The sequence below is a fragment of the Amblyomma mixtum genome, chromosome 3 (genome assembly GCF_055824585.1).
Source record: "Amblyomma mixtum isolate Tamu chromosome 3, ASM5582458v1, whole genome shotgun sequence".
In the NCBI taxonomy this organism is placed as follows: Eukaryota; Metazoa; Arthropoda; class Arachnida; order Ixodida; family Ixodidae; genus Amblyomma; species Amblyomma mixtum.
Genome location: NC_143014.1, coordinates 69,677,611 through 69,749,699, shown reverse-complemented (window position 1 = coordinate 69,749,699; position 72,089 = coordinate 69,677,611). Strand labels below are relative to the sequence as shown.

Below are 72,089 nucleotides of genomic sequence, written 5' to 3'. Positions count from 1 at the left end.
CCGCACGTCAGGATCGCACGCGCCTTACGTCTGCTCGGCCCTTGCTCCGCTAGCCCCTCTCCCCGCTTTCAAGCCGTGGTCGCTCGTCTATGCGCCGCCTCGCTCGATCGAGCTTGGCAACATGGCAGCATGGGGGCCGGCTGCGAAGCACCAGCGATCCCCGGCAATGAAGTTTCCAAAGCCAAGCAACTAAAGGAAGCAACTCTTAGGAGACCCCAGAGCGATTTTGCGACGCCACCAATCACACCATAGGTCGAGATATGACGGTCCTTCCTCCGCGGACGCTGCGTCCAAAGCAGCAAGGAATGCTAATGCCACATGGTGCGCGTCTGCATCTAGTAATTATAACTAAAGAAAACACCCAGTAGCAGTTTCCTACTACGTAGACAAATGGACTGTGCCGTGAAATAAAGAGTGAAACAAGGAGCCCATGGTGCAGAACAACGCTATGAATCAGGCGTGCGTCTTTCGTCGTGCACAACGCTTTCGCTTTGCGTCCTGCACTCCGACCGTACGCAACGCCAGGTCACTCCCTGCTGCGGCGGCCGTTTCAATCGAGACGAAGCTCAAAAAGAGGCCCGTGTGCTGTGTGACGCCAGTGCACGGTAAAGAACACCAGGAGGTCGAAATTAATCCGGAGTCCTCCACTACAGCGCCTCTTTCTCTCTTCCTTCAATCATTCCCTCCTTCCGCGCTTCCCTCAAGGCGCGGTTGAAGCGAGCGAGCGAGCGAGAGTGAGTGAGTGAGTGAGAGTGAGTGAGTGAGTGTGTGAGAGTGAGTGAGTGAGTGAGTGAGTGAGTGAGTGAGTGAGTGAGTGAGTGAGTGAGTGAGTGAGTGAGTGAGTGAGTGAGTGAGTGAGTGAGTGTGAGTGAGTGAGTGAGTGTGAGAGTGAGTGAGTGAGTGTGAGAGTGAGTGTGAGAGTGAGTGAGTGAGTGAGTGAGTGTGAGTGAGTGAGTGTGAGTGAGTGAGTGTGAGTGAGTGAGTGAGTGTGAGTTAGTGAGTGAGTGAGTGTGAGTTAGTGAGTGAGTGAGTGAGTGAGTGAGTGTGAGTGAGTGAGTGAGTGAGTGAGTGAGTGAGTGAGTGAGTGAGTGAGTGAGTGAGTGAGTGAGTGAGTGAGTGAGTGAGTGAGTGAGTGAGTGAGTGAGTGAGTGAGTGAGTGAGTGAGTGAGTGAGTGAGTGAGTGAGTGAGTGAGTGAGTGAGTGAGTGAGTGAGTGAGTGAGTGAGTGAGTGAGTGAGTGAGTGAGTGAGTGAGTGAGTGAGTGAGTGAGCGAGCGAGCGAGCGAGCGAGTGAGTGAAGGTCTCCCACGTCGAGATCTTGTATCGTCGCCGCTTCGAGGGCCTGCTGAACGGCCCAGATTTGGTCACTTAAGCTGGAGCTGCGCAGAACGGCGCACCACCCCGACTGGAGGGTTTCGGGATTAACACAGGTTAGTTTTGCGTCACACTCCCAGAGTATGTGCAAGTGTGGCTGAGTCTGTCTTGCATGTTGGTGTTGGTGTTATATATTTTGTTGTAGATCCTGTTGTATTGCAGCGGGTTCGGGTATGCGTTTGTTCATAATTGCCTCCAGGCGACTGCCTGAGCTCTGCATAGTTTGTTGTTAGGCGGAGGGAGGTCATTGTTTAAGTCATTGAAGTTCATCAGCCTGTCTCCCCCCCCCCCCCCCCCCCCCCCGTCTTTACCATGGCTCTCTCCGGCACGGTTTTCGAGACCTCGTGCGGCGGAGCGAGCGACATTGCTGAGGTTGGTGAGGTGTGGAGAGACGTCCTCAATGTTAGTGGGGAAACAAACTACCTCGACCTTGTTGTCCTGTGAGCGTTTCAGATTTTTGATTATTCGGCAGGCTTCACCGGATATTCTCCTCTTGGCGTAATTCTTAATGCGCCGAGAACGACCCCGCAATCGTGGTCAGATATGGCGAGTGCAACCCCGCAATCGTGGTCAGGTATGGCAAGTGCGATGGCTAATTCCTCGGCCACTTCGGCGGGTCAGGACTTTACGCTGGAGGAGTGGACAAGCGTTCCGGCAGTGTCGACGACCACAACGGCGTATCGTCGATCATCTTAATATTCGGCAGCGTCCACGAAGCGCTCTTCCCTCGCCTTTCGTGGACTCGCAGTAGGGCCGCGGCTCTGGCCTGTCTTCTGCCTTGATTATACGTCGGGTGTACGTTTCGCGAGACTGGGGCGACTGATGCCGTCCCTGACGTTCCGCGGGATTATTGTCCACCGAACATTTGGTGTTGATCGGCAGCCACAAACACACACTGGCTGCGAACCTTTGCTTTAAGAGCTCGTGCTCTAAAACATCAAGATATTTGCTACTGGAGGGCAGATATGGGAGGTGCCTATGAACCCTTCCACACAGCTGTCTTCGGGTCATCGAAGTAAAAATTAACTGCTCGGAACTGAAACACCATTTTGCTGCTCGCGTTTCATTCGACGCTGACAGTACCTGCCCGTTTACGCTTCTCCTACACCCTTTCTCTCGGGTGTAGGCGGGATTCCTGATGGGAATCGCAGGGGTGCCTGCCGCGTGCGAGCATGCTGGCTTGAGCGTAAAATCACCGAAGCAGTTTTCAGAGAAGCACAGCTTTTTCCTGCGCGACTTCGGCCTTAAAACTTTTATGGCTTCTAAGCTCAGAGATATAATGTTACCAGTAAAATGTGTACGAATTACCGGTGGTTAGTAGTGAGACAGTAATCATTCCTAGGCTTCTGTCACAACTTCATCCTTCTGTGAAATGCGAAGCCAAGTATTGCGGACATAAGTGAAACAGCGTGAAAGAAGAGGCCCGCAGGCGAAACGAAGAAGGGACAAGAAAGAGCGCTCTTTGCTGTCCCTTCTTCGTTTCGCCCTCGGGCCTCTTTCGCGCTGTTTCACTTATGTCAGAATGGACCAACTAGCCCAGCAAACAGTTCTGCTTTATTGCAGACATCTCTGCGTTTGTGTACCCAGCGCTAAATGTCGTTTTTTTTATTGCATATAATATACGAATCAAGTTAAAAGGTTTGTGCACTTAACCTTTTTCAGATGCAATTTTCGTTCCCATCGATACTACACATTTTCCACCTAAAAAGATATATTCAGGTTTCAAAGAAGATAATTAATGACTACTAATTCATAATTGGCGCTTACTTTTTACTCAGATGTGTAAAACTTCATAAAAAGTGTAATCGTTGTTAAATATAACAACATAAAAATGTCAGGACTTGTAATGCAAACAGCCGAAGTGCCGTGGAATCAATATCTGTTTTGAGAAGCACATTACGCTTGAACTTGCGGGGGAAAAAATCTGTCATTACCGTGACAAAATCTGTTCACATAAAAATGGAGCAACACATGCTACCCCGCTCGCTCACCATTTCAAAGAAAATTATTTTCTGGGGTCGCTATATGGCATAAAAATCATTTCATTTGCGACGTGAGGGCTCCTAAATTCGCCTCAATTAAGGAAATTTCTGCCAGATCCAGCACACTCGCGAAAAAAGTTGTGAGTTTGCTTAGTATACACACTTGTGTACTAAGCACCTTAAAGGGTTCAGAGAATGTTATTTTCACAGCTTGTGTTTGGCAGCATGTTTTCATTCAGACGGCAGGAAAATGTAGATGACCCTGCATATCAATCAATCAATCAATAAATCAATCAATCAATCAATCAATCAATCAATCAATCAATCAGCGTTTTATTTTCTTTGAAACAGAGAAGGAGACAACACTAAAAGCTCGCAAGCTTTACAGGGGTCCTTTCCCCTTTTTCAACTTGGCAGTACAGCAGATAAACGGCGAGATACCATTTCTTCACACAAACAGAAAGTAGAGACAAAAAAAAACGCTAAGTAAAAATCAGTGCCACTACACTTGCTGGTGTCCCATTTGGCAACATTCCGGTAACAGGTAAAGTTCAAGATGGCTTCAATAAGCCCTCTAACTCCAGTATCATGTCGAGGCAAGATACTGCCCGGGAGAAGTCTAAAATCGCATCAGTAAATGTATAAAAATTAGAGTATGTGGAATATTCCGTCGCCGAGGTTATCGGCAAGGTCATAAAATGCTTCACAGAAGCATAGCAGCGAGCCGTTTAGGCTTCGGGCCATACTCTAACAATAGAGATACACTTAACTCTATTCCTTTCTAGGAAGGGCCGTAGACGTTGCTAGCCTCATGCTTTGTATCCGCCTCGTTCAGATTGCATACGTACTATGGCGGCGCTCACCCGGCGGGCTATATGCGACGGTCTTTTCTACGAAGTTCCCGTGGCAGAAGAGGCAGGCGCCGCCGTGTGTCCCTAGACGCCAAAGCAAGTGCCGTCAACAAATGGCAGACGCCGTTAACTTACGCGATCCCTGAAAGCAGCGACGTTGACTCTTCTCTTAAAATTCTGAAAGCGTTCATTTCGACGCCGTTACACTAACTGCATCATTCGTGCATAGTCCGAGCTCTAAAGCCTGAAATCACATACCATGGAACGCCAGCTCGGCCGCGGTTATCGTCGGCGCGTTTTTCTTCGGTACATTTTGCTTCAGGGTGCAAACGAGGCCATTTTGCAACGGGATGAGGTCGTGTTTTCTAAAAAAAGAAAAAAAACTAAATTTCGTGCTTGATGAAGTGTTTATATTCATGATAACCACAATTATTTACCCTACTCACTGCTTAGGTCGTCGGCCATGCGCGTGCTGCTGGTGGTGGCCGGTGCAAGCAGCCAAACCGGAAGAGGCGCGGGCGCAACAGCTGTAATGAAAACTATCCGTTTTACTGTTTGTTGGATGTAGATGATGAAATTTTTATGGCGCAAAAAGGGCGTCTGTGTCCAAGAACGCCATTGCAGAGGATGTTTTCGTCTACTCAAGGCGGGGTCAACGACCCATTTCTCAAGCATTTCACCCCAAAGAAGCCGGGCATCTGACCAGGAGAAAGCTGGTACCCATTGTATCACCGGTGGGTACCCGGCGGCACTGGGGATCGAACCCCGCACCACCCGCCTGAGAGGCGGATGCTCAAACCGCTAGGCCACCGCTGCGTACTTTTGTTGAAAGCTGACAGCATTTAATTGCATTTAATTTCATTGAGAACTGATGTATCAGTTTGATTACAGCGTCAACGATGGTTCATGGGATGCCTTCTGTTTACGTGATGATGTTAGGTTAACTGGGAGTCTAACTGCGCCCTCACTAGCTACTTGGTCCGCCGAATGATATAGCATTCGGTAACTTGATGCACTCATGGTGTTTCAACAGACAGCGGTGCACGACGAACTGAAGCGGAGGAGAAGCTACGCAGCGAGTGACGACGTCGTCTAACCATCTGCATGCGCACGTACAGTAAAGCAGCTAACGCCGACTTTCGCGCGTTGCAGAGTATAAACGTTAACGTCTTCGACGGCAGGCTTGAGGCGAGCGCCGCCGGCGTTGTTCGCCGACTTTCAGCCGTAAAACCGCACCATGTAGCCCGGCATTAGCCACGCGTTAGGCTGCCTTCTTGCGTCTCACGTGCTGCCGCATTATGGCTTCGTTGCGGATCAGTCGAGCTTTCCTCTGACTTAATGTCAAACCCGCATTCAGTTCGTATACTGCTGCCAGCGAGCACGTGGACGCGCAGAATGTTTGTGCCAGGCATGCAGGGTGACCGGTGATGATGGTATTGATCGACGCCCTTCAACGAAGTGCCGTAGTGGAGGTCTCCGGAATAATTTCGACCACCTGGGGATCTTTAACGTGCACTGACATCGCACAGCACACGGGCGCCTCTTGCGTTTCGCCTCCACCAAAAGGCCACTCAGGAAATGCCAAGCATTATCAATGAGCTAGACAGACAGAGCAGAACGATGGGTTTAAAAATTAATATGCAGAAAACTAAAGTAGTGTTCAATAGTCTCGGAAGAGAACAACAGTTTACAATTGGTAGCGAGGTGTTGGAAATGGCAAGGGAATACGACTACTTAAGGCAGGTAATTAGTGACCGCAGATCCGAATCACGAGAGCGAAATAACTAGAAGAATAAGAATCGCGTTCAGCGCATTTGGCGCTCATAAGAAAATCTCAGAAGTTCTCTCAGGTTATGAATGGAAGTTTAAAAAAATCCTTCAAGAGAGAAACATATAACAATTGCATCTTACCGGTTCTCACATATGGGGCAGAAAAGTGGAGGATAACGAAAAGGGTTCAACTTAAACTGAGGACCACGCAACGAGCTATAGAAAGGAAAATCATAGGTGTAACGTTAAGAGACAGGAAGAGGGCAGAGTGGGTCAGGGAACAAGCGCGTGTTAATGAGATCCTAGTCGAAATCAAAAGGAAGAAATGGGCTTGGGAAGGGCATGCAATGCGAAGGCAAGATAACCGCTGCTCCTTAAGGGTAACGGAGCGGATTCCAAGAGAAGGCAAGCGTAGCAGGGGGCAGCAGAAGTCAGATAAGCGGATGAGATTAAGAAGTCCGCGGGGATAGGGTAGCCGCAGCTGGCAGAGGATGGTTAATTGGAGAGATCTGAGAGAATTCTTCGCGTTGCAGTGGGCGTATTCAGGCTGATGATGATGACGGTGACGGCAGCCCGGCAGTCAGGAAGAGAGCGAAAAGGACTTCCGAAAGAAACTTTATCTGGCTGACCTGCGCCCACAAAGAACTGAATGACTCGGCGGCGGCGTAGCAGTAAACGTGATCGCTGGTCGTCGAGCAGAATGTCTGCCACTCTTGGCAGCGCTATATTTAATGCTGGCAAGGAATCATCGAGATATGACGTCAAAGCAACGAACTACAACAATCTGTAACACAGTGGAAGCAGCTGCGCAAGAGCTGCGATTATTCGATACAAGTATGGTCACATCTCGAGTCACAACTAAAGTGATAAAGCCAAGTACCGGCGGCTTTGAGAGCGAACAACCAAACTGTACAAAGATTCGTGGCAGTAACATCTTTCGGCCCATCAGCATCAGGGATATCCGTAACCGAAACCCCGGTGACGGGTTCACAGCCACCAACAACCGAGGTTGACACGGCATTGTGAGCAGGGCTGATAATTCGCGACCAAAGGGTTGATGCAGAATACAAGCGGAACTCTCTCCGATTCATAATGGCAGATCATGTTGTTCTGTTCTTCGCCACGTTTCGACGACGGTTCTCTTTTTTTCCCCCGGTTCATTCCTGTGGAACTCATCCTTAGAGCAAGCCGGCGATTGGATTTAGCCATGGCAGGAGATAGAATAAGTTACTTAACTCTCGGTCATATACCTACACGACCTATGGACAATGCCAACAGGTGAAAACACAAACGGGATGCTCAAACCAGTGAGTGCAACCATTTATGCCTCGAAGCCTTGAAAGCGGGAAAAAGCAGCGAAATTCGCAACATTATATAAAAGGGCGCTGGCAGAACTGAGCCACCCCTCGGCGTGACGTGGTCTAGTCACACGTGAAGGCAACGTTCGCGCGTATTGAACATGTAACAGGTGAAGGCGGGCTAGTTGGTGGTTGACAATGGAGTGCATACTGCAACCGCGCTGAACGACGAGGGACGAAGAGAGGAAAGCACAGGTGCTTTCCTCTCTTCGTCCCTCGTCGTTTTGCACGGTTGCAGTATGCACTCCATTGTATTGAACATGTTGGTCAAATGCTTAGCGGAATCCCCCAAGGTGGAGTAGACTTCTAATGAGGAGGGAGTAATTACTCAATGGCATCCACCCAAGCGCAGCCATACGGCTACAAAGGAAAGCTATACAGCTTTCTCAGAAACTTCATAGTACAAGAAAAATTCGTCATGGTCCATGATTCGAACCCCGGACCACCGCTTCACTGGAGCGGTTGCTCTACCAACTGAGCTAGCCGGGACGGCTAGCATATGGCAGGACGAGAGCGAATTGATCAATAATCGGAGCATTCGCTCTACCATGTGCTACGGCCGTCCCGGCTAGCTCAGTTGGCAGAGCGACTGCTCCGGTGAAGCGGTGGCCCAGGGTTCGAACTCCGAACAAGAATGAATTTTTCTTGAACTACGAAGTATCTGAGAAAGCCGTATAGCTTTCCTTTGTAGCCGTACGGCTGCGCTTGGGTTGATGCCAATGAGTAATTACTCTCTTATTGAACATGTTGAGCTGTTGACGCGTACAGGTTGCCACAAGGTTTGTATCAGCTCTGAAGCGATTCCACTCTGATCGATGGCTCCCCATAGGTCCTCTCCTGCCTGGACTCAAAATGTAAATGTAAAGGGAAGGGTTAAAATGACAGCTGTTCTGAGGGTCTGTTCTGAGGGCGGGTACCTCACTTCTGCGTCAAAGCAGAAACACATATTGGACTTAATTGTCCACGCGCCACTCAGTCACCGCCCTACCTCCAACGCCAATTCCTGTTCCCCTTCCCCCACGTACCTTATTCCTGGAAGAGCTCAGCTGCTCCTCCTGCTGCACTATGCCCGCCACTGTGGCCACTGGCTGTTGCCCCTGTAATCCACGCGTTGCGTAACAGCCATACCGCGCCAAGTTCCAGCCTCAGCTCCAGCGCTGTACATTAGCTTTCGGGAAGCCTGCACGCAAAGGAACCCCTCTACTGCACGTAACTCGTAGAAATTGCCAAAATATGTTGGGCCACAGCACCGAGGGTAACTGCGTTTGCGAAATTTTAAAAACTGATATGAATATTACTTATGGTGGGCTACAATTCAATATTCAACTATTCAATATTACTTAACCAGCCTACGTTTGGTAGCATGTCTTAGCAGTATCCTGTTGCGCAACACTGCTGACAATGCTATGTCGAAAAAAGCGCTCTTCTAACTCAAAATACCTATTTTTAAATATTGCAGAACGTCTTTGGTGAAACACCGGGTGTAAGTTATACTGTATGCTAGCACATGCCGCTGGTGAGCTCGTGTATTAACTCAAGAAACCATAATATCTTCTCCGTGGAATGCATGAGATAATTTCAAACACCGGATTGTGCTTCGTATTAATTTGACCGCACCTGAGCCAGCACTTGCCCCTCTATGCACCCTTTCACCCCCCCCCCCCCCCCCCCCTCATGGTCCCTTCATCACCGAGCAGTTTTTGTTGTCCGTCCTGAATGAGACAGTTACTACGTCTCCCTTCGCAACATGCTCGCTGAGCTGAGGTTGTCCTTAACTGCCTAGAAAGGTGAGTACTAAAATGTACAGTCGCACTAAAAGTAAAACGGAGCACGCGAGTGGTGTACGAATTGCTTCCCAGCGTCCTCTAGCAACGGAAACGCATGCAGAAAGCTAGGGGCCGGCAGGCCCACCCTGCAGTTTGCTGCACGCTTTATCTCCGGCGTGGGCGAAGCCGCTCTTCTTCCATCAGTGTTCGTCAGAGGCACTTGCAATGCTTCATGTAAGGATGTTTCACTACACACACCGTGCCGAAAGGGTTAGTCTTTGGCGGCCCGCTTCGCTTTCTGTTTCTTCTAGGCGACTACTTTCGCAATGCATGGTCGCGTGCGCTGTGTGGTTCAGGCTTCACATCACAATCATTCTTCAGCCACCGAATCGAGGCGTCATGCCGTTATCGCAGCTTTATTAAACCATGGTAAAAATCTGGACGCGTGCAGTGAGAAAATATAGCGCACGCCCACACGCGTATCTATATCGGCGGAAATTGTCGGAATTTCCAGCCGAAGAAAGATGCCCTCCATAGTCAAGCGAAGCGCGAACCACGGTGTGCACGCGAGCACGCACGCTGAAAGTGGTCGCATACCTGACGAAGTAGAAAGCGGCGCGGACAGCCAAAGACAAACTCTTCTGGCACGATGCGTGCAGTGATAAATCCTTGCATCAAGCATTAAAAGCGCCCCTGACGGACACTGATGGAAGCGGCATAGTTTCGCCCATGCCAGCGATAAGGCGAACTTCAAAGCTGCAGGATAGATTCGCAGAACCTCGCCGTCTTTATGAACTTCCGCGGCTAGAGCACACTGGTAAGCATTTAGTACACAGCTCGCGTGCTCCGTTTTACTTTCGGGGCACCTACACGTTCATTTCTTTGATAGTTTAAACATTAAAATGCATGGGTTGTGCGTTTTAACCTCTTCTTTTACGATCAACATTTTTATAGCAAAAACATCGTAGTTGAAGAAAAATTCGTCCTGGTCTGGGGTTTGAACCCGAAACCACCGGCTCCCCGAAGCAGCCGCACTACCAACTGAGCTAACCGAAACGGCTAGCATATCGTAGGGCAACAGCACAGCGAATTGATCAACAACTCGAAGTGGGAACCCCACAGTAAGCACTCCTTTATTACAGATCTACTCTACCTTGGGATATTCTACTAAACATCGGACCAACATTCGCATAGCGTTCTGCAAACCCACACTGCAATGGTGCGTACCTTACTGGTCAGTGAGTACTATATTCAACAAATGAAGCGCGAAAAAGACAACGAAAACAAGAACAACACAATGAGATCTTAGCGGGGAAAGCTAGCTCAGGTTAACTGCACTACGAAGGCGCAACGATTTGCTTTTAGAAGTGCTAATGAACCTCGCTTTTTAACTATTTGAAACAAGTGTCCGAATACAAATAATCAGCCCTTCCTTTTTCGTCTAACTTGTCTTGGTCAAAGCACATTAACACAATATGTAATAATGCAACGCGGAAGCTCGGATACCTGAAGCGTGCACTTTGTGTTGCCCCCGAAGAAACTAAATTGGTAACCTACAAAACTATAATTTGTCCACTTTTGGAGCATGGGTCAATAATCTGGAATCCTCCATAAACAGTCCGATATCAGTAAGCTGGAATCCGTCCAAAGGAAAGCAGTACGGTTTATTTGCCGACGGTATGACAGAAAGTTTTCGCCTTCATCCACTCTTCCTGCCATAGGCTTTTCCCTCCTTTGTACTCGCCGCGACAATGTGTGTTTAAAATATTTTCATGGTATTGTTCATTCATCCAACTTTGCTTCATTTCCTGAGTATTTGCAATTTTCAAAAACCTTTATTTACAAGAAGCTACCACCCATTGAATGTATCATCCCATCACGCGAGCACAGACGGGTTCAAATGTAGTTTTTTTTTTCTGTGTTATTGAACGATGGAATTCTTTACTCGGTGATGTACGCTCCCTTGAATCAAACTTATTTTAAAATATTTTTACTGATCTGTAATTGTCTGTTGAATTATTGTTTTGTATTTTAATGCTGTTGACTTTTTGACTATGTTGTCCCTCTCTGTTTTTTTTTTCTTTCTTGTTCCTCCCACTCCTGCAAGAGCCCCATCGGGGCTGCAGTATAAATAAATAAATAAATAAATAAATAAATAAATAAATAAATAAATAAATAAATAAATAAATAAATAAATAAATAAATAAATAAATAAATAAATAAATAAATAAATAAATAAATAAATAAATAAATAAATAAATAAATAAATAAATAAATAAATAAATAAATAAATAAATAAATAAATAAATAAATAATGACCTCGTACAGCTACAGGCCGATCAAGAGGGTGGTCTAGCGGTTATGCCGGCTGGTATATTCCGTGGCAAGGCTCCCGCTCCTAAAAGGACAAGCCCTTCAAATTCTGAAGATTTGCATCTAGGAGGCATAAAAAAGCTGGCAAAGAAAGAAAAGAAACAGTTTTTTACTAAGCATCACCAGTACGGAAAGCGGAACGTGGCAGTGCCTTTTCAGCCGATACCTTCAGACACATATTGGCACCCTGGAGAGCGATGCGCCTTACCTTGTGCCTAGTTCATCAGACGTCCTGTCGTTTGTGTGTATTTTCTGTCCCCGTTGGTTGCGCCGTCTTCATAGTACTTTCACCGTGAATCAACTAGCTCAAACCAAGAGTTTTACTTGAACATATTAGAAATCTAAACTGATATTTAAAGTAGCAAGTGGTTAACAAAAGTAATTCGCAGAAAAAATTCAAAAGGGCGGAGCCTCATCAGTCAAACATCAAACGACAGTGTTGCAAAATTTTCTGGCTTCTTTTCTGCGCAAGCAGCATCACAATTGCTGTGTCTTGATTACCTGTCATGCTAAATGAAAAAAAACTTGCGCTTCCAGTCTCGCCATTTTCCTGTTCTGCAAGTTTATATATCGCCGATTTGATTGATTTCAAATTTTCTCCAAAGGGACCTTCGAGCGTCTACTGCTCCGCTTTCACGAGAGCCGTCTTTAAACACCAGACAATGTTGCTTATTTCGCTTCACCCCTCCAGAAACGGTACTATTTGCATCACACGAGCCAGCCACCATCTATGAACAAGCGCGTGTTCATTGTGAAATTTCACAATAAGCGGGATTCTTCCTAGGCCAAGCGCAGAAGAATCCTCCACAGCGCTGCGTTGTTGGATCGCTTGAGACACCTCCTCTGCGTCGTTAAAATTGCCCATGCCGTCGACGTTACCGTATCAATTTACAAAATTTCCGAAGTAATAAGTTATACAAACCAGCAAGCGAAACTAAAAACATTACTGGCAATAAAAAAAGATCATGAACAACATTTTCATTCCTCGCAGCCCCCAGCACATTAAAAAGGAGGTCACTACATTCCATCCAATACCATTTCCACGAGCTTATGAAGGAAATACATAAAAAAAGAAGCCTCCTTGGAAAGACTAAATCCCTAACGGAATCTCAAGACGAAATGCGATACCTTAAGCTTCACGTGCGACTTCGAAGTCAATGCCGTTCCCCCAGAAAAGGCCACCGTGCATAATCCGTAAAGATTAAAGAAGCCACAAAAACAACCATGCACCAGAGCGCATTTCCATGAAATACATTCAGGAAATGTACAAAGACGTTTCTGTTTAGTATGCAGTGGCAGTGATTCGACATTCAGTAAAACAAATAAAGAAATAAACCATCAGTGGATATGAAAGCCCCATCCTTCTCTTTCTGAAGCAATAACCAGTTTCGAGCAGCCGCTAAATAAATAAATTCAGAATAGAAAAATTTTAAAGTAAAAAGACAAGACAAAAATAAAAGTGCCAGCTTTGAGGCAATATGGGCGCGATCACAGGCCCAGCTGCGGAACAACTGAGATTAAAAATGATCGCGAAACTAAAAAGCGAAATATGACAAAGCATGAAGGATTGTCTAACACTGTAGCTTGCTGTTATTTTAACATTTCGCTTCGCACATGCGCTTTATTTTCGCCGGGAAAAACAAAGGGATTAGCAAAGAAGAAAAAAGCTACCAGCTGCAGAAGTGAAAAACATTTCATTTCTTTCGCGCGCTCTGGCGTCCGAACAACGCGCAAATATCCCATTTCAGTACTTCTGAATTCAAGCAGGATAAATTAGGAACCTATTAGGCGCTTGGTTTTCGCGAACAACGCGAGACGTTCCGGTGCGAAGGTATTGGAATTACTCGCCTTGCGTGCGCGTGTCTTGGCATGTTTGTGTGCGCACGTGCATGAAAAGCAGACACACGTGAAGACGAACCTCGTTTCAAGACTAAAAGGTTCTCTTTCCCAAGCATCCCGATCGGAGGTATTTTAAAAAAAAAAGCATTAAAGAAATAAAAGCGAATTCATAGCGGTTTATTTTTACTACTGCAAGCAGAAACAGAAAACGACAAGAAAGGAAACAGAACCGGCATGTCTAGTAAATTTTACTACAATGAAACCATTTATAAATGACCACCTGGGAAAAGCGATAAAAGTGATAAGCTCATCGTCACGCATTCGGGAGCTAAGCGCATGGGCTAAGGAGTTCAGTATACGCTTGAAAAAAAAAAAAAATCTCCAAAAAGATGTTTGCAACTTGGACAAGATTGCATCTCTAAATATAGTGTTCGGGTTGAATGCTAGAATCAGAAAATTTTGCAATTTTACTAGCAGAACTAAGCATTGGGTGGCTGTAAATGAAGGCAACGATCAGCACTGATTCTTCCTGTAGACTCGCCTAGTAGGGCTGAAAAGAGTAAGGGTTGAAAATAATAAAGTAATCGAAGACCTGCTCGCTTAATCTTGGTGCCGCGGGCTGCCAAATTAAAAAAAAATGATCACGAACCATATGAAATCTCTTCATATGAAAATACCGATACGAAAAAATATAAGAATCCCCCATCAAGGCAATAAATGTAGAGTTCCTCAGCGCGATGTGTTTCCGAACGGCCCGTTTTATTATTTATCCCAGATCTTTTCACAGCGTTGAGCTCTGAGTTGCGTTCCTGTTTATTGGGTTCCTGTGAATCTTAATAAACAGTCTAAAAATCCGTTAATATATCTTTAATCTTGATTTTTTGGTTGGTGAGGTTCCGTTATACTTATTTGGCCTGATAATATTTTTTACCACCTAGCTGCGCCAAAGTCAACTCTCGAGAAAGAAGACCCACAAAGAGCGCGAACTTGCAGTGACAGTTTCCAGGTCGAGAGCTCGGCGACTCGATTGCCAAGCGGGCCACCGGAACGAGCTTTCTTTCTTTTTTTTTTCTTGAGTCGCTCACCCACTTTGATAGCAACTGCGACTTTGGGAACTTGGGCACACCACATAAATAGCCAAGAGGGGAACGCTGCCAGGCGCGTTTCTGTCGAGGACAATTCGAATTTCGTGCGCTTGACAGACAGCGCGAAAAACCCTTTCACAATAAAGGTATACCGTCACGAAAACAGAAAACGCATCCACTGTCTGTTTCTTTTATTTTTTTAAGCTCTACAGTTCCTAAAACTAAAGCTATTCCGATTATCCTCGGTGGTTTAGAAACTGAACTGACTAAAGATAGTAAAATCAATACCCTGGCATGCTATTTAAGTGAACGTTAACAATACCGCTGCGATCACCCCAGTAACAGGTGCTACGATTTTTATTATTATTTCTTAGGTCAACGTTACGAGGTATACTTTTATGTAGGAGATTTAGATTTACAAGTAGAAGTAACTGATTCTTATCGTTGCAGTACGCGGAAAGTGAACTTAGTTCCTCCCAAATTTCCTACAGTCTCATCTTCACGCAAATCCTAATGATGCGAGGGCTCGGAAAAACATTTTTTTTTTTTGATGGGGGGGGGGGGGGGGGACTTTATTTTTCTGTTTTCGCGTTTTTCTCCGAGGTACGGAAAGTGGGAAGAAAACCGACAGGGTTTAGCAGCCTTCAACAACTGTGATGAACAATTATTGCAGTCCACATCGAAGGTGCAATGCCTGGCAGTGTCAAAAAAAAAAACACACGAACAAGCACGCTTCTACATATACATCGTAGCTCAAGAAAACGAGGATACGATACGAGAAGACAAGTCAAACGTTAACTTTCAACTAAAGATTTACACAACCATAAAGTGAATAAGTATACGTTGAAACGGAGATGCGTCTAAGTGTAATTATTCCCTTTCTGTTTTAATAAACCTTCGTAGAAAGTTAGCGCTTGTCTCGTCTCTTATCCTCGCTTTCGTGCGCTACGATGTATGTGCAAAATCAACTCGCCCAACTTTCCGTTATTCTAAGTACGCTTCATTTAATATTATGATTAAGTTGCGAAATAATTCGGGGTTAAAGAATAACGTCATGATTACTTGTAGATTCATTAAAGGGGCTCAGTGACTGCGGCATGAAGTACTGACCGGCTGTATTATCTTACTGTGCCTTTTACTTTCCATTCAAACCAAGCTGGAGTCAAAACAATATCAATAAGTGTTGCGTGGTTCTGTTCTGCATGAGAACGCGCCTGCGTGTGGCGGAAGTTTTAAACTGGGTCCTCAATCAGCTATGTGAAAAGGGGAAAAAAAATTCGCTGTGGCTTAGCTTGGTTAAGCCCGGTAATTGCGAAAGCAATATCCGTACCTACGCCATGGCACAGCTGGTAGTGTAGCTGGTGGTGGAGCTTGTGGTTATGCATCGGTTATACAATCCAATCCAATCCAATCCCATCCCATCAAATCCAATTCAATTCATTCCACTCCAATCCAATGTAATCTAATCTAATCTAATGTAATCTAATCCAATCCAGTCCAGTCCAATCAATCTAATCCAATCTAATGCAATCAAGGTCAAATGATGGTCAATGGTGGTCACGGCCGCGGCACGGCAAAGGCGTGAAAGTGCAAGTAGTATTGCTTTCGCAATAAAAATAGGTGGGGTTCAACTACTCTTGATTCTGGTTAGAGAGCGAAAGCTATGTCGTATCGGGCAAATATACGCTTATTGGCGTCTGTAACGTTGAGCGCGTTGCGGACACTGGATAGGCAGCGCACCCACCCTGCCACCCCGACAGGTGGAAGTTAACGGTTGATCGCGAGATGCTCACCGAAGAACGCTGCAGCCTACTGCTGCAGTGCCGCGTGTCTGCCACAACTCTCACCACAGCACATACCTCAAAGCGCTATTCAGATGTCCACTGACCCAGGTAGGCAGGTATTCGCCTAAAACGTTGTTATGGATTCAATGCCGCGTTTCTGCCACACCGTTGTCAATGCCAACGCATGCAGCGCACATCTGCTACGACCGCCACGTAGCTTAAAGCGAGACTAAGGTGTTCACTGACCCAAGGGGCGAGTTATACGCCTTTTCTTGCGAAGCTGCCGCTCTTCATCGTTTTCGTAGCTTGAAGCGCGATTAAGGTGTCCACTGTCCCAGGGGCGAGCGGCGCTGCGAGCTGCGGCGGTTGTTAGGCAACGGCTCAGCTCGCGGTGTAGCCACCGGCCACAGCGAAACGGCGAGAATATGGCCAATGTAGCTCTCGCTACAAAACCTAGTCCTTTCTGGCTTTGGAAGCGCAACGGCACTTCTGTTTTTCATTTTTGGAAATATTCGTAACCGCTGTCTGCCAAGCGCTTTGTTGATAGAGAGAAAAAGATCAATTCCGTCAGAATCCTGCATTGCAAAGTGAGCAGACCTAATACGTGAGAGTTACTTTTCGACCTCTTAACTTCTTGCCTCGTAATTAGCTTAATTACTTTCAGATAAAACCAAGTTCGGTGCGTGGTCGCAGCAACACAGCGTTTTGACCCGGGTTAATGCTGGCTTATGCGGATTGCCTGTAACTATATAGCAAACTCTTTCTCATTGCCAAGCTGAAATAAGCGTTTATATCTAAAGATGTATACTATCCACTTTGCCCGCGATCATCAGTTTCCGCAGCAGTATAGACGATTAGCCCCGACGCAGCCAGAGGTAGGAAACTTCCATATACGTACGCCATTGTCCAGGAAATACAGCCGTCAGCGCCAATCCTTCCCTAACAATAAGCGGCCGGAGGGAAGCCAACTAGAGCGTCGTATCATCGTCGTGACAGCGGTACCCAGCAGAAAAAAACTTCACACCGGAGCGGGATTCGAACCACCACCGTCGAAAAAAAGAGAAGCTTCGTATCCCGGTCACTCAGATAATTCGGCTATGGCCATTTTTTTTTCTTTATTGCTAATTCGGCTATGGCCATAACCTTATCGTGTAATGTGCGTGGGCAGGAATCATTCAGTTTTAAGCACCAGTTCACCTCCAGTCGTCAGGTGCACTGAAGTAGTTCTAACCGAAACTAACCGGAGTTTCCTACCCCTGACGTAGCTGCAATACAGCTGACCACGCTCTCCCCGCGTGAACGATAGTCCAGCAGCAGGTGGTCAGTAAGCACAGACACTCAAAGTACTGAGCTTTTTATTTTTCTGCTTGCCCCGTCACCCTGTCATATTAATTCAAGCTTTTATCGTTTCGAACCAACAAACCTGCTCCACTGGTGTAGTATATTATTTGTTGCAGGGCCTCATGAAACTTGTTCTGGCACTGTGGTGCTGTTCGCTCAACGGACGGTTCTATACAAGTATACTGAGCGGCTTGTTTGTCAGCTTTCTTCTTATCATTTGTGCTGTCAGATTTCGACAGCGTACCCCCGGATCTCACTTCATCAGCCGCTGTAACCAGACGAAATCCTTGAGACGCCGCATTGCTCTAACTGAGCAGATGACCTAATGTCCGGTGGACCACACAGCACTGTTGGGGAAGCAAAATCAAGGGAAATATTGAATGCAAGTGAACAAGAATTGTTAAAATATATTTTCGCTGTGAAACCCCAGGCGTGCCTGACAATCAATCGTGCGCATATTCGTTTCTAGTATTTTTTTTTCAGCGTTCCCAATATTTCTTGAAAAAATTCTTCTTCCCCCCTTTTTGTTTTCGGCGTTCAAAATTTCCTGAAATTTTACATCTCTACACACGACCCTCTCCTGCGCATTGCTGCGTTCTCCTCCTCTTGAAATTCACTCTGTTGCGGGCTGGGCAATATTATTTTATTTCTTTTTATTTTGCCTACACTATGTTGCTTCAACCGGCCATATATGTCCTCCGCATTAAATCAGCGGTAGAAAGAGAGCAGGGAGACGGTAGTCTTGATAACACAAAACAAAGTGAAGAGGGGTTGAGGGGAGAGCCTTAGTTCACTTGCCAGCGTTTCGACAAGAGGACTTGTCTTCGTCAGGGCCCAAAGACGTCATTTGGTCGTAACGTTGTCTAGCGGACTAAGGCTCTCCTCACCTCCGCATTAAATGTCACGCCCAAGTCAACTGGATCTTCTGGATTTCAAGTAGGATGTTATTTATTGGTGTCCGTTCTCCAATCCGTGCTGCTCTTTCTGTTTCTCAATTAAAGAACTCCAAAATGTAGGTTCTCTACTTTATTCGAGACGGTCGCATATGATTCGTGGTAGTGATGGATGTGGGGCTTAACGTCCCAAAACTGCACACGGGCTATGAGGGACGCCGCAGTGAAGGGCTCCGGATGAAATTAGACCACCTGCGGCTCTTTAACGTAAGCTGACATTGCATAACACAAGGGAATTTTTGCGTTTCGCCTCCAGGGAAATATGACCGCCACGGCCGAGGTTCGGCCCCGTGGTCTTGGGCTCAACAACCAAAGACCATAGCCGCTACGCCAGCGCGGCAGGTCATACGATTTGTAATTTGCACTCGGTGTTTTTTGCCAACAAAATGCTAAAATGGCTAGCAGGGCATTAAAAAAGAAAGCACTCTGAATGCCCAGTTCCTGTATTCGATTACTGGAGTTCAAAATGATCTGATTCCCATTTTAATGCTCAGTTCTAGCTGAGTGATTTCAGTTATACGTCTTTTAAGTGCACTTTTCTCGAGGCATCAGCGTAGGCTTGTGACACTACTGTTAAAAAAAAAGCGTGTTAAGATATTCAACACCGACTGTTTCTGCAGCGCGCCACTTGCCGTCTTGCGAGGTATAGATCAGCAAGAAAAGATAAATATAAGGATAAATGAGATAAAAAAAAAGCTAAGGGGGCGCCTAAGTAACTTTTGGAGTGGAACGCGATAGGATTAGATTTCACATTTGTCGCAGCTACCGTTGCAACTTCTGTATGTGTTTGCATCAGTTTCTTTACAACTGTAGGTCCATCCACCGCCATCTTCGAACTGCTAGCTGCAGTATAACAGGTATCCACTATGATCTACGGGCCTCAACGTTTGCATATATACCATTTATTTCTGACATTTGATTTCGATAGTCTCTAGGTTGCTGTCTAAAAACTATGTTGCTTGCAATCCGATGGGCAGGTTGCGATGACTTTTCCTCTCTCGGCCAGTCATTAATTTAATTGCCCCCTGCCACGGTGGGCAGGTTGACTGAGTGAAACACGTCTTTTAAAGCCCTCACGTGAAAGGTTGCGACGACGTCAGAATGTTGTGTGACCTCTCTCGACCAATCACTGAATTTCGTCACGCCGGACATCGGCGGGATGGGTACCAGAAACCACGTCATTTGTTCCGTCACCTCAGTGGTTCACGGGCATATTGAGACGTTTTTTTTTTTTTTTTCAGAGTTTTGCTCAGGAGCGTTCTTACGTGGAAGTTTGAAACCTAACGAGGTAGAAGAGCAGCTAAGTGCCACTGTGTAAGTCTTCTAGTGCCACTTATAGAGTGACAGCATGGCAACAGGAGGTTTCCACATTGTAGTGGAACACTTGCAAGACCATGACAGCACAGTTCCTATCAGGCACTCAGCCTATAAACGGGACAGAACTTGTCCCGTCGTTTCGGCGTTACTTCTTAATCGTCCTCGTTTCTCAGCGCTCCTTAATGGGTCATGGTGTCTAGAAAGAAAATATATGTAAAGATGAGACATGCGCTGAGCACACACAACTAACGGGGACATTTCAAGCACGAAGAGCTTTGTGCACGACTGACTCTGTGATTACAGGCCTTAATATGACATGCGTATCGTGCTTTGTTATCCAGGGTGTGGAGGAGATATGTCATTGGAATTCCATTTCATTCTGACTATCTTTGCACTCCGATTTACCCATGTACTCGCTGTCGCTGGAATGATTATCACGCGTCTTCCAACCACTTCCCAGGAACATACCTAGAACACAAGGTGCGGTTAATTGCTCCGGGAAGACAGTGCGCGGAAAAACAGCGCAGCTTGATCAGTTGGTATTCAAGTGACAGTGGTTGGCAAAATTTCTAGCCTTTTGCTGCAAAGCAGCCCAACGAATTGATACCTGCTGGGTTTTGCTCACTCGATCTTCTGGTTTTATCATTCAACCGCTGTACAAAAGTCTTCACCGACGATGTTATTTTAAATTCTCACCAAATCGTGCGTCGACTGCTTACCGTTCCGTTCTCACGTCGGACGTTCTCGAACACCAGACAGTGATTTCTTCCTTGCTTATCGTTTTTTCCTTTACGCGCTCCAAAAAAAAAAAAAAGGAAAACACTATTGGGCTCACGTTAGGTTGCCACAAGAGACAAACAAGAGCGAGTTTGCCGTGAAATTTTCAAGCCCGTTCCACATAGGCTGACCCCGGCAACAGACCTCCGTAACGCCGCCATATTGAATGATTTTGAGGCGCCCCCTCTAGATGACAAAAATCGCCAATGGACTGCATTTCGCGCTCTGCGCGAAACGCTTATGTGACTCCAAGTGTGGGAGCACAGGGTGCCCGTACTTTCTTTGGTCTTCACCGGAAGTACTACCGAAAACAAAAGAAGCCCAGAACTGGATGTTGTGTGTACTGCTACAAAGTAATGCGGGTGCGACAGGTAATGAATAAACGCACAGAACTTGGATCACAGTAGCCATCATCTCGACCATGTGGTTTATACCAGACTACCGCGTCTAATACACGTGCCTTTTCCCCTCCTTTTTCTCTTTACTGCACTTTTAACGCTATAAGCCGTACATGCTCCTGTAGTCATAAGTGGCTCTCTGCCATGTGTAAAGGTCTATTAACTTTGATATAGCTCTTATCGCAGTCACCAGGGATTCACCACCACCTCTCCAGGCACTGTGACCTCGTTGCTTTGCTAAAGTTGCAGCAGCATTATCAACCAATCAGGCGCTGAACTGGCAAAGATGTTCGCACGCAAGAATAGGTACCGATCGACCCGTGTCTCGACTATCGCAGCGTGGACTACAACCGTTTTTACGTGCACTTCTCTCTCCCCTCCTCTTTTCTTTCACCCCATGCTTTCCTCCCTCACGGCGCAGTTCAGTCAGAGATCCACCCGGAGTGATGCATAGCCGCGTCTTTCCTCGAAAGTTCCTCCTCCTCCTCCTCCTGTTTGAACGACGCCAATCACAAAAACGCACGTGCGATTAGCTTTCGCCAAGCTAACGCCCACGTAAAAAACGTAGTAGGAGTGATTATTACATGCCAGACAGCTTACGCTTGGTTCGTTCTATCACACTTCGTCCTATCACACTAAAAAAGATTCTGAGCTCGTCTTTTTACTGCGGGAACTCGATCTGCACGCTCCGAGAGTTCTTAGAAACTCCAGATTCTTGTCCTGTGCGGCCGATTTCCCCATTAAATCGAATTAAACGTCCCGGCTCTCGCCTTTTTAACTCAACTCCGAAAAGAAGAGGAGTCAGCCAACGCGTGAAGTGCCAGCCACGTGGAGGCTTGCTGATCTGCCATCGGTGGAGTCATACGTAGCGATCGGTGAAACAGGCTAAAACAGACGCTAGGGCGAGTTGGTAATCTAGCGGTCGTGTTTATGTTCTTCCTACGTCCCCGTCTTTTTTCCGCTGTCTACACTCTCTGATCGATGAAAGCAAAAAGTACACGCATACTTTTATTTCCGTGGGCCTAATCTGCAGCTATGTAGTCTGCGACTGAAACTATTTATTCACGGAAATCTAAAAAAACTAAAAGAAGGAAAGCGAAGCCACCACGCGACTCCGTGAAAGGAAGTCCACGCGTTGGCTGACTCCTCCTCTTTTCGGAGGTGCGTTAAAAAAAAAAAAAGACGGAAGCCGGGACATTTAATTCGATTTAATTGGGAAATCGGTCACACAGGACAATAATTCGAAGTTTCTAAGAATGCTCGGAGAGTGTAGATCCAGTTCCCGCGGTAAAAAGACGATTTCAGATTCCTCTTTAGTGCACCTTTACTGCACATAAAACTTAAAATGAAGTACGCGGCTTCGTAAAGACGTACAAGCGAGTAGAGATTGACTGCATTAAAATTTAAGCGTAGTCTCTTTAAATTCCGCTAAACATGCTGATGAACAGGAGTCGGTCAATCAGACTTCTGTGGTGACATGATTGGCCTAGGTTACCCAAAGTCCACTAGTTCAGCCGCACTGTGTTTTACGCTAATACCGTCTTATAATTCAAGCGTATGTCCGAAGCAAGCTGTCTACACAGCTTTTTCCCCGGCTGTCCTCGCAACACCTAGTTGCGGAAATAAACCTTCAACCTAAAGCAGCATATGTGCATGTGACGTCAGCTTCGAGATTTGTATATAACCGAGAGTTTCGCGCCGCAGCTCTCTATACGGTTAACTCGGTTCGGCCAAGTCGAATCGCAGCCTTAACTTTTTTGCTTTGCTCCTTGCCGATTCCACGTCCTCATAGAAGCTTTCTATGATCCGGTCATCATAGCCAGATGTAGGCCCGTAGGCCTGTACCACTTTTAGTTTGTACCTCTTATTAAGCTTAATTACGAAAGCTGCTACTTTCACAGCGCCATAACCACTTATCCGACACGGCAGCTTCGCCCCGCCGCGGTGGCTCAGTGGTTACGGCCCTCGGCTGCTCGCCCGAAAGACGCGGGTTCGATCCCGGCCGCGGCGGCCGAATTTCGATGAAGGCGAAATTCTAGAGGCCCGTGTGCTGTGCGATGTCAGCGCACGTTAAAGAACCCCAGGTGGTCGAAATTTCCGGAGCCCTCCACTACGGCGTCCCTCATAGCCTGAGTTGCTTCGGAACGTTAAACCCCTATAAACCAAACCAAGCCATGGCAGCTTCGATGGGAGACTTCAATGCCAAGGTAGGGAAGAAGCAGGCTGTAGACAGGCAGCGAAGTCTAATGCGACTGCCAACTGGATTGGGGGGGGGGGGGGGGGGGGGTGAATGTAGAGAGGGGGGGGGGGGTGCGACCACGATCACCACCTTGGCCCCCATTCTGGAGCCCCTGGTCTGAAGCGGCATTTCCAATACCGCATATTTATTGAAGTAGCGCCTGTAAAGGGTGCACCGCCACAAACACACCTATATTGAAGCGAAGCTAGCACAGCCCGTTTACGTGCCCTAAAAGGGTACCTATTCTTGATACAAGCTATGATCCGTGCTAGGCACCAGTAGCAGCCGACCTGTACGAACACTTAAAGATTGCGCATACGTACAGAAATGGACAAAAGTTTACGAGACGCAGGCTCGTTGAACAGAATTTATTTCTACACCAGGCAAAGCAGTTGAATAATTAGCCTCGAAGCACGAGGCACGCGTGCTCGATCTGCTGGAACGAACAACAACCGACTGGCTTGGCAAGTAGTAGAGAAATAAATGTTTTTCTGTGAATCTGCATCCCGTAAACACTTGTCAGTCACGGCACGCTTAAACGTAGGTGTCGTGAAAGTAGTGTTCATGTTACAAGCAGCTTCAGCTTCAATTGGTTTGGCGCAGAGTGGAAGCGCTACCGTTGAAGATCGTTGACAGATGTGCTTCGTCGTGAAAACAAAAGGAACTTCATATTAGAAACGCCTGACAACGGATCCACTGTGAGCCGGTATGCAGAGCTGCTGACATTGGTGACATGTTTTCAGGCCTTCGAATGCAGAGCTTGTAGCGGCGTTTATTTTTTTTTTCGTCACCCACTATTACAATTTGCTAAATGAGCAGCTACACGTACAAAAAGCATTTCTTGCAACTTGCTTTTACGTAAGCGCATTTACGACGTAAAAACAAATAGCTGCATGAATATAGCGTTCATAAATTGCTTGCAACACAAGCTCGTTCAATTTTTCAATGACCAATATATTTGCTCTTTATCTCGCATTTTTTTTAGACGCTTAACCACCCACATTTCATTGATTTCTAACATTTTCAACATTTCTGCACGCGAGTTTACGGATGCGAAATCAGATCTCTAGGACATTACTCTGTCCCGAAAAAACAAAACGCTTGTAAAAGACGAAAGTGCTGCTGGTACTAGGCAAATCAGAAGTATTTTGAAACCGCATCCAGCCATTTATGCAATTAATCGAATAAATTTCTGCGCGATAAAGCTAAGACCGACTATGAGGGTCGTCATTGTGAGGAGCTCTGATTAATTTTGAACACCTGCGGCTTTTAACATGCATCAAAATCTTCGTAACCACTGAGCCACCGAGGTGGATACGGCGAGATAACAAAGGTTTCGGAATTTGTCCGAACTAAATGAAAGTAGGGGGCCGAGTTCTAATTATTTCGAGCCTACCTTCATTTCAAATTTTTTTTTTACTCCGGTACTCCGGCTCGGTAGATGAGCGCCTTCTGAGCCGGAGTACCCGGGTTCGAACCCGACCGCGGCGGCCGCGTTTCGATGGAGGCGAAACGAGAGAGGCACCCGTGTGCTGTGCGATGTCAGTGCACGTTAAAGAACCCCTGGTGGTCGAAATTATTCCCGAGACCTCCACTACGGCACCTCTTTCTTCTTTCACTCCCACCTCCCTCTCTTCTCTTACGGCGCGGTTCAGGTGTCCACCGAGATATGTGAGACAGATACTGCGCCACTTCCTTTCCTCAAAAACCAATTTACCAATTTATTTAGGCTGTGATGACGCCACAAGGTCACGTGACCTAGATGGCAGGTGGTCCACTCTTTGTTATGTAGTTTCCCGTGTGATGGCATCGCGGCGTGCACGAAACTCAAAGCAACATAATCTTAGCAAGGTAGTTGCAAGACCACTAGTCGGAGTCAAATGACGGTGATAGGCGATAAAACGGCGCGCCTTCCACGCTCGCGCGCGGCCCGGCTGAATAGCCTGGTAAGCGGCACGACGAACTGCCAACGGTCCCGTAGTTTCGGATTCCGGCGCTTCGCACGCTTCAAGAGGTTACAGGAAGTTTGCGCTCGTGCTACCGACCGCTCTTCCGGGAAAGCAACCACGAGCGAGTCGGGTAAATGGCGCGCAGTTCGTATTTTTGTTACCAGAACTGATCTGCCTATGGATTAACGATTTTTTAGTGCGAAAGCACTACTTCACGCGGTTCCAGTAAGAAAAAGTGTGCGAAGCCTTGGAGCAACTCGGGTAAGTTCGGAGGAGGGTGACCTTGTCCAACCTGGAGAAATAAATATTGCCGCGAGTGGGATTCGAACCCGCGGCGGCGCGAACAGATTAGGTTCGCTGGCCACTGCACGAGAGCACTATATATAATATCACCGCAGCCGATCTCACCTTGTGATAAACTGCAACACACTCTCGCGCTGTTGATTGCACGCTGTTGATTGCACATCGTCGTCATCGTCTTCCATCTGCAGCGCGAACAGATAAGATCACCTTAACCTCAATCACAGCCTAACCTGTCTAATATCGTCGCCAAGCGTGCCGATGACTCAGCAGGCAAAACCATGAGCCAACCAGGCTAAACACACGCTTTCGCACGTCTACTCGGTTTAATTATGGTAAAACCCTGGCATTTTTTTACACATGACGGCCCATGCATCCTGCCGGAATGGGAATCATCAAGAGGCGAGTGTTACCCGCAGCTCGGCCGCAACTACCTTAAACCCCGCGAATAGGTTGGCTCCATGAATACGTCGACACCCCATTTTCTAATTATTTTTCTTGCAAAAAAAAAAAACTGCCTTATACGCGGCAGTATACGGTGGCTGTTTTCTCGCCATGAAATGCAAATATTGCTTCAAAGATAAGTAAAACAAATAAAACTGCGTTAACAATACAGCATACACATATTGGGGAGGAGGGATAACCGCAAACTTGACAGGACTGAAGATCGAGAAGAGGACAGGAGGAGCGGTAACTATCAACTGAAGTTTATTGAAAAAAGACATGTTGCAGCAAAGGTTGCATCTGCGCATAGCGTACGGGAACTAAGATAGTGACACGTGGAACACACAAGATAATTAATGATATACATCGAAACGAACAAGAAACGAACAAAAAACAAAGAAATGCCCGTCACAGGTTTAACAGAAACCGGGTCTCTTTATCTAAAAGCGTCACGGAAGGCTCACTCACACACATATCAAGCCCAAGTTTGCGCATGTGTGCCGCTTCTAAAATCTCCCTTTCGAGCCTCGACCGGCCCCTTCCGATGATGGTGGCTTTGTTGAACTGTGGGTAGCAGCCATCGCATTCCCTGCAGTGTCTCGGCAGATTTGCGCCATTATCAGGTTTCAAGGAGCGGAAGTGCTGTCGCAGCCTATCGTTTAGACATTGACCCGTCTGGCCAACGTATACTCTGCCGCATCGCAACGGGAACTGGTATACTACATCAGTGGCACAGTTGACATATCTGTGCTCATGCTTCGTCGTGCACGCGACCCTGCGCTTACCTTCCGCCACGCGCCCGCAGAGCTGCGATAGCTTGCAAGGGGCTGAAAAAACAATCTGAATGCCTTGCCTACCTGCCACCCTCTTGAGGTTATGGGCCATCTTGTGCACATAGGGCACAACTTCAAGCGGCCTTTTGTCCAGAGGGATCGCCTCCTCTTGGCCACGCACCTTGTTCCGCAGTTTCCACAACAGAGATTCCGCCACTGCTTGGAGAACGGGTGGTGGAAAGCCTGACTGCAGCAACTTATCCACTTGGCCCTGAAAACTACCTGCAGCTTTGTGCTGGCATGACTTCAAGAGAGCTGACCTCATACAGGTCATGGCTATGCCTCTCTTAATTAGTTTGGAGTGGCAGGAAGAGAAGGGTAACACGGCCTTTTTTTTTTTTTTTTTGAACGCGGCCTGTAGGCCCAGCACACGTGGTCATTGGCGCTAAAAGAAAGCTGCAAGTCTAAAAACTGGATGCACTGATCTTGTTGTTTTTCAAGGGTGAAGTTTAAGGAATGGGAACTATGCTTGAAAACCGCGAGAACGTCCCCCGCGACTGTGTCATGACAGGCTTCGTGGTCAACATTTAAAAGGACTAAGAAATCATCCACATATCTGAAAACTTTTTTAACACCAAGGTTGGCAGCGTCAAGCTGAAGCTGAAGCTTGCGGTCAAACTTAGCAAGGAAAATTTCACACAGGACCGGCGCAACGCAGGACCCAATGCAGATGCCCCGTTTCTGGGTGTACAGGTTCCCTTCAAATTTAACAAGGGTTGCGCAAAGGTAGTACTTTAGCAACTCTAAAAACCCGTCTCTGGAGACACCACAAGCGTTTTGGAAAGATACAACACCTAAAAGATCAATCTGCTCGCTGACCGCGGAATAAAGTTCGTCGTGCGGAATGGAATAAAAGAGATCTTCAATGTCAATAGAAATGCTGAAATTCGCGCCGATGACGCTCTCCTGCAGCACAGCTGTCACGCTAGCCGAGCTCGCAACCTTGAACGGATCTTCAGGACTGAGGTTGTTGAGGTGCTTCATGAGGTACCTGCTTAGGACACCCTGCCAGCTGCCTTTCTCGGTGATGATGGTTCGTAGAGGGCACGAGTCTTTATGCGTCTTTGCAGAAAAGAACACAGACAGGGCATCTGCCTTCATGGCTTTCACTTGGTTGTGCAGGGCTTGAAGGTCCATCTCCTCGAGCAAATTCAGTGCAGCTTGCTTGACCTTAGAGGGTTTTTGTCTCGTCTCGTTGAAATTTTTGGTCACTGCCTGCTGGGCCTTCTCGCGGAACACACTTTGCGGGAGGACTGTGAAGCCGCCTTCCTTATCGGATAGGAGCAATGCAAGCTCACCCCTGTGCAAATCCTCAGCGACTCTACCCAGGAGATCCTGGCTGTGCGACTTATGAGGAAAACACCTCATTACTACATCCACACCGTCTAAATGGCAGCGCTGACGCTCTTCCTTGGGCGCCTTGTCCGCTATCCGCCGCACGAGTGCGAGCATGCCGTGCTTGCTGACTGGCGCATCCAAACAATATTTAGGCCCTCGCTCGAGTAAAGCTTGTGCCTCTTCTGTGAGGGAAGCTCCGTACAAGCAGAAAACAGGTACCTTTTCAGCAGCCACCTGTCTGCGTTTCCTCGGGAGGCTCAACCGCTGGTGATTCCAAAGGAAGTCCACGGACGAGCGGGCCGCTTTCTGATAGTCGGACAGGGTCCTCTGTCCCTGGCTTCCGCAACCGCACCACTCGAAGCAGAGCAGTTTCAACCACTCGTGCAGAAGTCGCACCTGACGCCAGCATTCCGCTTTCAAAATTTTGGTGATTCTTCTCCAGTGCCCAATTGAAGGGGGAAATGTCCCGAACGATTTCTCGATGTCCGGGGGGCAGATAGAAGCACGAAGGAAATAACCATAGGTTCTTGCTCGGCACTCAGTTGAAGCGATAAGTCTAGCGCAGAAACCACACTTACTGCTGGACGGATAGTGACACAAAAAAGAGCCCAATGTAGGAGAAATAAGGTTCAACAAGGGGAAGCTTTGGGCCAGTTGGTCAGACATGTTGGGGAGGAGGGATAACCGCAAACTTGACAGGACTGAAGATCGAGAAGAGGACAGGACGAGCGGTAACTATCAACTGAAGTTTATTGAAAAAAGACATGTTGCAGCAAAGGTTGCATCTGCGCATAGCGTACGGGAACTAAGATAGTGACACGTGGAACACACAAGATAATTAATGATATACATCGAAACGAACAAGAAACGAACAAAAAACAAAGAAATGCCCGTCACAGGTTTAACAGAAACCGGGTCTCTTTATCTAAAAGCGCCACGGAAGGCTCACTCACACACATATCAAGCCCAAGTTTGCGCATGTGTGCCGCTTCTAAAATCTCCCTTTCGAGCCTCGACCGGCCCCTTCCGATGATGAGGTGCGTAATATACACATATTACTTGTAGCAACCAGTTTTAGCTAAAGTACATCTGTTGCATGAAAAAATGAAATTTAGAAAATATAACAAAGTTTCAAACAAAAGTGAAGAAAATTTACAACAAAATAAAAATAAGCAAAATTTAAGAAAGACCTTTTATCCAAATGTTCGAGTTGCCATGAAATTTTAATTGAATATAGGCCATCTTGCTAACATTCTTCATTTGTTCATACAGTTTTGTTCTCGTACACAATGTTCTTTAAATGCAGACATAATGTACCACTACATGTAAAGTTGATGCACCAGTGTCCAAGTCTTATCCATGCTTTACAACTATAGTTGGATACAACTCAAGAACGCAGGGGTGAATGCACCTCAAAGCAGGCCCTCCAGCCAATAATGTCCTCCAGTTGTCAGGACATCCCTGGTAATTCGTTAACCCGTGGTTAATCCCCTAGCACCTGCCAGCCTCCTGTGATGTCATACTACCAGGTACCAAGGAGATTAACCACAATACCAAAAGAACTGGCCGGTGTACTGTGCGATGTCAGTGCATGTTAAAGAACCCCAGGTGGTCGAAATTTCCGCAGCCCTTCACTCGCTTTGGGACGTTAAGCCCCCTAAAACCATAAAAATAACTGGTCGACGCCACTGGCTGGATGGCCTCCTTTAGGAGCGTTTGTCACTGCATTTGGATGGAGTTTTCAGTTTTTATTTTTTGAAAATCCAGTGAATTTTTTTCGCTGTTTATTTCAGAACGTAGTTATCGTTTTTTTCCCAGTGTATATTATTTCGTACGGGTGAATTACTTGTTCTTTTTGGCAATATAATGTGGATTCCCATGTGGCCAAAGGTCCCTTCAATTTCATATTGACCTCTCTTCAGCATGAACAATCGATTTACCCCCCAGCTATCCACATACAATTGTACTTAAAGCTTTGCTTGAAGATGAAAGTGCTATAACCAATAATAAAAAAGTAACCAAAATTACATGATGAAGCTGTCAGACAAGAGTGCAAGTGGAATTGGAATTTTACATCTGGAAGTGGAATTTTACATCTAAAAACTCGGTTGTCATGTTATCACTGGTTTGTTGCCCTGGGTCAAGCGAGAAGGTGGGGCATCACATGGTCTCCGTATCGACAGCATCAATGAAAATGCTACTGCACTGTCGCAGTAACCAGAACATGACACCTTCACGTGATGCTTATGCATGATTTCCTGTTAGCGTCCTTACATGCAGTGGACCTACTTAACTAAGTCTCTGTCCCGAGAAGACGAGAGTGAACAAACAGCACTTCACTAGCAGATGGCGCAGAGGTGGAGCTTTCCGGTCTGCAGATGTATGTGGGGTAGCGGAGCTATGCCCAAAAACACACAATTGCACTAATCTAGTAGTACCAGTGCCTCACTGCACCCCTTGATTCTGTACTTTGTTCATTTCCTCCTTCAACTGAGTGTAACTCCTACTCAATATCCAGCTAGCTGTAGTGTGCATGTCATGAAATACTGACCTTTTTCGGTTAAATACCAGTTTCGAAACTTTAATTCAGCATACTTTTCTCACGTTTCTTTAATTTTTTTTTTCGGAAACCGAAAAGTGCAACATCGATGCGATTTACTTTCTCGGCTAAATGGCAACCAACCTACAGAAAAAATGAGACCCACAAATGGAACTGCCAAGTAAACGAAGTTTATTGAACACACTCGATACAGCCTTGGAGAATCTGCATGCGTGACACTTGCGTTCAGATCAAGGCAAGTTTAAGAATGAGCAATCAAGCAACCTAAAGTATTTACCTGCAATTAGTACTCCATCACAGTTGTGTACCACCTCTGGCTTCTGATTTCAGAGGTAAAAGCTCCCTTCTCACTGTCACTCGTCCAAATGACTGCACATAATGCCATGACCGATGGCCACTGCTGGCTGTAAGGCTACCTGAAAAAGGAAGCAGAAAGAGTGTAAAATGCAGGAAACAGCATTTTTAAGGAACAAGTTCGCTGTACAGTGTGTAGTTTTGCATTTTTCAATGCTAAAAGTAAAGTTAAGGTGCGTCAGGAGTGTGCAAGATGATTGCATGAAGATAACCTTGGCTACCCCTTAAGCTTTCAATTTAACACTGGGCTAGCCTCCACTTGTTCTAGATCAGGGGTTCTCAAACTGAGTTCCGTGGACTGCCATTGTGGGTTGAGTGAGCACCCACACTGGCCTGTCCCCCTTTCCGGTACACTTCTGGCGGGCGTGCACGAAGCAAACACAGTACCTGGTTTGTTAAAACCCATTTCAGAGCATTAGTTCTACCTCAGTTTCGTGCCGTCGGGGTCTGTGCCATCGTGCCAAGACATTGCTGCGCCAAGCTGTGCCAGGGCATATACAGTCATGAGTAAAAGTGGCGTACAACACACAGAGTACCACCACTCTTCTTAAAACTTTGCCGCCACCGCGCGATCTCCTCACCTCCTCCTCACTCCCTGCGCGCCACTTCTATACAGTCAGAAATGGAGCAGCACTATAGAGTCTGCTCTCTGCTGTCAACCATATGTGCGAAGGCACAACCTCTCGATTGTACTTTTCGTAATTATGTTAGGATCCACTGCCCGTTTTACTGAAGATCGAAATAGCGGCTTGTAGAAGAGCTATTCTTTCCAGTTTACACAAGTTACTTAGGTACAATGGATGATGACACTGAAAAAAATTACTCACAAGTATACCCGTGGTATTGACAGTAATGAGCGCTAGCTAGTCCACATTGCATTTTTTCAAATCTTGAATGTGCTTATTCATTGTACTGGCATGCATGACTGGCTCAGCTCAAAATGTGCTAGCTCTTGCACCTACAGTGTCGTTTTCATTGCAACATACCCGTTATTTGTAATAGACAAGCTCTTAGCACAAGGCCCCATTGTTCATCAACTTTCAGTCGCACTGAAACTGCTGTATACATGTATTCGAGCTACGACATACTGGTACCACTGCTGTGTTTTCTTGAGCATGTCTTTTTTTCAACTGCCATCAATACTGCAGAGCATATTTCTATACTAGCTTAGATATTGTTGCTGAGTATTATATAATTTTCTTGGTTACATGTATCTTGTCAGCCAACATTTTTGCCCATGCACGCAAATAAAATATCCTGCTGACCATGCTCTCTTCTTTTTCTTTAATGATACATCTTTTTGTGATGCTTGAACAAAATACAAGCTTTAATTCTGTTGCTACAGAATGGAGCCAAATGCCATGCATAAAGTACTATAATACATCACACAGAGACGTTTATTTTGCCTAAAGATATAGAATGCGTTCTCTCACAGATCTGCTGAGTATTTTCTTAAGCTTCCTTGACACCAATGCCTAAAGAATATTCAGTAAATTGTGGTCAATGAGTGGTTGCCCACGCAGCTTGATCCCATTGAAACTGCGCAGCTGTTCTATTCAGTTTTCAGACTACAGTGCAAAAGCCACTTTCACATTGAGAAGACAAACATATGGAAGGACGATGCACTCATAACTAATTTATTAAAAGAAGGCACGCTCAAAATGAAACCTGCTGTACACATCCACACAAACAAGAAAACAAAAGTCAAACACAAACAAAGCCACAGGCAACACTACATCAGATGCACTAAGTAGACCATCTTATTATGTGGCTTTAAAAAAAAATGACTGGAGAATAGAACTTGCCTCAAAGCTAACTTTACATCAGTATTCCCCATTCAAACGGCTTTAAGGAGAAACCAATCTCCTCAAAAACATTACTTTCAGTATTCTCGATGCCATTATCACCTATTTTCAAAATTTTGCACATGACTGGAGTGCTGACCTGGCCCAAAAACACGCACATCCACTGACTGCTGTAGCAGGCTGGCGGACGCTTGGACAAAAAAGCGTGCTGTGTGCAGCGTTGGGAGCCGGCGTGCGAATAGAAACGAGGAGGAAAGCATCATGCGGAGGAGAGTGTCGCTACTTTATACTATCAAGGGACTTTAGGAAAAACCAGTGTTCCTGTATATGCTCCCGTAGCTCTAGAAAAACATTTCCTGCTGGAAACAAAAGATCCTCCATCAACTTTCAGTTTTAACATTCTGTTGAGAATGTTAAATGTTGACTCAGTTTGATGTACTACTCATTCGATGGGAACAGCGTAATATTCAACCATTTGGCAATCCCACTATGACTCATAAACAGCACATCATGAACGATTAGAAAAAAAATAATGGTGATTATGCAAGTGGTAATGTTGATTATGAGCACTAGCTATGGAGACAGAATGATGTTTAAATCCCATTTATTCATCGTGGATACCACTCGTGTAGGCTTTAGCCCATCCTCAGAGTTTCTCGCTATCGGCACATCCGAATTCCGCAAAAGCCAGCGAGCAGGGACTGAAGATAACAGTAGAACAGCTATGTTCTACAGAGGTTGCAAGCGTCTTTAGTTCGATGCCCCTACCTCCTCCCAACCCCCAAGCCCTCGTACAGGCGCCTGGCCATGTGTACTGTTACAGTTTCGGAGTAAACTGGTTTTTAAGGAATGGAAGGGTGCACTAACTGTCTTATTTCTCGGTGCACACGTTAGCCGTGCCATGGGGGAAGAGAGGAAGGTGGGAACAAAAGAAGAAAGAGGTGTGGAAAGAAAGAGGGCTCCAGAATAATTTCAACCACCTAGGGATCTCTATACGAGGTCTGTTAGAAAAGTATCCGACTTTATTTTTTTTTGCGAACACCTGATGGATATGAAACAAGCGCGCTTACAGCAGCCGACCTTGAACCCTCGTGCGCATGCATGAATTTTTTCCAGCCTGCCGATAGCGTCAGTCACTGGGAAGCAGCGTTTGAGTGAGGCAGTGCGCAGTGCTCTCGTCGGTTTTTTGTTGCAAGGAAAATGGCGGAGCGAGAGGAGCAGCGCTACTACCTCAAATTTTGCCAGAAACTTGGCGATAGCCAAGTGGAAACCATTCGAAATGTTCAGACGGCTTTCCGTGATGATGCTATGAGCAGCACACAGATTAAGCAGTGGTGCAACTGGTTTAAAGACGGCCGCACATCCGTGGAGAGAGAGCCACGCTCCGGTCGGCCGTCAACATGCCGAAATGACCAGGTAATTGCCGAAGTGAACGCTGTGGTGATGCGGGACTGTTGTGTGACTATCCGAGAAATTGCGGGAGAGGTGGACATCAGCAATTTTTCTGCACATTCCATTATCACCGAAGATTTTGCCGTGGAGAGAGTGGCAGCGAAATTCGTGCCGAAGCTGCTGACAGTGGAGAAAAAGCAGCTTCGTGTTGAAGTCTCACAGGAGATGCTGGATTCCACAAACAGTTACCCTGACTTCACCGACGCCGTAATCTCTAGTGACGAGTCTTGGGTGTACGGGTACGACCTGGAAACCAAATCACAGTCGTCACAGAGGACGCATTCCACGTCACCAAGACCAAAGAAGTGCCGCCAAGTGCTCAGCAATGTCAAAGTGATGCTGACTGCTTTTTTGACTCCCTCTGTGTGGCACACCACGAGTACGCACCCCACAGGGTCAAAGAATGACTAAAGAGTACTACAGAGATGTCTTCCATCGCCTACATGGTGCTGTGCGGCGCAAGAGACCGGAATTGAGGTCAACAAGAAATTGGCGCATCCCTCGCGGCATTGCTCCTGCACATTCCTCGCATTTGATTCAGACTTTTCTGGCGAAAAACCAGACTCCTGTAGTTCAACAGGCTCCTTACTCTCCAGATATGCCCCCCTACGACTTCTGGCTGTTTCCTAAAATCAAGAGGCCATTGAAAGGAGCGCGATTTCAGAAAAGAAAGGACATTATGGCTGCAACGACAGCAGAGCTAAATTCCGTTCCGAAAAGGGCCTTTTCGGAATACTTCCAACAATGGCAGCACCGCTGGGAGATGCATATGGAGCCCCAAGGAGACTACTTTGAAGGTTATTAGGTTTCTAACGCTCCAGTTATGCCAGTTTTTTTTCTTCGGCCAAAGGTCGGATACTTTTCTAACAGACCTCGTATGTAGTGACATCCCACAGCCCACGGATGCCTTTAAAGGCTGGAAATGGGAGTGAAAGAAGAGAGACAGAGGTGTTACGGACTGCGTTGCACAGTCCGTTAATCAGACGGTGCAAGGCAGTCACTATGGCCACTCCCTGTTCCCTACTTCAAAATTTATAGAGTACCTCCTTTTAGAGCACTAACTCTAAGAATGAAGGTTCCCGAGAAAGACATAGTAGCATAGCTGTTAAAGGAGACAATTAATTGTAGTGCTGGCTGTGCAACTGCTATTTCTTCACTAACCCCCATCCCTCGAGAGGAAGCATATATTAATAATCTCCACTCTCTCTTTCCCACTTGCACCTGCATGGTGGCGGCGACATCGGACCTCGCGGCTCCCTGCTGCGACGCTGGTCATTACAAGGGTCATGGCTTTCATGGGGGGTTCGTTAGCCAAGAGTGCCAGGACTGTTTTGCAGCTTTCATTCCCGCTTTCTAGCCATTTCTAGCGTTTTTCCTATTCCTTTGAAACCTAGCAGTGGCGTATGCACAGTTCCTTTAGATCTGTTTTCAATACAACACGGGCAGAGTGGCAGAGAAAGCTTGCGGGCACTGTCCTTCATATTCGCCATGGACACTTCCTGGCTACAAAAACTCAAGTCTTTCCCAGGAACATGGCACTAGCAGTTAGCTCTCTAGAAGGAGGCATTCTGTAGTGAAATTTAATAACACTGGTCAGGCAGTGACACTGGTTCATACACACCTACTCTCTGTAAGAAGCAGCAGAATATCATGATAAAGTATTAGAATGGAAAGGGAATAAAAGTAAAACAGAAAAACAAATGGAGAGGCTCTACATCTGCTAGCAGTTTCACCTCATTTTGCACCATCCACACACACAGCGCAATAAAGGTGCTGATGAATGTCGTCCTCCAGCATTCTAGTGTAATTAGTCATAGTTAACAGAGAAGGCACGAAAGCATGGCTCGAAAGAAAAGACTGCACTCTAGTTCCAAATGGAAGAACACAGCCTATTTAAGCGATTCCTGCTTTGAATAAGTCTTATGCAGAGATTAAAATGCCGCCACTGCAGTTCCAAATGGGAAAATACAGGCCTACTGAGGCAATGCCAGCATTGATTAAGTTTTCTGCACAGAGTAAAATGCAGACATAGCATCAAGGATCGGGTTTCATTTGAATGGTGGTGGGCAATTCTTCAGTGTGGTCAATCATCCCGAAATCTCGTAGTACAGCTAGTACAACTCACTCGCAGCCCCGCGCTAAACAAAAACACCGGTGCACTTTAAAAATAAGACTAACAGCAACAGCTCCAAGGTGCTATGATGGGAACCGTACAGCATGCACCAGTGCACGCACAGCCCATTAGGAGAGGGGCTTTGAAAGCGCTTGGCACTTGTGAGTCGCTTGCGATTGACAGCGTGCCGTAATATGGTCCCAGCCAAAATGGCTCCCACAGGCTTCGGCTTGGCCCCTTTATGGCCCCTCTCGTCTTAATAGGTGAAAAAGAGCATCATGGGGACGTCGTCTGCTACCATGCTACTTCCTATTTTTGGTGTTCCGGTTCCAACTTTCTCCCCTGCTTGCGTGCTTCCTGGCAGTCGCTGTTAATATCACTTGTTATACTAATTTATTTGTACTACAACATTGCTGAGATCAACGGGACGTCGACCCTTCTCTCCTTCATAGTGTGTTTACACACGAAATGCAACCAAAATAATCTAATTATTATGAGGCTTTTTATGCGTATGCAGTGCGACGTGTTGAGATGCGCTGTGCGCAAGGTGGCCTGCATGGATAGTTTGCTAGCCCACTGGCAGCCTTTACACTCTGTGAAGAACTAAACTGTGCACATTTCAATCCTGTGTAGTGCGGCGAAAAAACAAACGTATAATGACCAACGTGCTAACCTAGCCAATGCTGGCATATTTTAATTATGATAAAACACGTTTACCATTCCCTCTAATTCCTTTGTGTCTCGGTACACAAGTTATTGTTTGGGTAAATTATGTGTAGTCTTCTTTGAGCTTGGTTAGGACGAGGTGAGCGTTTTTAAATGACCAATCATTTCTGGAAGCCGTCACTTCGCAGCAGCAGGCACGGTTCTTATTGAGACATTGCATTACGACACTGCACTGACCCCGTCCGAATAGCTAAATTCTAACAGGCGCCTGCTAGGTGTAAATTGATAGCTGGCTGTTGGAATAATATCGTGGGCTTAGATCCCACTGGCGGCATGTGGTTTTTCTTCTACTTTCTAATCAATTATTTTTCCTGAAAAAAAAAGATTACACATTTCCCATTGATCAATACCCCAAATGGAACAAAAAACTTCCCTAAGTCTTTATTGGTTATGGTAGCTTTGGTGACTGTTGGTTTCCATCAAGTCTGTCGTAACGAGCCTCTCATGTATACCTACTCTTGTCTGCTCAATAGGACCTCGGTGCTGGCAGTCTGCCATAGACAGCATATTAGAGGGTTCTCGCACAGCTGCCGCCCTCACAATTCGATCGCATTCAACATGGCACTTGTGGTATTTCAGGACTTTCTTTTACCCGCCACGGTGGCTCAGTGGCTAGTGCGCTTGGCTACTGAGCCGAAGTTCCCGGCTTCGAACTCGACCACGACAGCTGCATTTCGACGGAGATGAAACGCAAAAGGCTCCCACGTGCTGTACAATGTCAGTGCGCATTGAAGATCCCTAGATGGTCGAAATTATTCCGGCTGTTGCTGTTGTTGTCCTCGATATATAAAGGCACATGCCTACAAAGGGGACGGGCCATGACCAAGGCGGTGACTACAAGTTTTTTTGTTGTTTTTTTTTTTACTTTTATGCTGCAGAAATGAGATGAGATCAGAAAGAAAAGGATCAACTCAAATTCAGTGACAGAGATGGTTGAGGGTGGTAAAGGTGCCTAATAAACTTAAATTTGTAGGAGTTAAACAACAAAAGAATACAAAAACAAAAAAGGAATAAAAAAGGTGGCAAAAATAAATAAAAGGAAAACACGATAATTTATGAGGGAAGATGTTTTGTTTGGAGAAGAAAATTTTGAATGGCGGAGAAAACATTCCACTGCTGCATGCAAGCATAGAGGCACCAAGGGACAGACAGAACAACCGCAGATGACAGGCGAAAACTGAGTTTCTGGAATGGAACTTCTAACAGTCACCTCCTTAACAAAGTAAAGCAGCGACAAAAGAGAAGAAAGTGATCTATTGTTTCCGGCTCAGCACAATATGGGCGCAAAGGGGAGATTGCGAGCGGTAAAACTTCAACTGCGGCACATGACAGCAAAGTCACGTGAAGGAAACTTCAAGTTTGCGAGATTGCCACACTTTTGCTCCTACAAGGAAACAGAAGGTACTGAAAATAATCTAAGGAAGTAAGTGCTGATGCGGCACATTCTTGGATTAAAAAGTACATACGAAACCTGGCCGCCACAAAGTATGCAGAAGTCAGTATAGGAGGTCAACGACTGAACCACTCAGAGGTGTCTTCGCTAAAGCATCTAAAACTTCTTGAAATGTAGGCCCTTTGGCCAGGAACCCAAACAGAACAAATTGATTGAACATGAGGTGGGATCAGCAACTTGAGCATGAGAAATGGTGGTGCAGTTGTGGCATTCACCAAGAAGTGACACCATCACAGCGGCATTTCCTCTCCTCAAAAACCACTATTTTTTAAATATTTTTAAAGAGTGTTATATGTCCGCTGCTTTGGGTGAGGGTGGCGCTGGTGAACTATCAAGGTTAGGGCAGGTGGAGGAAAGCACGAGCCAGTTCCGTCCCGGCTAACTGGAGAAACTTCCGCTGAAGCCGTACCTCCATACACCATCCGTTGTGAACTTAATTGAAGGAGGAATTGGCACTAGCATCTGTAGTAAAAAACAAGATCTGACCCCAAGAAGGATCTGAAAGAAGAAAAGGTCTCTCGCTCTCTTTCTCTCAATCTCTATCCCTTGTGATTTTCTGACCGCATGATGCAATCTTGGAGAACCTTCACGAACTCGGGGTGGGAGCCGCTTGCACCTTTAGCTATATCCACGACTTTCTCTCGGGTGGAAAGGCCTCTTTCCAAGTAGGAGGTATTCCTTTGGATGACTTGCCCCTTGGCAACAAGGGCACCCCGCAGTGATTGGTCCTCTCACCCTTTCTCTTTAACGTTGCAATACTGACACTTCCACATCAATTAGAGCAGATCCCACAACTCCACCACAGCCTCTATGCGGATGATATCACCTTGTGGACCACCCAGGGCAGTGATGCCCAAATCGAGGAGAGACTCCAGCGTGCCATTGATATCGTGGGGGCCGCAGTGCTCTCCGGCCAAATCTGAATTTCTCGCATTCCGCAAGACCAGATTCCTTGTGCAATCCCCATTGGCCATCGAACTAACTATTCGTGGAGACCCCATTCCTCGAGTACCCAAAATTAAAATCTTGAGCCTAATGCTAGAAAAGCACGGCTTCAATGGTGACGCAATCGAAAAGCTTCAGGGAACCTCACAGCAAATTATGCGACTCATTCGCTGCATTCATAACTGCCACTCGGGCCTGAGGGAAAGCAATACTCGCCGTTTAGTACAAGCCTCTGTGATCAGCAGCATAGCTTACATATGCCCTTATCCACACTCAAGTCAACTGAAAAAGACAAGGTGGAGGCCATAATCAGAAAATGTGTCAAACAAGAAGTTGGGCTACCTATCCACAGAGCGACTACAGGTTGGAGAGACTCAGATTCCCCCAGAAGATAAAACACTCTCCAAACGACAGGCCAAAGCCTGGCGTAATCTTGGCCTATCCAAATCCCTAATTGTGTAGCTTCTATTCCGAAGGACTCTACTTAGACAAATGCAAAAATTATGATAGTAAAGCCGATCTAAATCATATGATGTGAAACTGCCCGCAGTCCCTACCCGCGAGTTACTGATAACCAACTCTGATCATTGGGATGCTCTAATGCTCAGCCCCGACCCGGGGACACAGATCAAGCTCCTCCAGCTGGCTGAAGACGCTGCCGCTACCCAAGGGATAGCGGCCGTCATTTAAGTGGGGGGCGGCTTTGGGTCACTCCTCTGTATCCGCTGGAAACAAAGTTTCACCACCACCACCACCTCGTGACCGTTGCAATTGCCACGCATCTGCCACACATCAGCAGCCCCATCAAGCTGCTCACTGAAGCAGCTTTTTTGCGGCTGCTCCTCCTTTTCTTGTAGGTAAGGAAAAATAAAGATATTATTATTATTATTAGACAAGCACCGAGTGGGTTAACAATAAATGTGGTTCAATGAGCACACAGCTCTTGTTCACATCTGTTGATACAACAGAACACAAAAAAAGGACAATGAGAAATGCATCGCACATGAGCAGTAGGACTTCAGAACAAAGAACAACTACAAGCCACCTAGCAGACGCAAAGAACAGTTCAACTCCTGACACCCACATTCTAAAATGTGCGAAAACAAGATGCCATTCACTCTTCTTAGCCGACTTTTCAGCCCTGTGATGTTGATTTATCTCCAGCAACGCTTGTAGAATGAAGGGAACTCTACACTGACAGGTTTGAAAACTAGCCCAGGAAAAAACCGGCAAAGATGCTGCAACGTCAGATATACTATGCATTTTAGGGCTGGTAATTTCCGCTACCGCCAGTGCAACCCCAGCACCTTCTAGAAGCATCCCCACTGTAAAGATAAAAGCGGTAAGTTCTACTGCACCCCATTATGATTCAGCAAAAGCCAAGCAAAAGCTCCATGATCAACTCAGAGCAAAAGTCAAACATGAGTACATGGTCTTTCACTTTGAAAAGACAATTCAAGCAGATGAAAAACTCAAAAATACTTTCTATATAAAGCTTCGTGCAGTAACAAATAACTGCTCGTTTGCCGATATCAACACAGGAGTAAAGTTGAAATTAGCATTTGGCATGAGATATTCAAAGTTCCATCAGTTTCCCCTCTAAACTGACGTGACGATGAACCAACTTCTGACCGAGAGATACATGTATGAAGCAACATCATGACAACTAAACGAAATGAAAACAGTGACTGAAGCAGAAGAACCATGCAGTCACTAAAGGGAACATGAAGGGAGCAATACTGATACACAAACCAACAAAACTGGCACAGCAGTCCGCTTACTCCGACGGGAACTTCAACTGTGGTAGCCTCCTGAGCAAGGCAACTTCTCCTCTTCTACAAGAGAACTCACAAAGCCTTCAAAAGGTGTGTATATACAAGCACAGACCAGCAATTAGCAAACCAGACAGTGTCACACACAAGATTGTTAAGCAAGTCCAAACTCTTGAATCTGGGATTCAGTCATAACTAAAAGGCTCTGAAAGTTATATTGCCGATTAATTGAAATTAAAATGAAAACTGAAATTGAAATTTTATTCTTCAGCAAGGGCTGCAATCGTGTATTCGACTGATTCGGCAACGCACAATGCCTTCATTCCTGCACACTTAGTTTCCTCCATGCAGATCTGGCCATGCCACATATGATTCAGAAGATTCTTCTGTTGATGACCTGAATAGCTGCCATGCATGCCAAGATATAATGCCATGGAAGGCGTGCACCATCATATTTGTCGTATCAATTGCGCTTTCAGGGTTTATCCTCAGGTTGTTGAGTACTGCATGGTACCTGAAGAGTCCTCGAACTCCGCTGCACGTGTTTTTCTGATGTCCAGTTGCTGAAAATATCCACTGAGTATTGGGACAATCACTGTTTCCAAACTCAAAAACCTGGTATCTAATTTTGAAATGACTGGTGGCTCCAACACTCACACATGTCACCTTGGAGTAAACCGGCAAATTGTTGTCCACCTATTCTCTCGCATTCTTTGCAGCAAAGCAGGTGTGAGCAGATTCGTGGCTCAAGTCATCACTAACAATGGAACTGTTTGTAGATTTTCTCGCTCTGGCCACACATGTAGATATTGATACTTAATTCTTTTGCTAGTGGTATGCCCAGAACTCGTCAGAAAGCACGACAGTCGAGTTTTCGGCAAAACTGAAGTTGAATACAATAATCGAAGTGAAATACAATGCTCCCACACTATGTGCATCGCTTTTCCCCGTAGATGGCTTTACCTTGTGCCTTCCTAATGTCGTTGTGCACAATCCGCCTTGCCACTAACACCCGAAGATGATTAAAAAAGTGGCAACGTGCAACTGCATGCTGTGTGAAGATATTTCATGCAGAAGTAGCGAAAGCACGAGTAGCACAAGTACCTAGTCCGTCCCATTGACATTCACAGATCTTTTGGATACTAGCAGTTGCTTCAAAACGTTGATGTCTAGGTCAGTAACGCTGCGAAAATTTCACTCTTTTGCAATGAGCTTCTTTGGCTTCGAAAGGTAATCTGCACAAGACATTCGCTTAGAGCTACACTGTGTCGCCATGAGATGCACGTGAGTAGCGGAGTAAGAGCAGAACGAAAGTACATCTCTCGTTCATTTGTGATGGAAGTGAACGTCTGGTAACCGCTAGGAAGTGTTGTGCCCATGCTCCCCTCCAGCCTAAGCAGATTAGAACGCAGACTTGCTCATCCAGCATAGCCATGGCAGCGGCAGCAGAAAGTCTCCTTTGGAAGAAGCCATCCCACCTTTGCTAGAGCACCCCCTGTCTGCTTGACAAAGATTGCTCCCAAGGCCTGCCCTAATGAACCATCTGGAGGGAACCCAGGTGTCATCTGGCTCCAATCACAGTGCTGAAACCGAAAAGATTGTCGTGCTGAACTCTTCACACAAAGGCCTCACTTCCAGTGGTTCTTTGGCATGCAGGGTCCTGCAGCGGCGGGCGGGCGTGCATTATCCCTATCTGTCGCGACCATATCTGAAAACAAAGGACCAGTTTACGGCAGTTTCCTCTACCCCACATGCCTGCCCGAGGACACGAAAATGAACTCCCACCGCATCGCCTCTTAAAACAAGCGTACAGAGTGCACGCGCTCCTGCTCAGCAGCCCCGCTCTCATGGCCTTTCTCAAGCCCAAATCTTCTCAAAATTGACGTCCTCAGTGCCACCAACACCTTTCCGTTACTCCAAGTTTTTTTTTAAGAAGCTGAAATCCAGTCTTGCCTGCATTATATAGATGCATCAGGCAAGAAGTCAGATCTACATGATTGGCCAATCCTTGCACAAGGGCCTCATCAGAGCGAGTGTAACTACTAGAGCAACAAAATTATGGAACATGTTAATGATTGTGAAAGCTGATATAGAGGAGAATATGTGGATAAGTTTAAAAATATCAAAAATTGGTTTTTCTTTTTACCACCATCAGAAGTATCCACTGTTCAGTGTTTTCTTGAAGTTAGCATGATTGTATCTCTGTCAAAAAGGCACATAAATATGAACTTCAGCAGTTCGAATGATCAGCTTGAGTAGAACATAATGTAGAATTACTGCTGCTCTCTACTGCAAGCCTTAATTGAGATAAAGACCTGCAAAGTAGACAGAAAAGCATTCCCTGGGCAGACCAACAAATTTTATAAAAAAATTTATACCTTCTAGACAGACAAAAATAACTGAGCACAGATAGAAACATCCATATACGTATTTATTCAAACAATTTTCAGGCACTGAACGTTATTATATTTTATGTAATTCATAACCAAAGTTGGTCAAAACAGCACAGCACATAAGCACGCAACTCCACCTCTACGTCATTAATAATTTCTCGTGCTTAGAAAAAATTTTAGGGGCCACACCAATTGTGCATCTCTCCTTTCCTGTCACCAGGCAGCAATATGTAAAAATTTAAAATAAATTTAAGTGGTTGACCAGCCACCCTTTGTTTGATCTAATGTGGCAACCAGCCCGCTGTGAAATAAACACCATTTCAATATTCCTGCATCTACCATTAGTTGGAGTGCTACATGGGCACCCAGGGCAAAATTCTCAGGAGGAATTTTTCTAGCAATACCTAACCCATTTATGCCAAAACTTCAGAAATTTGAAGAAATTCAAATATTTTTTCATATAAAATGTTCATTCCACTTTACAATTTAGAATCATCTTTTTATTAGTGGAAGTATTTTTCTTGACACCAACTTTTGAGTCATCCTACAGTGAAGGATACTAGGCAAATTTGCTACCTGTTACATGTGTTAGAGCTTCCAATGTCTGCATCAACATAAAAATCACATTTCTCATGATGCACGGTGGTTTCCTTATGACAATGTGCAAAAATTATCTGTTTTTCTTGCAGAATTACCACGTAGTCAATGGGTTCGAATTTCAAAAATGGTGTCCAGAGAAGACTGGCAGATCTTTATGAATGCACAAAATGCACGAAACTGAACACACACAACACAACCCTCGCACAGAAGAAGTTTAGAATCTTTTGGCTTTTTACAAACATGAATGGCTCTGCTGTGTTCTTAGACCTTGATGCCAAGACTGATCTCCGGCAGCTTACTCTGAATGAAGCATTCCCAGCACACAAGTTTGCAACACCATTCAGTCACCACTGCTTTCTCTGAGCACTGTTGGAACTCGCTGTTCCAACAGGCCATTGACAAGATTTTTGAAGGACATTTCCTCATGAGGCCATTTTGATAACATGCAGGTGACCTCAAGGACTCTCAAAGAGCACAGAGTAACTGTTCTGGCAACTTCTTGGGAAAACAACCTGAAGCTGGACAAGGCCAACCTGGACAACTTCCAGCAATTTCACATCTAGGACACTATCACTTGCCGGAAAGGGTGGCTACCGAAAATAAATGATACCGAGCACATGTCAACTCCATCAAACAAGTCAGACCTACAGAGATTCTCGGGAATGAGAAGTTTATACCAAACATCGCAGGAACTACTAGCCCTCTATGTGAGCTTCTCAACATGATTGAGAAAAAAATTGTGATAGCACCTGTTTTCCTTATCAGTAGCACTCATACCTCCTCAACACAATAATGAACAGACAAAAAGAACTCCTAGCTGTGGTGTTCACATAAGAATGGCTCCAGCATTACACTTTTGGCTGCTTTGTAATAATTGAAACAGCCCAACCTCTAACTGAATTACAAATGAAGGATTTAGCAAAAATGTCACCAAAGCAAATACTTTTGCACCAGCTTCAGGGCAACAGCAAAAAGCAGCTGATCGTGGTTAATACACTACCAAAGTCCTTTAACCCAGAAGCTAAGATGGAAACTGGAAACAGTGATCCATGACTTTTGGCCACAGGTTATTTCAAGCATCACTAACCATGCTCGAACAGATCCAAAAAGCAACATGCAGTTCCTTAGCAACTAGATGCACAGATCACTTCTCTGAAGTTCATCGTGTCGCATGATCATATTTTCACAACAAGTGACCTTTCACACAAATCTAGGCAGTGTGACATGTAAAAAGTTAGCAACCCAGGGTGCTTTTTAGCCTCCACTTGACAAGATAATTTTGCTAATCCAACAAGAAAGAAAACCCTTAGCAACTGCTGCTTGAAAGAGACCTGCCAGCTCCAAAAATTAGCTGCTCATTTCTCTCCCTTTGACACCGAGGCAGCACTTATATCCTTGCTGTTCACTGCTTTTCAAAGTATGTGAAAGTGAAATGCTTTGAAACTACCATAGCAACTTTGCTCCTAAAAGACATCTTCACACATTTCTAATCTCTAATAAGCTTCTCTGATATAAGGGACCCTTATTTGCTCAGAAGCATTCGAGCATTCTTGCAAGGATGGGACACTGTTCATTAACCATCATTACCACTGTGCCCAATTTCCAATGATCAGGTGGAACAAACAGTACACATTATTAAAAGCTCATGATGATCATGTCATACAGTGATGGCAAAGGTTTGCACTTGGTCCACCTCAACTAACAGGCCAACAAAGGAACATGTTCGCCTGCAGAGTTGTTGATGGGCAGGAAATTGAGAACATTCATATTGACGCTTATAAGAAGCCCAAAAACCATTGTTCTCTACTGATGCACACTAGAAACTTTTCCAATGCAGACAGACTGCACAGCTCAAGCACTGAGATATCCAAGCTGACAGACTTCTGACTCTTGTAAGGCACCAGCCTGTCAGGGTGAGGCACAAGAATACTTTGCAAAAAATAGTTGTCACTCAGGTTGGTCCCCAGCCAAGGCATTACACAGTGCAAACCAAAACAGATGGCATGAGATGACAGCCTGTCAGCAGACTACAGTTTGGACAAACTAGAGCCAACAACAAGTGGCACGTGGCAGAAATCTAACACACAGGCATGGTGAAGAAGCAAGAGATGCTCTATTATGTATATGTCACACATTATGGATAAATCATTTGTTCACCTGCCGGGTACCAGGAATGATATTCAAACAGTGTTTTGTGCCCATTAGTGAAGTATTTGTTACAAAGAAGTATGTGATGTTTCATTACTAATGCTCCCTTCCTGCCCCACACAGCCGCTAACAGCAGTAAACATGACATGGACCAGGACAGTGCAGAGTGCCAAGAAAACAAGGTAACAAAAGAAAAGTCCAAAGAGTACGCCGAAGAATTTAAAGTTTGGTGCTTGCAATGATGCTAGACCAACGAGCCCCTCAATTCCCTGTCCATTGAAAGACGTCATGCACAACAGCATACAGAAGCAAGCGGACAAAGCACTATGCAGGAAGAAAAGGCAGAACAAACTAGCTCAATGTTTTGATGCAGCTCTATACGATATGTGACTAAAGTCTGTGGTTCAAACATTACTGCCAGCCAGCAAAAGAAGATAATAGGTATGTACTGCAAATTTTCAAGAAAGTGCAGCTGAAGTGACTAGCACATGATAATGAGGGTGAAGAAAAAGAAACCTCATAAATAACTGAGGAATCCATTACACAACCAAGCCATGATACTGGAACCTTTAGAATACTCTCCCCGGCATAACGGGGACATGGCACTAGCGTTACTGAAGAAAATGGAACACCTAAAGGCACTCTGTATTCAGCCTAGAGCCTTCCTAGGACCACAAGAGGAGTTAGGCCTGTGTGCTACAGGCGCTACTAATAGTAAATAGGAAGTTTTTTTTTTCCCCTTCATGTACACCACCGCTACTTCATTAAGGGACAATAAGGGTCATTAAGGATCGTAAAGATTCACAGTTCATGGAGGCTCTCATATCAATCTGTTGCTAGAACACAACAGTAATAGCCCTGAAGACATCACAGAGATTTCACATTAAAAGAACGGACTGGCATGCATGACTGAAATGTGTGTCACACTATAAGGGCCATTTCAATCAAGCTACAGCTCTTAATTTTCAAACAACTTGTTATACAAAGTAAAAGACCTTGTTTCTTTTAACACGACACCTCTCTGTATTCAATGTTGTTTCACTCTGACAGGCAGATTTGAAAGCTTCCCTCACGTAAATCACTCGTATGTTTGCATTCAGATTTTGCAGAGAGGTGGCATTTCATGGCGATTTTTGTTTAATGACACATTTGGGCACCATACTTACCTCATTCAGTGAAAATGAATAGACAGTCTGTTGTTTGCAGTGATGCCAGACCAAGGAAGCAAGTTTTTGCCAAGGCTGGACTGGCAGCGCTGTCTCTCACCTGCAAGTAATAAAGGTGAAGGATGAACACAGATGACGCAAAATGAAGAATAAAATACTTTACTGCAATTGAAAAATGAAAGCAAGCTAACTGAAGTTTGGGGTAAATTCATGCAAAAACATATTTCCTTTAGCTAAGATTGGTAAAACAGACAAAAATGGATTTTAGAAGCAGCCGTGTGCTGCCCTCCCATTATGTCCAGATCACTAGGAGACTTTTCTGCTGCCTCCCAAGGCAGAGATAGGTAACTAGGAGCTTCTCTTATAAAGGCAAGCTGCAAAGGGTTATGTCACGTTTTGGATACCAGCAGCAGGTAATGGGACTGGATTGTTTTCGCTTAGGCTGATCTGGGGCCTGTCTGTCAAGCTCTTGTTAGGCTTTCTGCTTGTTCCCCTTCAACGCCAAAGCTGTCAGTGGGCGCAAGGTGCTGAAAATAAAATTCGACTTGACCACAGAAATGGCTGCTGTGCCATGCTAGCAGGCTTTGTCTTTCCATTACTGGCATGCAGAGGACAGCCTGCAATAACCACAGCACAAGCTAAAAATGAAACACATAAAGAAAACACCCCCTTCATGAATATGATCGAGCAGTAAAAGTAAACAATTTCAGAACTTGATTCCTATTGCAGCGAAGAAGCACGAACACAAGTAGAAGGAACACGCAAAAAACACGGACGAACGCGTCCGTGTTTTTTGCGTGTTCCTTCTACTTGTGTTCGTGCTTCTTCGCTGCAATATGAATCAAGAATGTTACCAACTTGCCCAAAAACGTGTTTTACTCAAGTAAATTTCAGAACCAGCATCCTCACCTAGACTCGTACTAAGAGGGGCCACAGAGGAAGCCCAGACAATGCTGTATATATTAGGATTAATGGATAACTGAAGAAATAGCACAACACCTTAAAATGATAGCCTACTGCCGGGAGCAAGTACAAAAATATCGGCATATTCTTTTTTTCCTTATGATGACAAGAATGAGGGCAGAACTTGGGCTTTTGGCAGGAATTTATAGTTAAAATTGGCAAAGAAAGTTGGACCACAGCCGATGCTTGCACCATGCTGTGTTAGAAATTTGCGGCTCTCCATGTAACCTGTCTATGTCACCTGGAGTTTATATACTACACTATATGAATGCAATACATAACATTAGTTTTGTTATTTTTGCTGGAAGAAACTTCTGACGCCTGTTTTTTTCTCTTTCAACTCATCACCTTTTTTTGCATGGTTTACCTATGCTTGCTCATGATTTCTTCAAACGTCTTCAAAAAGGCCGGCTGCTGCTACTCTGCCTGCAAAAGCAACTGATGGTACACATGATATATATCACCAGTCTTATTTTACAGATACTACTTTTTAAATCTGCAGATTTTTAAATCAACTGCAGATTTAACGAAATCTATGCACCTGGTTAACCCTTTAAAGGAGTATAGACACCTAACTTTTGGGTGCATGTTTTCTTCTTTGTAATGATGCATAAGGCATTATTACTCATGGGTTACCAGGTGGTATTCTCCTACGACTGCTAAATAATTTCTGGTCAAATTTCTTTCTCGTGCTGTTTCAGTTTCATTTTCAACACCCGAACGAAGACTGTGACGTCAATGTATGGTTACAGGTCAAGTGAGGCATGAAAAAACTGCAATATAATCGCTGCTTCCACATTCATTCTCATTCTGGCTCTTGATAAAGGCTGGCTTCAGCACTGTAGTGAATTAATACAATAAATCAGTGATTACATCGCAGTTTTTCAATGCCTTATGTGACTTATACTAACCACACTCTGACATCACAGCCATCGTTTGGCTGTTGAAACCGAAACTGAAACAGCATGACAGAAATATTCGATTATAAATTATTTAGCAGTCTCAGGCGAATACCACATAGTGATTGAAGCACAGTTAAGTCTTATGCATCATTTAGAGAAGAAAACATGCCACCAAAATTAGGTGTCTAAGACTCCTTTAAGGTGCTTTGCAAACAATAGTGTACAAAGCAAACTCACAACTTTGTCTGCGAGCATGCTGCACCTAGCATTGATTTCTTTGTTTGAGATGAATTTAGCATCCTCCAAGTCACAAATAAGTTGTTTTTTTTATGCTGAACAGAGAATGCAGCAAATAAATCATAAAACAGTGAACTGGTTAGCACGTCATGCACCATTTTTATGAATGCAGACTTTGTCCCCAGTAAGAACATCAATTCTCTTTCCTCAGGTTAGAGCACAATGTGCATCTTCAAAACAGAAAGTAATTCCACAATTTCTCGTGAATTTACTTGACAAATCCTGGTTCGAAGTCAATATTTCCAATAACTGTGACACTTGGTACGAAATTCTGCACGTCTGTAAAAAAGCAATCACTGGTACACTGGACTGGAAAACTGAAAATTTGTGTTTAGTGAGGTCCGAGTATACTATATACCGTATTTTCCGGTGTATAAGACGCGGCTTTTTTTCGAAAATTTTGCTGGTGCGTCCTATACAAGGGTGCGTCTTATATGCGAATTTTTCATCTTTTTTTGCGCGTTCATCGATTACTCCAGTTCATGCTCAAGCTTTTTTCACCTAAAAAATATCACTACCAATAACGCGGTTGTAACACGGTTAATACTTCAATACCGGGACCGCCGTGCGCGACATTCTAGGTGATCTATATTATGAAACGGCGGGGATGACGACTTCCGGGATCACAAACGCGCGGCTGTTTCGGAGGCCCCAAGCAAAAGTAATGAGAAGCGCCAAAAGATGGTGACAATCGCGCTTCTCGCCATTGTCAAGACAAGCCGGCGTTCTTTTTTAGTCACCCTTTGCAACTTTTTTTTGCTCCGTGTACGTAGTGCATGTTTCAGCCGAGTTGCTTCCAGAAACGGGTGAACCTTTTGATAGCGCATCTGAAGATGAAGACTTCGAAGGTTTCAAGTAGAATAAAATGTTATGGACATATGGGGAGCTGTATCGTTTTTCCGTTCTTTTTTGCTAGAACGTGGACGAGTATGGCATGAGTGTTGCCTTTTTCGATCACTTAGCGTTGCTTAAGAATTGCTTACAGGTACGGTGCATTTCGCGATAGTCGCGCAAGCGTATTTAATTAAGCCTCACTGGCCTAACTGGGTAAACTGGGGTGCGTCTTATACACGGGTGCGTCTTATATACGAACTTTTCCAGTGACAGCTTGCATATATGGCAAGTGCGTCTTATACAAGGGTGCGTCTTATACACCGGAAAATACGGTAGGTGGAAACATATTTGTTTTCGATGCAAACGCAAACAGAAAATGGCACCTAAAACGGTTAACGTTGCACTGATTATTACTACTGCCCGTCGCCTAGGCAGCGCAGTAGTAATCATGTCTTGGAGCTGAATACAGTAACATAAACTTTATATCATGTCCTAGAGGTCAGGTATTACAGACACTATCTACCATTGTGGAAACAAGACTACCATAAAAATAATTTAGTTTTCAAATTGGTCTGTTGTGTTTCTCAGCACCACAGCCAGGTATTCATTTATTTAGGCAAGGAGCTTTCAATTTATGAAAAAAAAAGCATAGTCGATAAAAGTCAGTAGACTGCCACTTCAACCACTGAGTGGTTGAAGAATGGTTGGAAAGAAAAGAAAAATGATAGGTGTAACGTTAAGAGATCGGAAGCGGGCAGAGTGGGTGAGAAAACAAACATGGGTTAATGACATCCTAGTCGAAATCAAGAGGAAGAAATGGGCTTGGGCAGGGCATGCAATGCGAAGGCATTACATGCCCTGCCCAAGCCGTTGGTCTTTAAAGGTAACGGAGTGGATTCCAAGAGAGAAGGCAAACGTAGCAGAGGGCGACAGAAAGTTAGGTGGGAGAATGAGATTAAGAAGTTTGCAGGGATAGGTTTAGGTTTGGTTTATTGGGGTTTAACGTCCCGAAGCAACTCAGGCTATGAGGGACGCCGTAGTGAAGGGCTCCGGAAATTTCGACCACCTGGGGATCTTTAACGTGCACTGACATCGCACAGTACACGGGCCTCTAGAATTTCGCCTTCATCGAAATTCAGCCACCGCGGCCAGGATCGAACCCGCGTCTTTCGGGTCAGCAGCCGAGCGCCGTAACCACTGAGCCACCGTGGCGGGGCTGCAGGGATAGGTGGCCGCAACTGGCAAAGGACAGGGTTAATTAGAGAGACATGGGATAGGCCTCTGACCTGCAGAGTCAGGCTGATGATGATGATGACGATGATGGATGAATGAAGAAATAGCGCAACATAGAAAAATCAGATGCAGGGCAGGGTTGGCAGTGGTCTACCTTTTCTGCAACAAAAACTTAATTGCAGTTACAGCAATGGAAATGCAGATGATCAGTGCCACCTGGTCCAACTCGTGCTTTTGCAATTGTTGCACTAGCTTTGAATGCTGCTGCCATGCATGAGTGTGTAACAATAGTGTTTCTGCTTTGGGAAGGTTCCAGAGTGTGCTTTATGGTGTGAGAAATGTGATGCTTTGGCTTTAGTATCCAGTCATGCAGTGCATTCGTGAATGGTGTCCTGATAGTGTTGATCCACTGTTCAACCTGGCGCACATTTTCGGCTCTGGCCTCCTGCGTACGTGCAATGTTCCGAGCTCAATGCTCCACCTCTGGTGCGTTCAAGGCCTTCCCACAACGCAACTGGCGTTCCGCATCACTGCTGGCAGCTTTTTCATAAGTGAATGGCCACTACTGCGGTGACATGCAGGATGCCACACCATCAAGTCATTTTAGAATGTTTTCACAAGAGGCATTTCAGGGCATCTGGCAGCGCCTTTTTCTGACCTCATGCCCCATGTGACGACAACGTTAGCACGAGGCACAAGGCAAGGGCTACATGCACAGGGTGGTCACGCGCATATATATGCAGGTTCTTGCTGCTCATGATGATAGCTGGCATTATGGCCAGGAATCTCCGCTTTAATAGCTAGCGCTTATAAAGAATGCCTTCCTCCTCCCTACCTATTCTCCATGGGTGGGACAGCCAACAAGGCATTATGCCAGGTGAACCTATCTGCCTTTTCTTCTCTTTTAGAATTAGCTTAGAGTACTTGAGGCTGCAGACACCTGTTTTCATGATAAACAACATTATGACTGCAAAGTTGATAATTGCTTTCATGAAATCAGAAGAGCAATTACCAAAAGGTACCTCAGATACAGCTTTTGTCAAAAGTCTTCATGCCACCCAGTTTACTTTTCAGCCATGTACAGAAGCACACATGATAGCAGCCATGTTTTAAACCTCTGTAGGGCGAGAACCTTCATCCTCACCTTTCAAAACCTTCTGGTGTTTAGAGGTGCTGTGGCAGCCCACTACACAGCTCAAAAGCAAACCATGTGCCCTCAAGACTTTTGACCAGGATTGTGCATGCAGTCAAGTATCTAAGCATATCTCAGTTTGCCTTGCCTCATGCCTGGACAAGCAACACAACCTTTGACCCTGACGTTGCTAACATGGCTATGCCTATTCACAAGGGGGGGGGGGGGGGGGGGGGGGGGGGAGTAATAAAAGTAGTAAAAAAGCTTCTCTGAGAACTTCTTTACTATCACAACATGTAACAGGAATCCTTAATTATCCACCAAACAACAGCTTGATACATGAAAGATTGGGTGAACAAAATTTTCAAAGTAGCCAGGAATGAAGCTCACCAACAATGTACTAAGTGCAGATGGCACCATAGTCACCAGCTGGCAAGACCCACTTTTTTTGCTGTACAGCTCACAAGACACACGCACTCATCGGTGTCCTCTGCACTGCAGGTTGGTACCCACTTCGATCACCAGCCATGTCCCGAGTGGGATATCCTGAATAAAGGAAACGTGCCAAAGGACATCAGTTATACTGTTGCGCATACCGTTTTCTCACTCAACAGTAAACTAACGGAAATAAAAAAAACATCAGCACCCAGCACAAAAAGTAACCACATAATATATGCATGAAGAACAATTAACTTGCACTCTAGTAGGTAAACACCCACAATACATGCAAAAATACTGCTCTAGCATGTATTACGGGCGTGCACCTACTAGACAGCAAGTTAAATGCTAGACAAAAAAAGGTAAGGAGGACAAAAGTAATGGGGTTGCTTTATTTACTTTGCACATTACTTCTTTAGTTCACTGTTGAGTACTCTCTTCCTGCATCTTCTTCCCACTGGCCCCTTCAGTGGTAGCCATGAACCAACTGGTCCAAGAGAGGAATAAGCCGCGCTAGTTGGTACATTCCTTGCGTAAATACAGCGCAGTAGACGGGACCAAGAAGAGAGAACACACAGACACAGGCGCTGACTGTCAACTGAAGGAAGTTTATTGCAGCAACGGCAATATGTAGAAACCCACATCTCATCCACATGATGAAAACATGAAAACATTAAAACTAGGTGACAAGTTTCATCGCAATCAGCCATCGAGAAATCTGATCTCCTTTCTTTTCAAGTTAATAGATGGAGTGCTGACACACTTCTCTCCTCATTGATGAATGGCATATGCTTCAAATAGTTTACGTTCAAGCTGGTTCTTGTAGAGTTTAAGAACCTTTGTCCCCTCCAAAGTGGCAGTGCACTGGCAAGTGGTCACGTGTTCAGCTAAGTTCTTTCTTGTGCCGTCTTTTATATCTCTATTATGCTCTCTGAGCCTGTCATTCAAACAGCGCCAAGTTTGTCCAATGTATGATGATGCACACGAGGCGGTAAAAGAAAGCATTGAGGCATTAGCTGTACAAGCTTCCTTGAAGTCAAGTAAAACTCTAGTTTAGGCGAGTTGGTTCGTGTTGAAAGAAAAAACTGGTAATGGCGCAAGGAACGAGGACACGGAAGGCACACAAAAAGTTGCAAGTTGGCGTCAGTCCTGTCTTTTGTGTGCCTTCCGTGTCCTCGTTTCTTGTGCCATTACCAGTTTTTTCTTCCTTGAAGTGTTGGCATTCTACCTGCGTTCCACCTTCATAACTTTCAATGGTGGGCTGTACATCCAACAAAAAGGAGTGTACATTGGATCATGCGTTGCACCTCTTCTTAGTGATCTGCTACTTGGACGTTATGACAGGAAGCTGAAAGAAGCCCTGCAAACCAGCAGCTCTCTGAGAGTCTTCCGTTATGTGGACGATTTTCTGATCGTCTACAAGGCATCTAAATTCAGGACCCCAGAGGGATGTAGATCTTTTCAAGATCTTCGCAGAGACTCTAAAAGACTTCACGTTTACAAAGGAATTACCTGAAAACAACCAACTCCAGTTCCCTGACTTGCGCCTCTTCATACGCCCACAACACATCTGCTGGTGCTACTCTCAACGCTCAAAGAAAGGCATCATGCCATACCATTCAGCACACTCCAAACTAGTTAAAAGAGCAGTAGCGACAAGCGCCCTGAAGAACGCCTTTAACAGGTCATGTCATCATCGCATCGATGAAAGTTTCAAGGGCCAGCCGCAACGACTGCACACTGCTAGGTTCCTGGATGAAGTTCTCCGTAGTGTTGGCAACAAGATCTTGAAAGACTTCTGGCAAGAGGCCACAACGACGCAAGAGCACGAGGGAAGAGAAAAAAATGGTTGTAATCCTGTACGTGCATGGCGTGAGCCATCCGCTGAAAAAAGCCTTCGGGCGGTCCGGCGTCAAGTTGATTTTCTCTGTGCCAAACAAGTTGGAAAAATTTTGCAAGGTGGTCAACCAAGTAGATACATTGCCAAAACAGTGTGGGAAGAAACATGAAAAAGCTTTCGTTGACTGTACAAAGGAAGTTGTCTACGATATTCCATTATCGTGTGCATCATCATACATTGGACAAACTGGGCGCTGTTTGAATGACAGGCTCAGAGAGCATAATAGAGATATAAAAGACGGCACAAGAAAGAACTTAGCTGAACACGTGACCACTTGCCAGTGCACTGCCACTTTGGAGGAGACAAAGGTTCTTAAATGCTACAAGAACCAGCTTGAACGTGAATTATTTGAAGCGTATGCCATTCATCAATGAGGAGAGAAGTGTGTCAGTACTCCTTCCATTAACTTGAAAAGAAAGGAGATCAGATTTCTCGATGGCTGATTGCAATGAAACTTATCACTTAGTTTTAATGTTTTCATGTTTTTTTATCATGTGGGCAAGATATGGGTTCTTACATATTGCTGTTGCTGCAATAAACTTCTTTCAGTTGACAGTCAGCGCCTGTGTCTGTGTGTTCTCTCTTCTTGGTCCCGTCTACTGCGCTGTTCTTGCCCAAACAACTGGTCCAACAGTTCGCTTTAGTGGCCTTCCATGGCAGCACTTCATATGCTCTCTCTCCCACAGGTACAGCAAGCAGGCTGCTTCTAGAGTACTGCATGTAGTGGAGCACAACTCAGTGCACAGGTCACAGGTATGAGCAGGTCGTAGCAGTCGCTCCACAACAGAATAAAGCAGATGTAAGATGCAAAGGGAACTAGTAGGAGTTAAGCACATCAGTCATGCATCGACATGACTTTATGGTATGTCAAATGTTTAGAAGAAATCCCCCAGGTGGCATAGTATATAATAAGGGAGTAACTACTCATTACGCAAGAGCAACTATATGGTTACAAAGGAGAGATATACAGCTTTCACAGAAACTTCATAGCTGAAAAAAAACTTGCCCTTGCCCGGATTTGAACCCAGAACCACTGCCTCTCTTGGGCAGTCGCTCTACCAACTGAGCCAACCAGGATGGCTAGCAGACGGCAGGGTGAGAGCGAGCTGATTAACAACTCGAAGTGAGAATGGCAAGTACTCCCTTATTACAAATCTATTCCACCTTGGAGAATTCCCCTAAACACTGGAACAACATTCATATAGCGCATTCATTTAATGTATTCGCATAGCATTCCTAAAACAGTGTTGGTGCAACTTTTAAGGAAATTCCCCAAGGAAGAGTAGCCGGATAACTTTTTATTCAACTACGAGGTTCCTGTGAAATCTGTATAGCTTTCCTTTGTAGCCATATGGTTGTGCTTAGGTGGAGGCTAAGAGTTGGACGTCGCTTCTTACCAAATGCCACAGAACCTCCTGTGATCAATAGACCTTGAAGCGCTTACAGAGCTCTTGCAAACATCAGGAGAAGTGAGATTCCTTCACATGATTCTCTACCACACTTATTATGTACCAACAGCATTAACAGAAATTAAGCAGTGCTTTCCACTGTGCTACGTTGGTTAACACTCGGAATAGCTCATATGCTGCATAAGCTTCGGCAAACACAGCAATCCGAATTTAGAAAGGAGAAATCTTTTATCTATGCATGTCTTCCTTTTTTTCCAAAGTGCGCCCCTCATCTCTGTTTAAGCTTCTACAGCACAGCAACAGCCTGCAATCAAGAATAATGCTAACCACACATTCCAAAACAGTGCTTGATCTTTCCATTGACATGCCCACTCACACAACAAACAGTGGCATATAAAAAAAGTTCAGTTGTATTACCCTCCTCCAGAGGACAAGGATAAGCATGCCAACCACCAAACTCCATTAACATAGCTGTAGTGACTAAAATCCACACACAAGCTAGTGATGCCAATATTATCTGCAGCAATACATAATACCTGCAAACTATAAGAGGCACCCCATATTAACATTCAGGAGCTCCACAGGGTTGACTTTTTTCTGTCAGCGCAATAAATGCTGCTGAGAGAGGTGCATATCGATGAACACCTGAACATCTGCACTGATTCCTCCAATTTGCTCCAAAGCTCACACATGCACTGCTCTCAGCATGCTGTTGAAGTTACTTATCAGCCAGTTCAGTTCACAGCACTCACACACAACCGACAAAATATTTCATCACTCTTCATAATGCGAAGTCCACTTTCAGACTTCAAGTTCAAGCGTTTCGCAGATAAAGTAACTGCGGGAAGGAATACCAAATGCTCTCAACCAAAATACTGGGCAAAGCACTGTTTACATACTTTGTAGTAGGCAAAAGAGTGATGCACGTGAGTGGCAGCAACCTTTTTGCAGAGAAAGGCATTTGCAATAGAGAAGGTACTGAAAACAATGACAGGTTTCGCATTGCATGCACTTCAATGTTATCAGTAATGCTGGCATCGGGACAGGTTAGCACATGCACCTTCAAACTTAAATTACTGAGGACTCTTGTCAAGATCTTGTATTTCAGCAACAATTTCTTGAATGATTTAATATACGCACCAACCCTAAAGGAGTTTAATCCAAAGATGACATACTCTGCTCACAGCCCCAAATCAGCACGTCCCAACACCGAGCAGCAACATCGCCCAGAACAGCCAGTGGGGCCAAAATCACCAGGGTGTCTGTCATCACAGATGTGGCCCAGCAGATAGGCAGATCCTCTGTGAATCTGTGAAACCTGCAACTGCTTTCAGGTCAGCACAATAATAATAAAAAGGAACACTCAGGCTTTTTGCTCTCTCTCAGGACAAAAAAGTGACGGCTGCACGGCTGAATAATGTTGTCTTTGACCAGCAAGTGAAATGGGGAGTTTCTGACCGCAATATAATACAAATTCAACAACGGCCACCATAAACCTCTGAAGAATTCCCTCATAAAGCAACTGCTGTCAAAGTTCTAATGCTGGTAATAAGCCTAGGCCTTGCTTTATGCAGCACAAACTCCCATTCTGCACACACAGAGAAGTCGCGTCCACAGGAGATAAAACTAGGATACACAACACTTTGTGGAAACATGCGGGGACAGCCTTCCGCACCGCACTTCCACTCCACGGATGCAGCGTTTTCGCTCGCCAACCGTGGAGGGGTCCGTGCTCGAGAGAACAAAGGGAGGGACGGCAAAGCGTGAACACTCATATGCTATTCATTACACTTGAAATTAATACACATAGCGGGCAGCTAGCTACAGAACATCAACGAGGCATTGCTCAGAAATAGAAAGCTATGTAAGAAGGGCTTCTGACTTACGGGTGGTGAACGTTTGTCAGTGCTAGCAATGGCGGCCGGGTTTTCCCGTGCGCGCCACATTATTGGGGCAAAGCCATCCCCGAGCATTTGCTGGGGGAGGTGACGAGAGAGCGCGTTTGCTGCGCTCGTTTCACTCCCTGGAACCAGAAGTCTAGCGGCAAGGGCCTCGGATCTCCGTGCGCCTGCCGCAGAAGGTGACGAAAGCGTGTGGCTGTAACCGCTCGTGATGCTCGCCGGATCCCGAAAAGACTCTCACCAGCTCTGCGTAGCCTTCGAGGTGGCACTCCCGTGACTGCTTCTGCTTCCCCCATAAGTGAGATTTCCTCCTCGCCCAGCCGGCGCTGTCCTGATGCAGAATGATGAAGATGGTCAGCCGCGTCGAAAACGAAGGGGGGAAACGGGTTTTTCCACAACTTTCTACAAGTCAAAAATCTGCCGTAAAGAAAAAATGCCTTAACCTTTCCTTTGAGGACTGGCTTACGCAGTTCTCGCAACAACACGACAGCATGTGAAAAAGTGCAAAGAACATAATACGTATCTTCATATCCAGTGCAACGTAGCAAAACACTCAGCTATCTGTTTTGCGATGCAATATGCATGAATCAAACATGAAGTAGCATTTTGCACATGAAATCATTCAAACAAGATACACCACTAAAATTGAACACTGCACTAACCAAGTGAATACAAAAACTAGCATGCACAGGAAAGCAGGCTTAGTCTTAGCAAATCTTCAGAAACCAATATAATAGCCCGACGCCACAAGCATAAGCTATGATTCCAAGCAAGCCACCTAAACTAGCTAAGCTAGCTGCGGTTAAAAGATACAGAGTCACAGAAGATTAAAGCGAAGAAGTTTCCAGCCTAGCAGGTTCTTGCAAGGCTCTGAGACACTACACTGCAGTTGATACAGATCCGAGTCTACATCAGCCCCATGACATAGACATGCAGTGCTAAGGGGAAAGCAGCCACTCTGTCCCCATGTGATTTAATTATGATTAGGTAATTTCTTCACCATCTTCCAGCTGAAAGTAGTGATGATTCCTCTTTTATGTATTCATCAACTTCAGTTATCCAAGACATTTTGCAGCACTTACGTACCCCTTCAAAATTTCCATACAGTACAACGTCACATCCACGGCCATGATACTGGGTCGTCATTTTGAATCAGCCATTCGATGGCTTCACCATCTATAAAACATTGGCAACCACATGGACTTTATTAAAACAGATTTATTAGTCACTGAGTCAGCATCCTATCCCTGACCCTAGCTGATGGGTGTCAGGTTGCGTCCTTTACCAATCCCCACAGAGCAAAAAGACTAGATCAGCCTCTCACGCGATGCTGCAGCCCTCAGTGCCCCATACAAAGGAAGCTACTGCCACAAACTCTAAAGGAAGTTATTCCCCTCAATAAGTTGTGCCATGGGCTTGGAATAACATCATGCAGCACAGAGCACAGTTGGGTTGAGCAGGCAGGGCTTCCCTCGCTATTGTATGCGGCTTACGAATAAGCACAACGAACAGTCATTATGCTAGAGAAAAATCAGCTCTTAAATGACACTTCAGCATGAGTCTTGATCGTTCCCTAGAAACATACCAGTAGTGCGCGATGTCAGGAAGCCAGGAGAAACTGCTGGAGTTAGGTGCTGCTGTAGACACACCGCAGCAACTGCAGCACAAAGGCAGCAAACCATGGCCAGCACTGGAACATAATAGACAGCAGGGCTCCCAACCAGCACTGATCCTGCAAATGCAATTCCTATAACTGTCTGTATTCCAGCTCCAGCAAGCAAGTCAGCCTCGATAAATTACTGGACCTATTTTTACTTGCCCTACCTGTCATATCACTGTCATTGCCCACATGGTCCATATTATTACAAATAAAGCACAAAAGTTCGACAGCAAAACATAAACCCTGCCTGAAATGGCACTGAGTTTCACACATATAAGTGGTGCTGCACAAAGCCTGATCTTGTTTCACAGAGAATTAATGAGAAAAAGGATATGATGACTAACTAATTGCTGTACAGTAATGGTTTGATTTGGTTTATGGGGTTTAATGTCCCAAAGTGACCCAGGCTATAAGGAACGCTGTAGTGGAGAGCTCCGGAAATTTCGACCACCTGGAGTTTTTTAATGTGCACTGACATCGCACAGTACACGGGCCTCTAGCATTTTGACTCCATCGAAATGCAACCACTGCGGCCGAGATAGAACCCGCATCCTTCGGGTCAGTAGCCGAGCACTATAACCAATGAGCCACCGCGGCGGCTCGTACAGTAATGGCTATCCATCAACTAATAGGACTAAGGAATCATAACTGATATACAGAGCTAATTAAAGTGAAATGTGACTGACATATTTTTCGTGTTTCTTTTTCTAGTCCCAGTATAATCTATGTTATACTTAGTGGTACAGGCTGGGACACATTTTTCTTGTTTCTTGTTTTTAAGTCCCAATATAATCTATGTATATGCCACATCACCCAGTGGCACGGGCTGGGACTCTTTTTTTCTTAATTCTTTTTCTTAGTCCCAAAATAATTTGTTGTATACCGCACCGATCTATGTGCAACCAAGGCAACAAGCCTTTGTGGTGGACAGAAAACTGCAGTGTCTATTGTCATGACAGTACACTATAAAATTTTACAGACGAAACACATCCAACAAAAGTTATAGTGTTGCTACAAAAGAAACGTTTCAGGGGAAACCCCATTATGGAGTAGCTTTCAATAAGGGGAAAAATTGATCCTAGTCCAAGGATTGAACCCGGGACTATCGCCTATCGGGTGCAGATGCTATACGAACTAAGGTGACCAAGACCATCTAGCTACTCGACGTCCTGGTTAGCTTAGTTGATAGAGCGACTGCCCCGATAGTCGTAGTCCTGGGTTTATCCATAGACAAGGAGCCCATAGACCAGGGCTCTGGAATAATTTCAACCACCTAGAGATCTCTAACGTGCAATGACATCCCACAGCAAATGGACGCCTTTAAGGGCTGAACGAAGGAGTGAAAGAAGACCGCATTGCATAGTCTATTATATTTTCATATGCTCCAAGGCAGTCATTATGCGTGCCTTCCATTCAGTGTTTTGAAATTCAATACAGAGTACCTTCTTTTAGAGTGCTAACTCCAAGAATGAAGGTTGCCGGGAAAGACACAGTAGCAGTACAGCTGTTAAAGAAGACAATTACAGCACCGGCTGCGCAACTGCTAATTCTTCACTAACACCCCTCCCTCGAGAGGAAGCTTATATTAATAATCTCCACTCTCTCTCTCCCACTCGGTGCTGCATGGTGGCGGTGACTTCGAAGAGCAGGACACTTCGTATCAAACCCTGCGGCTCCCTGCTATGATGTTGGTTATTGCAAGGGTCAAGGCTTTCATGGGGGTTTGTTAGTCAAGAGTGCCAGGACTGTTTTATGGCTTTCATTCCCGCTTTTTAGCTATTTCTAGCGTTTTTCCTTTTCCTTTGAAGCCTAGCTGTGGCATATGTGCGCAGTTCCTTCAGATCTGTTTTCATTACAACACGGGCACAGCGGCGGAGAAGGCTCGCTGGCCACAGTCGTTCGTATTCGCCAGAGACACTTCCTGGCTACAAAAACTTATGTCATTCCCAGGAATGAGGCTTTAGCAGTTAGCACTCTAGAAGGAGGCATTCTGTAGTGAAACTTCAAAACACTGGACAGGCAGTGACACTGGTTTATACGTATCTACTCTCTGTAAGAAGCAGTAGAATATCATGATAAAAGTATTAGAATGGAAAGCGAATAAAAGACAATTATTGTGGGAAATAAGACAGTGAAACCAAATTCAAAGAAAAAAGACAAAAATGTGTAGAGACACATAAGCCAGCCTTAAAAGTATTAAAGTCAGTAATGTCAACTACATGACGGGGAAGATGGTTCCAACTCGCAGAGGTACTGGGGAAGAATTAATAAAGAAAATGTTCAGCGTGACAGGATGGAGCACCTATTTTGTGGAGATGATCAATGTGGCCTGCAACATGTAGGGGGCTGCTAGCAGCCAGCTCTTAAGGAGAGGATTGGTATCATAGATCTTGTGAAACAGACATAAGTGACAAATTTTTATTTGGCATAAAAGCAGTCGTAATGATAAGGCAGCCTTCATAGTTGTAACACTGGAGCTATGGTGATAAAAGGAAAGTATGAATCGCAATGCTCGGTTTTGTGCAGATTCAAACTGAGATGCTAGTGATCTGTCCCAGACTGATGGTACATACTCCAATTTAGATCTTTAGCTGAGTGGTAATGGCACTCAGCTGCTGACCCGAAAGACGCAGGCTCGATTCTGGTCACGGCGGTCGAATTTTGATGGAGGTGAAATTCTAGAGGCCCGTGCACTGTGCGATGTCAGTGCACGTTAAAGAATCCCAGGTGGTCGAACTTTCCGGAGCCCTTTACTATGGTGTCCTTCATAGCCTGAGTCGTTTTGGGACATTAATCCCAATGAAACTATCCAATTTATATCAAATGAGTGAAGTAACTTAACTGAACTATAGGAAAGGTAGAATTTAGATGCAGATACATATACCCTAACATACGGTTAGCATCGTTAGCAGTAAATTCAAAATGCAATTCTAACAGAGGTGAGAAGTTATATGCACACTGAGGTATTTGCACAAACACAGTTTCCAGGGGTGTATTATTAAGTTTGTAAGTGGCTGTTACAACGCCACGTTAAGAAACACATGTGTTTACACTTATTAATGCTAAGTTCCTAGCACCACATGTTACAACATTTCAAAACTTGGTTAATATCAGATTGAAGAACAGAAGTATAAGAGTCGCTGTTAATTTCACTGTAAACAACACAATCAAGAGCCGAAAGACATAGAGAAGAAACAACGTTGTTAGGCAAGTCATTTACATAAACGAGAAAAAGTAAGGGCCCAAGTACCAAACCCTGGCGAATGCCTCAGCCCACTGCAGAGGAAAAGAAGGTAGTATGATCTGCAGTCACAAACTGAGAACAATTAGTGAGGAAAGACTAGCCATGAAATAACTTTAGTGTTGAGATTGAGATTACTGAATTTGAAGAGAAGTAATTGTCTGGAAACTCTTCAAAGGCTTTTGAGAAATCGAGGAATATGCAGTCTGCCATAGAAACCTGGCCAAGATGAAATCACATCGTGTGTAATACAAAGAAGCTGTGTCTTGCATGAAAATTTTTTATGAAACCCTTGCTAGCAATGACTCAGAAAGGATTTTGACCCTAAGAAACTTGTATCGAGAGAGAGTATACATGCCGCCATGTTCCATGATCTTACAGGGGATGCTAATAAATGAAAAGGGTTGGCAGTTGTTAGAAGAATGCTTGCCTCCAGACTTGTGCCATAAAACCACCTTGCCCATCTTCCAATCATTGGGGACAAAGCAGACTCAAGAGATTGCTGAAATAGTTTAGACAAAAATGATAGCACTACAAACTTTCATACTTTTTAGAAGTTTGGAGTTGATGTTGTCCACATCGCATGGAGGTGATTCTTGATTCTTTCGACTCCAGCAGGATCTATAATAATGGCGTCCACAAGAAAGAAATTACAGGGCAGATAACGAGCATATGAGATATTTAAATTGCTTGTAAAATCAGCTTTCATGTCATTAAGAACATCTGCGCACATTTCATTGGGAAATGTGCCATGTACCTGGCCATGTACCTGATGCTCTTAGATTAACTGTAGAGTTACCCGTTCTGTTAACTACGTTCCGAAATTGTTGGTTATCAATTAGCATCAATAGCAAAGTGTGATTGAAAAATGGCTCCTTCGCTTGTTTTAGTGCGGTTTTATATTATGAAGCAGAGGACTGACATGTATTACACCGGTGTACAGAATGAGACATTTTGGCGGACTGAAGCAGATTTTTTTCCCCTCTTTTTGCTAGTGATAAGTAATGTAAAAATGTTCTCATATCTTGCACACAGGCTGGAAAGTTTAGCATGCTAGACGATACTAACCAGGCATATAACACAGCAAAGCTAGAGGCACTCAAAAGCTTCTTCTAAACTGCAGCTTTTCCTAGCAGCAACTAATATGTTCTGGCCAATAAAAATCAACATGCAAGAAGTAGAACTTTATTTTGTACACACAAAAATAGCGGTACTTTGACTGACTACATGTACATACTGCAGCCCGAGTTGAATGCACTGGGTAAATCCTGAAGGTCCCTTAGGGTTTTCAGATGTCTATCATAAATACTGCCCTTTCTGAGAAGCATGAAACGGCATTGCATCAAAGTGCACAAAGCTGGACTGCATAAAAGCAACATGAGATGACTCGCACATGACATCACAGACCCCACGATGGTGGACCATGCACCATTTCCACGGGGCAGGCAACTATCAGCGGATTAGATGGACAAACAAGCTTTCTCCAAGTTCTCGTCCACAAGAATGGCTATCTTAACAAGCAGATGGATGAGCACTGGGAAGCCAAATGGCTATTCACAATATTCTGAAGCAAGTTAATTAAGCAAAAATCAAGCTGACAATGAAATGAAATCTGCTGCCTTTAGATTTGAGCAAGAACAGAGAAATATCTCATTCGCCATCTCATTCAGTAAGCCCGTTTCAGTGTTTCAGCCACACATTTTTGTGCGGCTCTGCTCACTTAATGTTTTAAAAGAATACATAAGGAAAGAACCAACCGACAGCTATTACACCTATACTTTAGAGCAGCGCACTTACAAAGATCAGGTTAACGAGTATGCAACCCCGTCAGCTAACTAATAATCCTGCTTTCTTTCTTGTTCTACAGTGCACCACTTAAGCAAAGCTTCTTATTTGTGCAAAAGCTTCCTTCCTAGTGAACTACTATTCTGCTCCACAAAGGAAAGAAGCGGCCAGCACATTTCAAACAAACATTTTCAATTAGTCAGCAACCTATTACCATACGTTGATCATGCACAAAAGATCAGCAGCACACTTGCAATATGAGCTCAAAAGGTTGCGTCCGAGGTCAGCTGCGAGTATAAACCCGACGTTCCATTTCGATGATCCTAGAACCGCCAAAAAAGCCGCGTGCATCATGTTCGCGCTAAATTCAAGTCAAAGCATTTCGGGCATAAGTTTCGCGGAGACAAGCTCATATGCAGCCAGAAAATATTGTTTAGCCGCTGAGTTACGTGGAGTTTAACCGTTCCGAAGCAAATCGTTACCGCCTATTTCACATAGCGATTTGCGGGCGAAACGCGAACGGCAAGTACGGTACCTTCTAGCGCAGGTACTGTACTTGCCGCCATGGCACTCAAGTACGTTGAGATTCGAGAAATCACACATCACCTTTTTCTTCCGCACAACTACCAGTTGTCTTGTTACACTTACTGAAATGATGCTCATTGCGTGGGAAGGTTCGCCGGCAGTCTGTAGGGATGCCTGTGTCACTTTATGGTTCGTTAGCATTAACAGCACCTGGAAAAGGCATAAGACAGTCAGAGCGGAGCATAAAAAAGACAGTAATCAGGAACAATAACACTACAAGCATCTTTTACAACAGATTTCATTTAACGCGCCACAAAAAAAAAGAGAGGGGGGGTGCAAATAGAGAAAAGCGCACGCAGCGCCATTACTAAAATTTTGCTGCAAGCGAAACTACAACTTTTACTTTAAAAAGTAACAAACCACTAAGTTACAAGCATAAAATTTTAATCCTTCTAAGTGCTATAATGCTCTGGAATATTGGGTACTTGTTTACTAAAAAAATAAAATTTGTTGAGTTTTGGCAGTGTCGCCACCTGCAATGCTGTCACTCAAGCCTTCGTAACGGCGCGTCATTTGAACTAGCTGGTTTCAACGTTCGCGTACGAGTCTCGTTGCGGGTCCTTCGTCGACCAAGCAAGGTGCCGCTGTTTCACCGAGATCGTTAATTTATGTATGAAGGATAACAGTATTCACAGACGTCTGCAAACGTCTTGTATGTCAACACGTACCTCATGATTTCATTTGATGCTTCGTTTTCTGCGAGCAACAGAATTCCAGTAAAGAAGGGTGTCTGGCAGGCAGACACAATCTCTCCAATGCTATTCACCGCCTGCTTACAGGAGGTATTCAGAAGCCTCAAATGGGAACAGTTGGGGAGAAGAGTTGGTGGAGAATGCCTCAGTAATCTGCGATTCGCTGATGACATTGCCTTGCTGAGTCACTTATCAAGTGATGAATTGTAAAGCATGATCATTGACTTGGACAGGAAAAGCAGAATCGTGGGTCTAAAAATTAATCTGTAGGAAATTTAGTAGTATTCAAAAATCTCGGAAGGGAACAGCAGTTTGATTGGTAGCTGGACATTTCAGTTGGTTCCCAATACGCAACTGGAACAATTAGACATTCCAACTGGTTCCAATTGAACAATCCAATTGAAACCATGTGGTTTCAAGTACACAGTGGGACCAATTGAACATTCAGAATGGATCCAATTAGAAACCCCTATAGGACTCAACGTTTCTTTTTTTTTCGTTTGGGGTGCTATTCAGCGCATTGCGAAAGTGTGACTTCCGGGACAAGGCCGCTTACTTCTGGTGGCATGGTCTGGTGGCTTCACGCTCGGGTAAGGCCGCCGGATGCGCCATCCAGACCTCTAGTGGAAATCAGTGGATGTAGCATCTAATCGCCGTTGTCCTTTCATCACAAGAACCAACAGCTGTTTCCCCGTTGAATAAAACGCTTATTGCATCAAAAACAGTACCGCTGCGAAGAACTCATGACCTCAGCAGCACATTCGATCCGACGCTCATGACGCAATCCACCTTGCAGAATGTGGGTTCGTAAAGTCCATGTGGTCCGCAGGAAACGACGAGCGGCTTCAATATTTGGAGCAAACCTGACTCTTCCCGTGATCGGCACGTATGCGCACACCCCAACCTTTCTTATGGAGCTGTAATACAGATGGCACTAAAGAGCTCGGAAATTGAAAAAAAGTGTCCACACCTCCCATCTTCACATCCCGCATTGAGACCGTGCTGTCCAAGTGGGGCATGTGGTGACGTCGTCCAGTTTAGCCTGGAAGCGAGTGAGTCATAGGGCGACGATTGGGATGCCACAAAGGTATTGCTGTCACAACTCCAATCTTGTCACTACCTTAATATGTAATTTTTCAAGTCGCTATGAGTAGATTTAGATGACTTCGACAGTATAAGCTAAAATATGCATTTCGAGCCTATCTAGACTCATTCATAATCTCGGGTGACGGGCGCTCACTCGGAAGGGCTCACGAGAAGCGCAAAACAGCAGATATAATTCAGTTGGAGCCAATCAGACTGCAGATTTACCCGTCACGTGGTCGTCCTTGAGGTGTATTCAGCAAAATTGTGCGGCAGTGAACGAAGCTGGCTTTTCCGCCAAAGCAAAACTCCAACTACAGCTCCACGCCAAGTTTGTTTTAAAGGAAGCAACTGAAATGAAAACAAGCAAAAGCACTCAGGCGCAACCTTCTCCAGTCAGTAACGCGCCAACTAGAATCGACGAGTATCACGTTTTAGTTTCTGATCATGCTAAGAAGCTACATCACTGGTTAAAAGTAAAATGTTGAAATCGTTTACGATTCTGTGATCGTGAGCAGCCCTTGCGGAACATTCGGGGCTGTATCCGTACATTTGTTGCTCCGCATCATTCGGAGTACTCCAAAACACGCTCATCAAGGATAAAAATAAAAAGCCCAATGAAACTCTACAGGTCTAATGCCATTGCTTCGTCCCTTTCTCTCTCATGTTAGGTCATGAGTGCCGTGAAGGTTTGCGCTAGTCTCAAGCCACAAGAAAAGTTTCTTAGGGGATTACCGTTTGCAACACACAGCTGCAAGTACAGGACACCAGTACTACGTTAACAAAAATAATGTAAAAGAAATTAAAGCAACTTGTTTGTTCAGCTCTGCGCATAGATTAGCGTAGCGTGCACGTAACTGTCTCCAGCCGCAGCAGAATAATGGCGTTTCCTGGTTTGCGCCCCAAAAGTCGGTATTGGTCCTCATTGATTTTTGTGCGCGCGTGTGTTCACAATATTCCAACATGTGTTCAAATTAACTCAACAACCCGACTTTTCTCAGACGATTGTCTGATTTATATCCCTGTTCATTCACTTGACGATCAAATCAGTCTACACTTGTCAATTATCCCTGTTCATTCACTTGACGATCAAATCAGTCTACACTTGTCAATAAACAATAGAGCACGCCGGTTTTAAACGTTTATAATGATGTTGAACGGCAGATCAGCCTGTACCAGCTGAACTCATAAAGGAGACACCGTACGCTTCCAGCTGCAGTCTCAGCTGCTGACATATAACACGTTCAGAGAGCGTAATTTATTTGGGCATGATTTTTTTTTTATTTCAAATACTCGCTGTGTGAGAGCATCACTGCTGGGCGCAAACAAGCAAGTATTTCAAGCTGATGTCAAGACAGCGCGTCGCTGCCGAGAAGCCCCTTCTTTTCTTCTTTACCGCGGATACATAAACCCAGGTAAAACAGCGTACTTGAGGCCAGCTCAGGCCACCCTTTCTCTACTCGTGCAGAACTAATAACCATAATAGCAAAAGAGAGTTTTCGCGTTGCGACGCTTTTTAAATTCGTTTCTTTCTTTGGCTTCCAGAATAAATTTGGAACGCTGAATAAGCTGATATATTTGAAAGCCAAACAAGCGCTCTTTTGTATGAGCAGAGCTGCGGGGGGGGGGGGGGGGGGGGGGGGGGGGTATTTTTACTTATTTTACACTTGTGGCTTGCGCGTTCGCTTTGCATCACTTTCCTTTCCATTGTTCGCGTTTTCATTGTTGGCTGTTGCATTTTTTTTTTCATTTGCGGTAGTTCGGACTTTGATTTTTATTTGTTATTTACTTACTGCCTGCATTTTTTTCCACCCTTGCATTTTGCATTCTGGTGTCGTTCTGTTTGCATTCTTTCCTTTGTATTGTTTCTTTGCATTGTCTGCTTCCTTTACGCGCTGCGATGGCTAGCAGGTTATGGCAACCACAAAATACACTTGTGCGCTGTGCGATATCAGCGCACGTTAAAGAACACCGAGTGGTCAAAATTTCATTTCATTTCATTTCATTTATTGAAGCCTTAAGGGCCCGTGGGCATTACATAAGGCGGGGGCAAGAACAGTGTGTAACATATAGTACCAGCTCAACAAAAACAAAAACAGAAAGCAATGAAACGAAACAGAGCAAAAAAAAAACATTAAAGGAGACAGTAACACTTGATCAGATTATTTGATGAAGCCGAATACATCACGTAAGACACAGGTGATTCGCTAATAAAGTGCGGAAAATTGCTCGATCTGTGCAAGAAGCAATATTATCAGGCAGGGCATTCCATCGGGCTATTGCATCTGGAAAGAATGAATCATTCATAGCTGATGTGCGGCCTTTCATGGGAGCTATGGGATGAGTGTGGTTTAGGCGAGGGGATATTCTTGATGGCGGCTGCAGCAAAGGGTGCCTGTTAATAGGGCGGTAGAAAAAGGAATGAAGGAGGCATAGGCGTGATACGATGCGACGTGATTGGAGACTTGGGAGGGAAAGGGCTCGTTTTAATGCAGTGACACTACTATCACGCGAGTACTTTGACATGATAAACCGTGCAGCTCGATTTTGAACGGCTTCTAATTCATTTGTAAGGTATGCTTGTGAAGGGTTCCAGATGGATGAGGCGTATTCAAGCTTTGGGCGTACGTATGTCTGATAAGCTAGTTGTCTGATTTCAGGTGGTGCTGATGTTAGGTTCCGTCGCAGATAACCAAGAGTGCGTGAGGCCTGGGAGCATATTGAATTAATATGAGTGACCCATGACAAGGATGAAGAAAGGTGAACGCCAAGGTATTTGTAAGAGGAAGTTCGGGCAATGGGAGTTGAATTAATATGGTATGTGCAGTTAATAGAGGTTTTTTTACGAGAAAAGGACATGAGTTGGCATTTGTCTAGGTTAAGTGGCATGTGCCATTTTTCACACCATGATGCAATTGTGTCTATATCATTTTGTAGATTAATGGTGTCTTCAGGGGCATGGATGATGTTATAAACGACGCAGTCATCCGCAAAAAGTCGAAGTTTGGTTATTGTGTTAGATGGGAGATCATTTATGTAGATTAAGAATAACAACGGTGATAACCCTGCGCCCTGGGGGACACCTGATGTGACGTCAGTATGCGATGAGCTGCAACAGTTGGCGAATGTAAATTGCACGCGCCCTTTAAGAAAGTGCTCGAGCCAGATAAGTAATGTTTGCGGGATTCCAAGTAAAGCAAGTTTAGCTAGCAGATGATTATGCGGAACACGGTCGAATGCCTTAGAAAAGTCGAGAAAGATGGCATCAATTTGTAGGCGATTGTCCATGTACTGAAGGATGTCGTGAGTGAATTCGGCGAGCTGTGTTTCGCATGATAGTAGTTTTCGAAAGCCATGTTGGTGCGGGTAAAAGTAATTTAGTGATTCAAGATGAGCGATTAAATTTGATGCTATAACGTGCTCAAGGAGTTTGGACGGGATGCTGGTGAGCGAAATTGGTCGATAGTTGTTTGGTTTTGACCGATCTCCTGATTTGTAAATAGGAATTATTTTTGCTTTTTTCCAATCGTGAGGAACTTCGCCGGTACTTAGGGACTGTGAGAACAACAGGTATAGTATTTTACTTGATATTGCGGTAGTATTCTTTAACATTTTGGTGCTAATTTGGTCACATCCAGCTGACGACGATAGTTTGAGGGAGTTAATTAAGTTGGCTATTCCATCGGCATTAATTTCTATTTCTGGCATTGAAGTCACTGGAAACTCATGCATGGAAGGAACAATAGCGTTAGTGGAAGAAAACACTGAGGAAAAATACTTGTTAAGAGCCGTCGCGCATTGTTCTACCTCGACCGGTTGGTCATCATCTCCTGAGAGTTCGAACTGCTTAGTATGGCTTTTGGGGGAAAGAATTCGCCAGAATTTACTTGGGTTTGACTGTAATATTGATAGCAGATCAGAAGAAAAAAATTTCTTTTTAGACGCCTTCAATTCTTTAACATAATTATTTGCACTAAGACGGTATCGCTCCCATGCCGTGCAGCTATTAACTAGTTTCGCGTGCCTGTAGTGCCGTTTTTTCTTGTTAAGGAGGCTTTTAAGACGGTTGTTGAACCATTGGTTGTTTAAATCAGTCTTTATAAGGACGGTGGGAATGTAAGAAGCTTGTAAATTAAGTATCATGTTTTTATATAATTCCCAATTCGTGTTGACAGAGCGAGATGAGTATATAGTACTAAAGTGTTCATAAAACTGTTCAAGTTCCCGGTTAATTGCTTCAAAGTCCGCTCTCTTATAATCAGTGATAAGCTTTTGGGTAGGGGATCTCTTTTTGATAGGTAATGAGATGCATATATGAAGTAGGCTATGATCGCTGAAGCCCGGTAATATGTTTATGCTTTTAATGTCGTCTGGATTAGATGTCAGTAAAAGATCCAGTGTATTGTCGCCTCTTGTTGGGCATGTTATTACCTGATGTAAGTTGAAATCTAGAACTAAATCAAGGAACTGTTTTGCTT

The 72,089-nt window shown here is 44.9% G+C and overlaps 2 long non-coding RNA genes across 4 annotated transcripts; both read right to left on the bottom strand.

Moving 5' to 3' along the window:
* Positions 1-30,783: 30,783 nt before the first annotated feature.
* On the bottom strand, positions 30,784-58,891 carry LOC149350531 (uncharacterized). 3 transcript variants are annotated; one of them, XR_016290389.1, is made up of 5 exons: positions 58,551-58,891; positions 57,840-57,988; positions 53,308-53,463; positions 47,557-47,656; positions 30,784-31,045 (listed from the first exon to the last, which is right to left on the bottom strand). It is a non-coding gene; the product is annotated as an uncharacterized LOC149350531 (long non-coding RNA). The 3 variants fall into 3 exon arrangements; XR_016290387.1 differs by having other exon boundaries at positions 57,840-57,982; XR_016290388.1 differs by lacking the exon at positions 30,784-31,045 and adding an exon at positions 39,273-42,832 and having other exon boundaries at positions 57,840-57,982.
* Positions 58,892-60,029: 1,138 nt separating this feature from the next.
* Positions 60,030-66,091, bottom strand: LOC149350530 (uncharacterized). The gene is made up of 3 exons (XR_016289457.1): positions 65,900-66,091; positions 64,014-64,087; positions 60,030-60,255 (listed from the first exon to the last, which is right to left on the bottom strand). It is a non-coding gene; the product is annotated as an uncharacterized LOC149350530 (long non-coding RNA).
* Between the last annotated feature and the right edge of the window lie 5,998 nt (positions 66,092-72,089).